The sequence below is a fragment of the Anguilla anguilla genome, chromosome 8 (assembly GCF_013347855.1).
Source record: "Anguilla anguilla isolate fAngAng1 chromosome 8, fAngAng1.pri, whole genome shotgun sequence".
Classification (NCBI taxonomy): Eukaryota; Metazoa; Chordata; class Actinopteri; order Anguilliformes; family Anguillidae; genus Anguilla; species Anguilla anguilla.
Genome location: NC_049208.1, coordinates 14,388,377 through 14,457,012, shown reverse-complemented (window position 1 = coordinate 14,457,012; position 68,636 = coordinate 14,388,377). Strand labels below are relative to the sequence as shown.

At 42.5% G+C, this 68,636-nt stretch overlaps 1 protein-coding gene across 1 annotated transcript; it reads right to left on the bottom strand.

Moving 5' to 3' along the window:
- Positions 1-9,840: 9,840 nt before the first annotated feature.
- LOC118234497 (cadherin-10-like) lies at positions 9,841-47,880 on the bottom strand. The gene is made up of 12 exons (XM_035431069.1): positions 47,726-47,880; positions 29,805-30,163; positions 23,724-24,018; positions 23,066-23,185; positions 22,048-22,215; positions 20,278-20,465; positions 18,924-19,177; positions 16,840-16,976; positions 15,722-15,843; positions 13,216-13,333; positions 12,847-13,098; positions 9,841-12,480 (listed from the first exon to the last, which is right to left on the bottom strand). Exons 2-12 carry the CDS (start codon positions 30,021-30,023, stop codon positions 11,981-11,983), a joined length of 2,373 nt encoding a protein of 790 aa, XP_035286960.1. The 5' UTR covers positions 30,024-30,163; positions 47,726-47,880; the 3' UTR covers positions 9,841-11,980.
- Positions 47,881-68,636: the final 20,756 nt, after the last annotated feature.

The window sequence follows — 68,636 nt, the reverse complement described above, 5'->3', positions numbered from 1 at the left end:
GCAAATACAAAACAGGTGCACACTTCCAATGCTGCCCTGACCAGACAAAAATCACCCGCCGTTTTTGGATTTGATGAATGAAATCATCAGGTGGATCCAAGACTATGAGTCTATGCCACAACATTGATCATCCAGGTTGTTCAAAACTATGGCCCATCCCCTGTAGGAGAGCTGAGGTAATAGCCAATTCCATTGAGGCAACCACCTTCTCCAGCACACCCTCCCAATTCTTCAGTTTAAAATTTCCAGTGCCTAAAAAAATGGGCCTTTATTTCCTCCCTGGCCCAGTGTACCCCTCCAGGCAGTTGTGGTGGCTCAGTGTTCTCCCACTGACCAATGATAAAACCTTCACTTTCAGCCCAGTTAACTTTGGCTGAGGAGACTTGCTCATATGAAATCAAATTCCTTCTCAACGTCTCAATATCCTCTTTCCCTGGAAAAAAAAAAAAAAAACAGTCACATCATCTCCATCTTACATTTTGCTCTATCAGGATCTAAATGAATAAGACCACCGAGATAATCCATAAGTCTGTTTGCCAAGCACTTTGAATATTTTATAATCAGGACATGACAAAGTGACAGGCCACCAGTTTTTCAGTAAGCCTAGGTCCACTTTCTTTGGTAGAAGTGACAAGACAGCCCGTCTACAGCTACTGGATAGTGATCCCGTCTGCAGGCATTCCATAGTGACCTTATAAAAATCCCTTCCTAATAGTCCCCAGAAATTCTTTTAAAAATTCTGCAGGGAGTCCATCCACTCCTGGTTACACAGGATACAAGGATACAAATTAGAAATGAATTACATTGATTTCGACCATACACAAGGTGCTTTGCAGTCCCCATATATTCACAAAATCCTTACCAGTTCAAGGTAGGAGTATTTAGTCTACCCACAATACTGCAGCAACTAAGCCCTTAAACATTCCCGCAATGTCTACAGAGCTTGAATCCTTGATACAATTGTTCTTGGTCTTTCAGATAGCAAGTTTTGCTGTGCCAGATAAATAATTAATGGGGACAATCTTTGGTCTGGTCTTAAGTAAGTATTTAGGCCACATTATGAAAAGATGAAATGTAAAAATACCCCCTAAAGAGGAAAACCATCTTGGAAGTAGTTCAGTCAAATGTCCCAGCCTAAACACTGCACAAATAGGCAATGAAGACTTTCAGAAACGAAACAAAAGGGACACCCAACCCCAATGTCTGGATCTAGGTGGGCCATATGTCTGTTTGGAGCTATTGCCCCATCAGGCATGCAACCAGGCATCTCTGTTGGGGTGGGGGGATTTGCCCCAATTTATCTTAGCTGAAGCAACTTTTTGGTACGGATGTAAAGTGTCTGCAAGAACTAGAACATCTGTATAACTGTTAATCAAAAACTGTGACATCATTTGCATAAGCAGACAACACCACACCTGAACCCTGAAGTTTTTGCATGGTTTCTTTAAGGATTAAAAAAGAAGGCACTGGGAGTAGGCATGTCCTTGATGACCTAATCAAAGCCGCTTATACCCACTCATTGAGGAACACAGCAAGCTCCCGTCTCTTCTTCTGTAGTGCTCCAACCAGGCCAAGATCATTCTGATGAAGCATCCTCTGCTCAATAGTTGTGATGTCCCCCTCAAGTGATGGCCTTTCCCATTTGGAGGAGCTCCTGGCACCAGAATATACATACCTGGTGCTAAGGGTGCATGTCAGCAACTTACATACACTCATATCCCCTAACCTCGAAAAGCACCTGCAAGTTTGTATCAGCTGCATGTCTGTCCTGGCCAGTGAGCTGCTCCTCTGTACTCGCAATTGGCATTGGGTCATTAGATGTTTCTATCGAATCTGTTTCACCATTTAATTAAACATCACCACCCTCAACATGCGACTGAGCTACCGTGGCCAATATCTTTCTTTTTTGCAGCACTTTCTCATTGTTGTTCAACTGGACTCTCGGCTTGTTGCCCAGAGTTCAATGGCAACCTTTGGATCCCCTAGCTACAGAGTTCTCAGTACTGCTAGAATCAGTAGTTTTACTCTGTGAGCTTGCGGGCCAAATCTGCTCGGTCTGAGCCTGGCCACCCCCACCATCGTGGGTGGCTTTGGAACCAGCCGTGGCCTGGTCGCGCGTGGTGTTTTCTGCTGCTTGTTTAGGACATTGGATTCTTATATGGCCAAAAGCCCCACAGAGAATACAACCTGGTACACATCTTCAAGTACACACCCGAAGCCATGGTGGAGTGATAGGGAGACGCCATCCCCAACCCACAAACTCTTCATGAACTGACAATAGGCTAACAAAAAACACTAAAAGCAGAACCACAAAAAAAACAAGAACGCTCACCGAACTTAGTCTCCCACACACCACCTGACTTCCTCAACCCCCATGCAATGCACCCAAGAGAGAGAGAGAGAGAGAGAGATTTGACTTTGATGCTGTTTATTAAAACATAACTGACCTCTGAGATAACTCCCTTCAGCATGCTCACTAAATTTGTAAACCCCGTTTAGAATTTTTATTCCTCCACGTGAACAATATGCTCAGTTTACCTTGACCAGAATAAAAATTCAGAAAAGACACCTTGTTTAACTGAATACCTTGGTCCAAAAATAAAAATCCCACATGTAAAAGCCAGAAAATGAAATAAAATTAAGTTAATATTATCCCAATAAAACAAGCCCATTTTCTCTGGCAATTTTACCATCCTTGAATAAAAGTGGTGGCATTGCAACAAAAAAGGAGGACACTTAGGCAGTATAATGAAATATTTTTAAGGCAGGATTTTTAGTGACGCGTTCCTCATGTGCGCCAACTCCACTGTGCTTATGTTCATCTGAATGCTTTTTCCAGAAGAGATGCTTTTGCATACTCAGGGCCTTGGGTCTGCATTCATATAACAAGGGGCCTGGATGGCAAGGATTTTTCAAAAGCATTCTCAGCTAATGGAGAAAGGGTAACACATGCAGTATCTACAAAGCAAAGACTTTGGAGTGTTTGGCAACGTGGGTTTGTTTATTCAATAAATGATGCATTATCTGATCTCTGTTGTGGATAAAAGAAAGCTCTTTGAAGCAGGATATGGATTCCAATAATTAATATAGTATGCATATATACTGTGTATACTATATATATACATATATATATGTGTGTATGTATGCACACCCTCTCCCTTACATTCTCTCCTTCTTTCTGTCTCTCTCTCTCTCTCTCACAAGCATACCACTATATCAAAAATTCAATTAAATTTCTAAAAAAATCAAAATTTTAAATGTAACTGAAGGTTTGAACTTGCAGTCGTGTTGCCTTGGTTGAATATGGAGCCCAGCTGGGCTCTGCAGTCACCCGTGTTGTGATCATGGTAGCGCTCAGTATGAAAGAGACCAAAAAACAACTAGCCATGTTATTATTTTGTCTGGAGGGTATACTTGTTAGGCAGCCTAAATGCAGTTCATGTGTGCGTCATGCTATCCGCATAGGAGACTCCCCTTCCAACTGACAACAACCCACTTGGTTGGTGCAAAAAGTGCTCCAGCAGGTATCCGAGGCTAGTGAATGTTGCTCATATACACCTTTGCAAACTTCAGGGGCATCTTAAAGTCAGAGAGTATATTCGCGTCAGCCAGCATTATGGTTAATAAAAAAGGAGTTGCAGTAGATACTGGCCATGTCAACTCCCTGGTATTCCTTGTCAGTAATGTGTAGGCATTGCCTATACACAGCATTGAAGGCTATGGCTGCCTCTTCCCCCCCTCCTATAGAGATTGGTTAGTTCTGTTTAGTTTAAGTAAGTCATGGTATTGTTGTGAATTAATGAGGGACTCACTCACCCACACACACAAGCACACACATGTATACAAACACACACACACACACACACACACACAACAAACGAAAGGTAGGTCTCTCCCCAAGAGAAACTGTCATACCATTTTACTGTTAGTGATTTCTGCTGATGGCCCACAGAGACTCCGCAGGAAGTTGAATACTGCCCATTACGGGCCCTGTTTGTACATTTGTATTGCACTAAAAGCACACATTACATCCCAAATCTTTCCCTTGCTCTGCCGTATCTTACCCCCCATGGCTCGTTGCTGTCATAACACTGGGAGAAGCATGACGGCGATGAACTGCCAAGACACAAACCCAAGCTTTCACTGCAGTTATAGGCAAGAATAAATACACACGTAAACAAGTATATGAAGAACACAGCCTTATTAATAGTTTTTATGTTCAATGCACGTAATGTGAGCAAATAAATGTGTTGCTACATGGAAGACAGTTCCTTGTTTAAAACTGTAGCTGAGTATTAAAACGAGTGGAAGAGAACAGGAGCATTTAGAGCAGAATAAAACAAAATATCAGATCAATAAACACCTCTTACTTTGTGGGAAATGGTTCACCAAACCCAGTATGTGTCTTCAGGGGCCACTTTACAACATTTGATTTTATTCAGGATCACTGAGGAGTCATGAGCTCCTGTCCAAATACACCTTTTTCCCGTTTATTTTGGTGTTGACTCATGTGTAACTAGCTTATCAAATACTGTCCATTTAAAGCGCTTTTTCCTTTGTAATTTCAGTCAATTGTTTTATTTCAGTTTGTTATTTTATATTTCACTGCTCTATGTTTCAGTGGACTAGATGAGAGGGAGGCTCAAAGATAAGGTGGCCTATTGGTTAGGGAGTGATGCTGTTTGGTCAAACGAACCTTTTGTGTTACAACGTGTGGAGCCATGGTATATAGGTCTAGGTCACCCAGTAAGAATGTGCTAAGTCAGTACAGTTATGGCAAATAAAACTAGAAGTGAGGCATGATTACTAGAGATATGATAAAGAGCTACAACTGAAATGCAATGCAAATGCAAAATGAAAGTGCTAAAAGATCAAGATACAAGGGATAAGAGTGATACTAGATTGAGAGTAACCCTGTGGAGGAGTAGTGCAAAGTTGGCTGAGCACAGTCTGAAGAGATGTGTCTTGAGACCATGGTGGGAAATGAACAGTGACTGAGAGGTTTCTAGAGGAATGGGGAGCTGGGGTGGAGAAGCTCTGTGGACAGGACGAGCGAGAATCATTCACCTGGATGGCAAGAAGTAGAAGTCACCCTCTTGTAGCAGAGTGGTGTAGTCGAGCTGCAGTGTAGGCCAAAGTGAGGACTTCGAAACGGAGCCTGGTGGCAACTGGCAGCTGGTTTAGTCACTTGTTTAGAGCAGGGGAGTGACATGCAAGAATTTTGGAAGGTTGAAGGCAAGTTGGGCAGCAGTGGTTTAATGCCTTTCAGAGAGAGCAATGGAGAGAATACATCTCTGTGAGACAATAACATATTCTAATCGAATGTGATCCAATCTAACCATAATCTGTTCGAATTTGATCTGTCTAGCGGTCCCCTGTAATGAAGGTGTGTGTGGGGATGCATTAAAAAAAATGTGAAGAATGTTAAAATACATTAGCACTCTGAAAACCTCTGCAAACACAGCCCATGCAAATTGTTTATTCATTGGAACATCTGACATCCGTATGCATTATTTTATGTGAGTCAGATTTAGAAAGCTATAAAAAGGTGTCATGTGGTCAGCTTTGCATATATACTTCTATCTGATATTCTATCATTTCCCTGGTCTTGGTAATCCACCACCAAAATCCAACTGCTTCCTCCTGGTTTTAATATCTGAGACACCAGTAGAAGTGCTTTGGAAAAAAAGTAAAAATAGAGATTACAGGGACAGATAATGACCATGTCAGAGTACCCTGCATGTACAATCCAACGGCACAATTTTCAATCTCTCCTCCCTGCATGCCCCCCCTCCATCCACCTCTGCAAGGTCAGGTGCTCTGCAGAGAGGCTGAGATTTAAGGTTGTTCCTGGACTGGTTCCTGCTCTGATGCTGAAAACACATAATTTAGGAGGACTTTTTGGGATCTGTCTGAAATATGAAAAATCCCCCCCGTCCACACTATCCCGCTCTCATTCGCTCTCATGTATTGTGGTCAGAATAAATCACAGGGTACTTAGAGAACAACTGAATGGCAGTCACAGAACCCCGTGACAGGGGCTGAATCCTCCTGCGAACACCTCGCCTAGGGGGCCTTTAAAAAGCCTATTCCATTAACGAGAGAAGAAAACAAGACTTCAAATCACTAACTGGCTCTTCTCATCCCTGTCTGGCAACATGTATTTTGAATGGAGAAAAGGCTAAGAGAAACCATAAAGCAACTTCTTTTCGGTGCTTACTTAGCCTGATGTGGCTTTGTAAGTCTTTTGGCTTTGTATGGCTAAGTGGCACACACAACCTTGGTGGTGGACTGTTCTCTTTATTTCAGGTCAGTATCCAATATGGATGGCCCTTTTTCGTACACACTTGTCTTTAATGTGTGGATCTGATGATTGAGTTTTATGCAAAAGCAAGCTCTCCTCTGTGATGTCTGGGGGTTGTGATGCTTGGGTCTCCAGTGTTTACATCAGACACTGCCTTCCGAAGGCACCGTTTGGGTAAACTTGTTTGTAGTCCCAGCTGCTTCCTCATTAGGAATGGATCTGGGATGTGCTTGTTGTGCTTTCCAAATGGACAAATTGCATTCTGAGAACCACGTGACACGTCACATCAGGCCATCAACCAACCACCAGTCCCCTCCCACTTCCATTACAATGGAATGTAATGTACATCTTATTATAGGAAAAACCCATATGAAATGAGTATGTAAAAAGATCAAAGTACACAAAATTAGGTTGGAAAGGAAAGTTTGCAGTATTATGGACAATAGTCTTCGAATTGTTTTATAGAAAACATGATATAATTTGTGCCACTTTTACATTTCAAATTGAAGGTACTGAACTCTACCGCTAATTGCTGTATAATTCAAATAGATGTTCACAGTAATTTCACGGCTCATGTTGTTTTTTTCCTTTGTTTTCCTTTGCTTCCCTGTACTGACTGCATCATACTTGAAAAAGTGGTGAATTCCTTGTAAAGGTTATAATAGAAAGAATAGTAAAGTCTGATTTATACTTATGCGTTGAATCTACGTAGAGCCTACGCATGTGGTCTATGCTGTTGTGAGCATTTATACTTGTGCGCTGGTCTGTCTGCGTCGCTCTGCAATACACCGCCAAAACGCTAGTTGGCAGTGGGGTTTCTATGCCACTGTGTTGAGTGGCATAGAAAGTTGAGTTTCTTCCAGTTTCTTCGTGTACTTCAAACAATGGCCACTGAAACTGAGCGGAACATGTTGGAGTTGGAGCTAATAAATGTTGAATTTACGGATATTTACGGATTTCCTCAGTTAACCTCTCCTCGATTTGGTCCATGTTTGTTCAACTCACTTCAACTCACTTCGAAAATGGCAGAGGAGCAGCCGGAAATGCGTAGGAGGAAATGCGATGTTACCAAGCGGTCCAATCACAGTTGTTGCGGTCTGCGTTGCCGCGATGTGTAGCTACATTTCTGGGGAGGTGCACGTCATGCTACGGCGTAGGGAACGCGGCTACGCCGTACCTACGGCGTAGATTCAACACAGAAGTATAAATCAGGCTTAAGTCAGCTGTCAGGCCAAACACACAGAAAAAGTGCAGTGTTTCCTTCAGGAGGGAGAGGATGGTGGACACTGGTAAGCAGAGCTTTCCTTACTTCAAAAACGATGTGGAAGAACCGTTAAAACTGCATCGTGTGCCTGCACAGATTTAAACATAGTCGTGTGCCCTGCCGCAGGTCATGCATACATGAAATGAACGAAAAATCATCCAATGTAATGGTCTATTGCATGTGTACCAGGAGAGCTGATGCTCTCGAGTGAATGGGAATGTGCCTGCAGAAGCAGACAAACACACAACGGGTGCGCTGAAACATGATGATGATGATGAAAGTTCATCCGGTGGGATCAGAATGGATGTTTCAATTCTGGCTGGTCACGGTGCTGGGCTTCGCATTGCCATGGTTACAAATATTCTCCAAAGGGCTACTGCACCCTTCAAAGAATCTGGAGACTGAACTCTGGGTTCAAATGGAATCTCTGAAATTTATAGCATTCTTTTCAATTTAATCACTATAGATTCTTCAGTTATTTCCATTAAGGACTTCTTGTAAATGTTTCATTTTTGTTGCTTTTTACACCTTAAGTTATAAGTAACTGCAATTTTCATTCATTGAAAAGTTAACTGGCTTATGTAAGAAATGAAGATAAAGGAATCCAGATTGGTTAAAACCCTAAATGAGCTGAAATTCGAGGACAGAGCCCACCGCAATTAGGCTGAATGCTGGTGACAATTCAATTAACTTTTTTATCTGTTTAAACCAGTTTTAATCCCAGATTTCACGTTTGGCACATCTCATTGCTGCAACAAAGTCTGTGATTTCAGAAGAATGCAGACAACCAGTCCTTCCAAATGTGCGCACAAGGTTAAATGGGACTGAAATTCAGACTGATACTACAGCCAATCCTGAGGTTCTGAGAGCCATAGCTGATGCTATTACTCACTGTGGGATTAATCCAAACACCGATACATGGTTTTAGCAGAGCATGCCACACAGCAATCATTGTAATGTCGAGTCCGATATAGTGAAGTACTGAGCAGCTGGAAAGCAGCTACAGAAGGATCATCGCATTAGTACAGCCAGGCATAGTACATTTCACCCGTTTTAAAATCACGGAAACTATGGTAAATTTGACAGTGAGCTTTCACTCTGCACAGGACTCAGTGCCACAGAATTTCAGAGACTTCCAAAGCCAGGCCGCCAACCAATGTCCCGGTTCTGTCTGGATTACGCATGAAGGGTGTCACATGCTCCTCTGTAATTGCTCAGAGCACATCAAATGCTTTGATGCATGTTACATATGCACGACCCTCCGGGGACAAATATGCATTTTAGATGCATTTTTAGAAGCCAATGTTCCCATAGCAGTTAATACAGATCTACAATTCGCCTCCACGGCACCCTCACCCATGCAGATCCCTATGGTCTCGCTGGACAGTGCCATGCAGCATATCTTCAGTTTGTGGTCGCCTATATTTGCTTAAATTAACCTCATAATAGGTCCATGTACGTAATGGAGGGGTTTGAATGGCCAGCACTCCTCAAACTGTCACATCTTTAGAATGCATCTACAAGGCAACTGGTTCAAAGCCCTCACTAACAGAGCACAGTGTTTGACATGGGAAAAATGGGGACATTAAACAGCAGCGGTCACCGAGTAACTGAAGTAGAAAAATCTTATTGCTGTCAATGACCGTGTCTGCCTTTCTGACATTTCTTACAGAAATAGGAAAACAGTATGGCTTTACAATACGTGCATTTATGAGATGGGGGATGAGCGAAGATGATTCAGAGGAAAACGTCACTATCTGACTCACATCTGCTGGCCCTCAGTTCAAAAATGCCTTTTCTCCCCCTCTCTCTCTCACAAAATCCGATTTCAAACCTAGACAGCTTAATTATAGACTTTCCAATTAGTCATCACGGTAACGAGGGCATGGTTCAAACATGGCTCACAGACAGGGAGTTTTATTGAACAAAGAAGTGGAACACTCTTTTTTTGTCGAAAATTCTTATTTATTGTAATAAATGCAAACGTTTAATAATACATTGATGGTCAAGCTGTAGATGGCCCAGATGCAGGCTGACACGTTCTGAAAACGTTTCTGTAAAACATTAAAACAGCAACATTGGATGTGTGTATAAATATTTGGTACAAAGTCACAAGATACAAAGCAGAAAGATGCATGGGCGATATCCTCTTCCGAAGTGACTGCAAACAAACCCTGACCGTTCAGGAATACAAAGTGTCACAGACAAAATGCAGAGTTGCAGCAAATTGGCCAGCCGTGTCTAAATGAACATTTATAGACTGAACGCTTGATTTTTCTTCTTTTTTTTCATATGAGAAATGGAGCAGGTCCATTGAGGTCCGTCAAACGGCCTTGCTGATCTCATTTTCGTAGGACCTAAATCCATAAGTTTATACAGTACAAATTCCACGGCATTGTTCTTTAGCATGATACTCCATTCAGTCTGGGAGGCAAGCTTGGAATTCAGGGAGGCAGATTCACCATTTCTCATTGGTTGTCACAGGATGGAATTTAAACCTTACTGATCCACCCATCCCAGCACAAACCCACACACACACACACACACACACAAACACACTTCAGGGTACTGTCTCATTTATGTGGAAAAGCAGAAAAATAGGTAAAAACACAATGCTGTTGGTGCCATTTGGCCATTTTTGACTACTTTGAGAAGAAACAATGACAAGTTCATTATACATTTCCATAATGCACTAGAAAGCACTATTTATAAATACAAAAAACTGCCTGGATTCCACAATTTCTTGGTTTAACACAATCTGGACCATTTCAGAACAATGTCAACACGTTTCTCAAAGTGAAAGGTATATAAAACATATTTTCACGCTATATATACTGTATATATATGTATTTATAAAAAGAAAGAAGGTTAGAAAATATTTGTACATTCTCTCTACAGGTGGTGAAAGGGAAGTCAAAACAAGTATTCATTTGAATTGCTGTTTTAAAATATAAAATGATAGATATGACACAACAGGAATCCACCAAGTATAATTTCAATATTAAACGCATCTCGTTAGTCCACCAGACTGCTGATAAATGTCAGACTCCTCTCTCTGTGATCTGCAGGAAAGACAGTAGTGTAGGGATGGTGGGGTAGTGTGGAGGGTTAGCCAATGGTACAGCATTTCTCAGTTAATATGACATCACCACTGTTCTTCGTTTCAGTAAAATGATGATGACAACAACGACAAAAGCGGTAGCAAAAATCTGCACGTCTTTGAACCAATTCCAATTTTACATCAAGTCATTTAGACCCCTACTATGATCTCTCAAGGTCCTTCAAATGACTCATCAACAACAGTTGCACCAGTGAAAAAACGTAGTACTACCCAAATGACACCTATAGATCTCCAATGACACTTAAAATTAGTATGCACATATCCAGTCTTAACTTCAAATGACTTAACAATCTCCAATATGTAAAAAAAAATATATATAGCTCAACACACACACAGACACATACTCACATACATACACATCAATTTCAGGGTATTGTCCAAATCACTAATAAAAGGTTCTGAAATGTCAATCTTCCTCAGTCCTAGGGGCCTTGTGTATACCTGGAGAAACAGGTGTGTAAAACTCCATATCGCCATCACAGTTTGCAAAGAGAAAAAAGTGCCAAATGATGCCAGACAGGCTGGTGTAAAGCAAAGCGAAAAGCGGCATTTTATCAACAGAACGTCTGCACAGGGTGTGAATTTTCTCTGCAACCAACTTACCCTTTGATCTTTTTTTTTATTCTTACACAACAATTTCAGCAACCTTCACCTTTGATTCAGGAATTTGGCCTGATAAACTAAAGCAGGTAAAAAGGTATTTAGAAATAGTTAATATCCACACATCCTCATATGTGCAAGGCTGGGCAGAAGATTGAGTTTGAGGTGAAATGGAGTCCTTGAAAAATGATGACATACACTTCTATTACAACAACAGCAAATTGACCGATAGGTTCAAGCAAAACAAATGCTGAGGCAAAAGTCACAATATTCAGACATTTCCCACAAAACCATGTGTGTGTGTGTGTGTGTGTGTGAGAGTGAGTGTTTGTGTGTGTGTGAATGAAATATTTCCTATGTAAAAACAGGCAGCAGTATAAAAAAAAAACTAAAAAAAAACGACAGTATTTTGAGATTTCTTGATACGGTATACACAGATTTTTCTGGTTTGGGAACCGTGTCTTTTGAAGAGATGTCAACTGTCTCCACCTCGCAGGTACGGAACAACACAGACACAGGACGTGCTAAGTTACTTCCTGATCACTGACAAGGTAAAGTGTTGGTAGCTAAAGAGTAAAAGGACACTTTGTAAAATGGTGGCAGAGTTCTTTAAGTCTCTGTTTTTCTGCAGCCGCCATGCGCGAAACCTGGTCGCTCTCCCCCGCTCGTGAGGAGGCTGGGGGGGGCCTTGTTACAAGTCCCTGTCACTGTCTGCCCCTCCGTACAGGTCGGACAGCTTCTTAAAGCGGGGCCCCCACTCACTGAGGTAATTGTAGTCCTGGTCCCCCTCGCTGGTGGCGGACCCCAGCGAGCTCAGGGACTCGGCGACCGAGCCGTTTCCCTCGTAGGCGTAGGTAGCCAGCGAGTCGTAAGGGGGCGCCGTGGGGTTGGCGTCGTTCTCCTGCACCCTTTGGTTGATGAAGTCCCGGACGTCGGCGTTGTCGCGGGCCGGGGCGGGCGGCCGGCGGGCTGGCGGGTGGCAGAGCGAGTCGGGCACGATGTCGCGCCGCTGCTTGTTGACGTCCATCACCTCGGGGTTGCGCAGTGTGCCGATGTCGAAGGCCTGCGTGTCCTCCTCCCCGCCCCCTTCGTCGTTGTAGCTCACCACGTTGTCTCTCACGTCCTCCTTGGAGATGATTAGAGGCTCCTTCTTCTTCTGTCTCCGCAGGGCAGCGAAGAGAACAACAATCACTGCAATACAAACATTTGCATGTGGTTAAATTACACGGCAAATACATGTGTTAATGAGGAGAGTAATGATGTGCCAGCACAGATTTAACTCATAGAGAGAGAGAGAGAGAGAGAGAGAGAGAGAAAAGATACTGACACTTGTTAAGATCTTTCACCCCAAGTGTTCAAATGCCACAAGCACATCCAACTGCCACTTTTAAGTAATGAATCAATGGAACCCGTTGAGTTGTGATCCCTACAAGGATGTTGAGTTAGAGAACGCTGTGAAACAGGTTTGGTACATCATAATCAGAGAACCAGTTTGTGAAGGTCACTTCTCTGCCTATCGATGCCGTCACGTTGCCAGGAGACGGATGGGACACTCACAGAGGAGGATAATGATGCACATGAGGATGGCCACCAGGGCGGCGGTGCTCAGTCCGGCTGTGAGGGCCACGGCCTCAGCGCTGCACAACTCCACGTTGCCTTCCCTGTCGCAGGCACACACGCGCACCGTCAGCGTGTTCGTGCTGCTCTGCATGGGGTAGTCCCCGTCCAAGATCACCACGGGAACCAGATAGATGCTCTGCTGTAGGCGACTGAACCCCCCACGGCGTGTCAGAATCGCGGCTGTGTTATCTAAAAAAAAAATCATACGATCATATATACTTCAATTACGATAATAACACAAATGATAAATTATACTAATAAATGCAGTACAGTGAGGGTGGGGACACTGCAGGGGGCGCTGTTCACCTCTGTTATCTCGGACAGTGAAATTGGCCTTGGCTGAGCTTTCGGGAGCTAAGCTGAAGAAGAACCTGTGCCCTCCGGCGGGGTTGTCTGCATCCACAGCACTCACCGTTTGTATCCTCTGTAAATAAAAAAAAAACAAAACAGTGTAAAAAAAAAAAAAAAAACTCAATTATACAAACACACCCCAGGCGAACCAATCAAACCAAGCCGAAAATAAAAATAAAAAATACCATAATAAAACAAACCAAATTATATCCAACTAAAAAATTCAAGTCAAATGCACAGTAAAATCTTTAGTGTAATATCAACCTGATAGGCGAACTGTTAACTGTGATAGAGTATATAGTGTCCCTGTTGGACCCTTAGAGTCAATTTAGCACTGCTAGTTGATTTAACAGATGTAATTTTGCTGTATGAAAACTACACTGAAGGGAAATAAGCCAAACGAAAAACTCATTAAAATCAAACCAAATAGAACCGAACCAAACCAGTAAAGCCCCAAAAACCAACCCAACCCAAACCCGACCCAACCCAACCATACCCAAAATAAAACCCAGCCACCCGAGCCCAACCCAAATCAAACCCAACTCATACAAAACGAACCCCTCCCAAACTAACCCAATCTTAGTGGATGAGTCAAAAGTAGTTCATACCCAGACCTGCAGTTCATCAGATATGTAAAATATTTTATGGCTGCTGTCAGGCAGTGCCCAGGCTAACACTGGCACAGAGTAGAACAGCCGGTGTGCCTGCTTCATAGCTTCCAGGTACCCTGGAATCCATCCAGCCACAAAATGGCAACAAACCAAAATGAGCTGCTCTACTATCCCCTAGGTCACATCTATTCCCTTTGCTAGCTCACGTCTATCCCCTTAGCACATATACATACCTGTTAGTTCATATCTATCCCCCTTGCTCATATATATGCCCTTAGCACATATACATACCCCATAGTTCATTTCTATCCGCCTAGCTCATATTTATCTCTTGGCTCATATCTATCCCCCAAGCTCATATCTACCCACCAGCTCATGTTTACCCCCCAGTCATACCTATTCCCTTAGTTAATATCTATCCCCTTAACTCATAGCCATATCTATCACCTAGCGTACATCCATCCACAAGCCCATATCTATCCCCAGAGCTCATATCTATCCCCTAGCTCATATCATGCCTTGTGTATACCCTGTGCTTTCTGGGGCCCTGAACAGAAAAAGTGAAAATCAAACAGAACATGATGCTCTTAAAAGCCTATTGTACGTTTGAGGACTGGTAACAGATGTTCTTTTCTGACTGCCCATTCCGGTTTCTTCCATTTAAAAAGAAAAATGGACTTTCAAAAAAAGATAGCTTGCTTGAGGCAGCAATGAATATGAAAAAAATCCAAATCCTCAGAAGGAAATGGCAAAATTGTCTGTGCATGTGCATGTGCATATGTATGTGCATGCAACCATGGGTGTGTGCCTCTGCCTCTGTGTGTATGCATACGTGTTTGCGTGTGAGTGTGCATCTGTATGTGCGAGTACGGCTGTGTACATGTGTGTATGCGGGTGTATGTGTGCATGTATTTATGTGTGTGTAAGTATGCATGTGTGTTTGTAGTTATGAGTACACCTGCATGTCTGTTTGTGCTTGCTTTTGACCGTGCATATGCATGCAAGCATGTGTGCGTGTGTATTTGTGTGTGTATGTGAGTACGTGTGTGTACTTGTGTGTGAAGGTGCGTGAGTGCGCGTGTCCTTGATGAAGTGGCTTCCTGATTGGGGCAGGCTAGCACATGCTGGCTCTGTGGGATGAGAATCCATATCAGCACCTTTTCAGAGCCATCTGCCAAATGGGCCAATCACAGGCCAGCTCTGCCACCTGTCTCAGTGTGCTTGGGAGTCCTTACGGTCATGACAGATGACTAGGTGTTAATTACCCGGACACAAGTGCACTGATCGCTCCCCTGTATCCAACCGAGGCTCCCCAAATGGGAAAAGCTTCAGGGAACCCAACCTGGAGTGGTAATGCCAAACGATGCTGGGCTAGGCCCGAGAACAGGGAGACAGGCGGGGCGGGAGAGGAGAAATTAAAGGCGAAGGATTACCCTACGGCGGAGGCGTGTTGTTACAGAACACTGATCACGTATCGCCATTAATGCAATGATTCTCCCCCAACGGACTCCTCTGTTCTGTCCAACAAACTATTTTTTTTACAGCCACACAAGGCCTCACAGCTCAGCTGAAGAGGAAAAAAAAACCTTTGTGAGACACAGCTCACAAGATTTGTGAATAATACCAAAACAAAATGATGCTGCTGCAGTTTAGGTTGCACAGGCAGCAATGTATCATTTGTTTTATTCGCAAGAATACATTTTTCTTATTCATTTCATTTGGTCATCGCTGCTACTGTCCCAAGCTGGTTTGTGTTAAACGAAACATAATGGGGAGTATCGACCGTGGAAACAACAGACGGTTTCAAAAGGTCGTATTTTGGTCTTGCACGCTTGGTTGTTGACTTTCACCTGTGCTGGCTTGGCATTCTCGCACACGAACGTCTCATAGAAAGTGGCAAACGTGGGCGCGTTGTCATTGATGTCTAGTACCCTAATGGAAACTGGCACACTGCTCATCAGTTTGGGATTGCCTGTGGGAGAAAAAAGACAAAACAACATTTATTTTCCTTAATTTGTAAAATTCAGTAAGGTGACATTAGCTCAGATTACTTACTATGAATCCTAAAATGATGAGTCATAATATTAATTTTGTCTGTCTTAGCTTTACATGGATTAAAGCTTGTGTCTTTTTCCTTCTTAACATTATACCAAAATTATTATGAGCTAATCATTGTTTCCCAATGTATCTGACAGAAATACCAACGCTTAAATGATCATTTAAAAAAAATTATTTTGAAATCAGTTGTGCTAAAACTATATTAAACATACAGCTTTCACTTTTGGAGAATTCCAGGCTGGAAAAATCAAAAGAAGTATCCTACAAACTGAACCCTTCTGAGTAAATATCTCTCTCTCTCTCTCACACACACACACACACACACACACAGACACACACACGCATATACACGCACGCATGCATGCACACACACACACACACACACACACGTGCATAGAGCAGATTAATTTTATGTACGCTCAGCACTTTAGAAAATTCTCACTCAGCATTATGATAAATTTTTTTCCTTAGCAGGCAACTTTATAATTTAAACAGCAAACATTTTACACGTTATCCATTAATATGGATGTTTAGTGAAGTGGTTCACACCAATTGCCTCATACATTCAACACTGTTGATCTAAGCTAATATGCAGGAATGAAGCCCATAACATTCACACAACCTGCAATGATATGACACATTCATTTATGTACTTCCTTATCTTATCTTTTTTTATCTATATAGTTGATATTTTTACTGACCGAGATTAGATTGATTTATATAGTATAATGCATGTCTTTATGTATTTATGAATGTTTTTATGCTTTTCCCCTGCTGGCAAGGTGATTTTCATCCTTAATATCTATTCTATTCTATTCTATTCTATTCTGATAACACGGTTTTTCATGCAGTTCCATTACAGAAACTCAGTGGCACCGCCCTGCTGTTGGAAGTGCAGAAGGACCCTCACCAAACTGGGTGGCGATAACAGAGATGTTGTGCCAGGCGGACCCCTCGCGGTCCAGCGGCCGTAGCGTGAAGATGGACCCATTCACGGGGTGAACGTTGAACATCCTGTCCAGATCCGAGCGTCGGTCGATCAGGTACCTGTCAATAAAGCCCCACATGCACCTCAATTAGAGGTTTCCTAAAAACAACCTCCTTTTTCCAACTTGAACGGGGAACCCCAACTAAATAAAATAGTAAACTAGAGACACCTTTATCCAATATTCAAAGAGAAAAAAAGCCATTGTTCCCAAAAACGGAGATACTTCACTGAGGACAGGAGTGGATTTCACGCTCAGAATGATGTTTACTTTACTAGATGAAGCACTTCAGCGGGAGGAAGACAAATGTTTGCGCAGTCGAACTGTCCGTGTCACTCCTCACCAGTCCGGTCCTTCACTTTAAGGCCGTAATCAGCTGTGGAGGAGTACCGCGTTCTGAAGAGCCGGTGATAACGCCTGCGGCGGTTTAATTACCGTGGAAACAGGTTGGCATGGCGAGCGTGGCACGTGCCACCGCAGCAGGGCGGAGCTGAACGATGGGGCGCGTGGGGCAGGTATAGGACAGAATGATCATAGATTTCTACAGTTGCTCTTCTCTGCACGTCTTACCTATTTTTCCACATTTATGTTACATTCTCTTTGCAGCCATTATATTGATATCAGGCAGCCCCATCGTTTCTTAATGCAGCGCAGCTGCATAAATAAATAGCCAAATTCTGCCCAGCCCCTTCCCATTGAGCCACGAGGCAGATGACTATTTAACTGTAGGCCCTGAAGTGCAGCTCCCAGTAGATGGGAAGACTTTTAATTGCCCTTTTTAAAATGCTTATTTACACTTGCTGTCCCGAAGCAGGCATGTTTGCTCGCTGCGCCATGAGGCCCTTGGATAGCAGCTCTGTAAACCATTCCGGCACATTCTGCACGTCTCATCCTTGCCCACAGCCAGAGATTCAGCTCCTGCGCAGTGACTTTAACGTATTCTGGCAATAGCGCTGCCACGACGAAGCTACATTTCAGCAGACTGTCTTATCAACGGGGATAGATAAAGGAAGACAGGTTCGACGTTAAACGGCGTGGGTTTTGCCGGCAGGCGGGAATTTTATTTTTCATTACCGCACTCATCCCTGATCCGGCAAACATGAATGAACAAGATTTAGTTTAGATTTCATTTAGTTTAGACGAAAAAGCCCTTGAGGAGGAACGGGCATGAGATACTGCATGAGAACCCTGATGCATTATGGAATCATAAAGGTAAATTGGCAAGCAATTCTGACTGATACTCCATTTCTATACATGCGCTCATGCACAATACAAAAAGTGATGTTTCCAACAAGAGTAAATAGACAAGAGTGAACCTCGGTAAGTGGAACTAAATTAAATTAATTTATGCAAGGTTTTTAGGCTCCATATAAAAATACATGAAAGAGATTTTAAACAGCATTCACATTTGGAAAAAAAAAGAATGAAATGAAATCACTCTGTTGTTTCAAATAACATTCTGTCAGCGACACATTTCTATCTGGCTTCTCCTTCAGGTAAACTCTGACAAACTAATATAGATAATATCATAAATGCTGTTGAAAGAAAACTGCTCACAAGGATTGAGACAGGAGTTACAATATTGAAATATCATTTTATATTTCCAAATCGAGTCATCCTTGTAATCAGCAAGAGGGATTATTTGACACTTGAGAGGATATTTCCTCTAAACCAGCAAGCATTAAGACATAAAAGCTTTTTCTCTTTTAACAACAGGAATGAGGCACTGGCCTTTATTCAGTGAAATTTGTGTTTTGACTTTGACTTCTATAAAAGCATTACAGCTCTTCTCAACAAAACTGTTTGGCTAGTTATTTATAGTGACTGCTGAACTTCTGCCAAATTATTGCTTTTAATCGTTAGTCAACATTAAGGACAAATGTTGATTGAATACCGGCCATGGTCTTTGAGTAGGGGTCTCACGATTCCCCGCTTCTCTATGGTGTTAGGAAACAGGAAGTGACATCAGTACAGGAAACTGGAGAGAGGAAGTACAGCGCAGGCCTACCTGACGGGGCTGTGTTGGATGTCAGGGTCCACTGCGCTGACTGAGCCCACGGGCGTCCTGACCGCGGCGTCCTCCTTCACCTCCATGACGTAGCTGGGCCTCTCGAAGACCGGCGGCTCGTCCACGTCCTCCACGGCGATGCGGACCGTGGTGGTGTCCCGGAACGATGTCATTGAAAGGAAGCGCGGGTCCACGTGGGTGTTCTCCGCCTGCATCTGCAGCGTGTAGCTCCTCTTCCTCTCAAAGTCCAGAGGCTGCGGGTCCAGACATGCAGAGTCACAACAGGGTCCCGCGCTGTCGCAGATGGTCACAGGCAGTCACCCGCGATCACGTGATCACACGCGGACACCAGCTGTCACATGTTGTTGGGCATCACATGCGACCACGCGTGGTAACACTTTATCCCACCTGTGACTATAGCTACTCCAGAGATTTAGATCATATTTACCCTTTGCTTACTGTTCTATGGCCTGTGTATACAGGTGTCAGAATCCAGTACCTGCTGGTATTTGGTGTGTTTCAGCACCAATGATTCCTTTAAGTCGTTGATAGGCTATAGTACCCACACAACTTGCCCTCAAGACCTTAATTGGCTGCTGACTGAAAGGAAACCACAAAAACCTGCAGACACTGCAGTCCTCCAGGATTTGAGCTTGAAACTCACTATATTAAAGATTCTGGCATATCCTCGTCCTTGCATAAAGTGACACGCACTATAACTTCACACAATTCTATGGTCTCTCTGCAATGCTCAGGTTATATCTTTGTTCCTTTCTACTGCAGTGTAGCACTATAGAAGATAACCTCAGGTCATTTTGGGTTTGAAGTTACGAGATTGAACCACGATTTTTGGAAGCGTGAATGTTGGGCGGATAGCAAGCCTTTGGTTACATTTAAAATGCAGGGCTATAAAACTCCTAGTGGAAACACAGTGGAACAAAAGCGAGGACGGATGGATATTGTTTTTCTGCTTTGTGAGAAATGGCAGACTTTTATGAAGAATAGGAAATTAGAATGAGAGTGAGTGAAAGAACACAGCTCTGATCCCACGTGTATTTTGATCATAGCAAGAAACAGAAACCACAGAGATAAGAAAGCAGGGGACTTGGAGGCCAATTTGCAACTGAAATGGCAATTATATCTTTGTCTGCTGTTCTAACATTACAGACTAACTTGCACCCAGCAGTGGCAGTTTCAAACACTGGAAAATTCAAAACTTGAAAATTCAGGATACGTGGACCTGCATATTTCCTCGAACTTGGAGCCTTGCCTTAGGTTACCCGCTGGGTAACGAGTCAGTTAGCCATGGCCTTCGGCATGACGTTCCCAAAATGGAAGAGGAACTTGGGATTACCTTATTGACAATAATGAGTCCTTCCTGTGTTCTCTTGTCCGTCAAAATGTTGAAGGTACCCTGGCCCTCGTCACCAATGATGCTGTAATGCATCTCAGCGTTCTTGCCGATGTCATCATCTTCAGCCTTTATTCTGCCCACGGGAGACCCCACCTCTATGGACTCTGGAACTCGGAAGTGATATGTGCCTGGAACAACACACACACACACACAAAACACACGTACACACACACACACACACATTAACACAAATTTTTAACAGGAACGGTTCGGCGTGGACTGGGAGGTAGAAACACAGGGTGCAGGTATGAGCATGTAATTGCTTCATCAACAAAAATTATGTTGGCATGTGCAAACAACACTATCCTGAAGACTAACTGGAGACAATATATTCGGTTTCCATGACAACAGAGTGACTTGCATATTTGCTGCGTATGTACATTTCACGAAAAAAGTCAATTTAACCGAGTACCAGGCCCAAGGGTACACAGCAGCGTCCGGCAACGTCGTACCGGGAAGCTAAGCCCGCAGCCTCAGAGAGGCAATAGCAGGTTGCTAACCATTACACTACACTAACATGCCCACCCCAATGCTGCTGCCTACACTGCTGCCAATCACCGGACATGAAGCCTTGCTGACTTTCAGGCCTGCGTGGGTGTGACACGCTTGCGTGGACCGCATTCAACGAGCGCTACTCCACAAACGATAGCGAGTGGCAGGCGGTGAGCGAGGCGCTTTCGGTCTCAGCTTGGCTCAGCTAATTATCGCCGCTGTTGAGACGTGCCGTTCTCGTCTTCTGGGCGGGCGGCGCTCCGTGCCTGTTAAGTGGCAGGGCGAACTAGTGATAATACTACTCAGGCACTTGTTACTTGCTTCCTCTGTCATCGCCGGTGCCGGAGTCAAAGGAAGTGTCTCCGAGGCTCCAGGTACCCGCTGACACGGGCTGCGGCACGAGGAGGGAGACGGAACCGGGAACGGCAAGTTTCCCTCGCCGCGTCGGACTCAGAAAAAGGCGCGAGCGTCAGGCCCCGCGGTCGCGGCGCTCTTTAATTGATGGGCCGCGCGACGGCTGGCTCATCAGCGTCGGCGTCTCTGATTCTCGCAAGGATCCCCGAGGCTGATTTGCAGCTCCCAGCAGAGAAGTGCGAAAAACACCACAGAGGAAGAGACAGATCAGCTTCACACTGTGAGGAGCCTCATGAGCTCTGACTCAGTCTCTCTCTCTCTCTCTCTTTCCTCCACGTCTGCTTTCACAACGCTGCCTTATGCCACACCATTGGGTCTTAATTAAAACTGAGATATAGAGAAAGTTGGAAAAGAAAAAAAGAGAGAGAGAGAGAAAATGGGGGATGATGTGACCCAGAGAAAGAGAGAGGAGAAAAGGATAATAGAGTGGAGAGTGAAAGCCATAAAACTGCACTCTTTCACTCAGAAGAGATTGCCAGACGGTAATGATGCAATGATGAGGGACCTTGCTTCTCCATCATTCAGTTTGTGCCTGATTTTAATTCCCTGCAAAAGCCACTGCAGTACAATGACATGCCCCAGTATTCAATACAACAGAAATAATAATAATAATAATAATGGGAAGCATGAGTAGGGCGGAGCCTCAGTTCCACAGATGGCGAGTGGGGCAGGGCACAAATGAGATAAGCTGGAGAAGGATATTGGCAGGGCATGATAGGGGCGGGGCATAATTAGGGCGGGGCCTGTGTAGAGCGCAGGACACACAAAAAGAGCACGCGCGGATCGTGGCGCGGGGCTGCTCACTCTGAGGGAAGCGAGGCGGGCAGTCGTTGACGTCCGTCAGGGTGATGTTGACCGTGGTGGTGCCCGACAGGCCTCCCCTCTGGCCCGCCATGTCTTTGGCCTGGATCACCACCTGGTAGCGCTCGATGGTCTCCCTGTTCATCTTGCCCAGGGCCGTTCTGATGATCCCTGGGGGAAGGACAGAGAGAGAGAGAGAGAAGGGCGGCTGTTTTTGGCTGTGATCCAGGGGTCCGCCGCGCAGGCGCGCTGCCCTCCCGGACTCCGCCTCTCGGTCGGACGTCTCTCCCGTGCGCCCGGCAGCACCTGATTGATCTCTTTTCGTTTGAACGTTTCCGGATAATAAGCGCGGGGACCGGCGGTGAACCCGCCGATGCGGTAACTGGCTCCAGATTAGAAAAGCACGCGGCGGCAGGGGCACCTGCGATAGGCCTGAACTAAAACCAGCGGGGCTGCATTTAAAGCATCTCTGAGGAGCGATAGCGCTTCCTTCCTCCTCCATAAACAGAAAGCCAGCGCTACACTACGATCAAAACAAGCGTCTGTTACACAGACTGTTAAATATATATATATATATATATATATATTTCATCAAACCCCATTGGTCCCAAGCTAAAACTGCAGCAAGGGTTTTGAGATATTTTATTTTATTTTTTATTTTTTTAACAAAAACAAATAAAATGCAAACAGAAAGACTCCCATGAGTCCTTTCTGCTGTGTGACATGGACGTTGATCGTGCAAAGCCACCCCGGGGGATAAACCATATCGCTTTTAATCCGTGTGCTAATCTGCCAAAAGGATATTCCGTGTCCATTTTGTCTTTGTTTAAACTAAAAGGTGAGTGGGAAATGTTCCAGGGCACTCGGCCATTAAATTCACCGGCCCACTTGTGTAAAACGCACACTCGAAAAACACTCGAGAGCTCCAGCGCTGGATCCCGTCTCCCCACCGCCTTGTAAAATGTGCTTTAGAAATAAAATATGTAAATAATAAAAACCAAGCAGTGGGGTGGAGACTTGCCTGTTTCTGGCTCCACTGAGAAGTACGGGTCGCCCTGTAAGATGCTGTAGACCAGTCTGGCGCTGTTCCCGTACAAGGCGTCGTCAGCGTCCGTGGCTGTGACTTGTATGACACTCCTCCCTGAAAAAAGAACAAGTCATTGAGGCCATAAACTCAAATCGAGATCGCAATAACAGTAAAGTGGCATTCATTTCATGCATCTTGGGAGGGCTGCTGGATTATTACTCTAAATACATTATCAAATAAAACTTATAACAGGAAATTGATTTGCATAAATCAACAGCTCAAAGCGCCAATGCCCAATATTTCTGTCGCCTCTGTTCTCAGATTTTTCCTTTTATTAGATGAGTCAGGTGGATAATTATGTCTGCAGTTCATCAGTGAGAAATATCAATTTCACACATACAAGTGATAAACCAATAACAGCAATTTCAAGAGATAGGCCTACCAAGTTCTTTTTGAAAGTACTTTGGACTTAAAAAAAATGTCTTTACTGATGGTAAAACATCAGGTGATTATTTTTTCAATACCAAACCTGTTTTTGTATCAATGAGAATCCATAAGGTTCCAACAGCCTATTTATACCAGCCTAGTGCAATCTCATAAGAACGAGTAAACTTAGTTCACTAACTAGTTTGAGTGAAAATTCCAAACGTACCAACTTCGGACATTTCGGGGACGCTGGCAGTGTAAACCTCCTTGGAGAACTTTGGCTCGTTGTCGTTGATGTCGTGGATTTTGATGATGAAGTCGGTCCAGGGCTCCAGCGGACGGCCCGTGTACCTGTTGACCGCCTGAGCGCGGAGGGTGTAGTTGGCCTTCTCCTCCCTGTCCAGCCCCTTGGTGGCGTGAAGGTCGCCCGACTTTTCGTCGATCACAAACAGGGACCCTGCGCCCTCTCCGGTGAGGACGTACTTGACGCTCCCGTCCCCTTTGTCCATGTCGGAGTGGAGCTGTGGAGGACCAGAAAGAGGCCGTGTCAGGACCGGATGACAGTGCTAGGGGGCTGAAGTATTGTGGATGTCTCAGACCGGTGTGGCTGTCGCTACAAAATGCCTCATAAAGCTGTGAACTAAAACTCACGTGAGTCATAATTTTTTGATGATCCATATGGCTCGACAGACTCACCTATCATTAAAATAGCAATTAGTTTTGTGACAAAAACAGCTTTAAAACAGCTTTCGTAGAAAAGGCGTTGACTTTTTTATGAGACTAAGTGCTGAAACTGTTCTGCAGGCCTGACAGTTTGCCTTGTGACTGTGTCCTATGGGCCAGTCAGACACATTAAGTCACACCACGCTACATGGATACACACGCTTTTATCCAGAAAGTGCTGACTCCCTTACCACCCCCCCCCCCCCCCCCAACTCACCCTCCAAGTTTTATTCTCACTTGGTCACAACGAGCTAACGTATGCGAAAAGGACAGGCAATGAAAAGCAGCGGGCGATTCCTGTGTTCAAACAGTACTCTGTAGGTCTGTCTCATTTAAAAAAAAAAAAACTACAAGCAGGTAACAATCAATGCCCCGGGCTGTAATCAAGGGCAGTCTGTGCACACTTATCTCAGTTAAGTGCGTGGCTATCCCCCAGATTTATACGAGTCTGGCCGGGTGACAGGCCTGACGCATGACTGGTAAGCGATGATTGGGCCACGGGCAGACAGGCGCATTGTGCACTGGAGCCATTTTCATGGAAGAGAACACAGGAATCCATCCTCTGCTCCTCATGTTATATTCATATTCATACCGCCACACACAGCCTTTATTAATTTATCATGTTTTAAGAAGGCAATACCGCTGGGGAAAAATGTGTCTTTTTCCCAGTGGTATGAACATATGCAAGTTTATGTTCCAGGTTTATCTGACAAGCAACATGGACAGAGTATAGCGGCAACGTTTATGGGGCGCGTAATCTGAACGACTCTGCTAAACGGGAAGTCCCAGAATGCTGCACTGTGCAGACAAGAGACAAAATGTTTACAGGAAAGGGGGGAGATCTGACTGAAAATAAGCACTTTTGAATATTAAGCAGACGCTCGGCAGTCATAATTAATATTACGTACTATGGCTTCTGAAAGAAGCTCCACATGAACGCTCCCAAAACACAAAAGCTTTGCATAATGCTTTTGCCTTGGGCCACATCATCACCACCCCCAGCATACATACTGCATATCTGCAGAGCATGTATGGGTTGCAATGATTTATTCCTTATATATTCATGTAAAAAGTAAAAAAAAGAAGATAAACAGGATTCTCACACAAATTGATTTCAGGCTGTGATCAGCAGGCATATGTGCAGAGCTCATATGAACATACCCAGGGCTTCACAAGGCTGAGTTAGTCACTCGGTTCAGAGTGCACTATTAATAGAATTTGGTTCTGTCATGATCAGTTGCTTTTTTAGGTTGTATGTTCCATGCTAACATATGGTTGTTAGCAAGATATCCCCATGGGTATGCATCACACTCCATGACTGCAATACCGAAAAAAAAAAAAACCCTTTGGTCTTGTGCATCTTGCATTCGTTAATGCTATGCATGTGTTTCTTCCTTTCTCTATGTTGTTTTCTCTTTTGGCGGCATTAAAACTGAATGGTTGTGAACCGTGTTGCGTCAAACCCACCAAAAATGGCGATGTGTCTGCTGTGGCTATGAGGAAACTTGGTGAAGGCCGTGTATGGCACAAACAGTGTTTGTTTGTTCATAAATGCTAAAAACTGCTGTAATTTGTACAAGCAGAGAAAAGCAGAGAATGTGCACTTTAACCACGTGTGATTTGTTTGATTACAAATTAAACAATTGTGGAGTAGACCCAAATCAAGAAAAATGAGGCTGCCTCTGTATTACTCATGCGTAAACTGATGAACCCGGGTTGCCTGATGTGTAAATACCAACACACAATATAGTCCTGTAGTCTTCTCTCAAGGTAAACCACAAGGTAGCTGCACATATGATGGCTGCTGACGCTAGTCAGATCACAAAGGCTGTGGACTGAGTATACAATAGCTTGGATGGATGGCCATGCCCTCACGCATCTTTAACCCCCCCATATACTTTCTCTTCTAGTATACATATGCTCCAACACCCACAACAAATACAGTAATATTTATTTCAATTCCCCTACGATGCCCCTACTACATATCTGCAATAACGACATACAGTATGATTTTACATCATAATTACATTCACAAATAATTTACATCATAATTCATACAGGAACTTCCTCTCTAACACATTCCCTTTCCCTTTAACTGCACTTTACTACAAATATCTTCAGTTAATAATAAAAAGCTTAACTCCCGTGTCTTTCCTTTATAGCACCAACCTCATCTGCAACAACTGTTACCTACTAAAGCTGGTTCAACACCAAGCCAAGAATGCCTGAAGAGGAGACTATTCATTGCCACAAATTGCCATTTTAGTGAAATTAAATTGCCATGTAGTACTAAAACCCACACACGCCCAACATTCCCTCTCACAGAAGCTATACAAAAAGGATCACATGAAACAGAAGGACTGTTTTGTTTAATCAATTCAAGAGAATCCTCAAACTTTTCAACAGCAGATTTAAATAGCTTCATGTTGCATAACACATTTCACCCAATCAGGTCTATCTCTCAGCCTCTCTCTCTCATCTTCCTTAACATCCATCCAAATGTGTTTCCTCACAAATCAGAGCTTGCCAGCTACGCTGTAGTAAAAAACAATAATTCAGCAATTTATATTTTTGCTGTGAACAGTATCGTGCTTTTTGATTTGTCGTGAAATTGTGTCTGAGTTTTATATGTACATGCAGCAGAACAAATTGTCTATGGGCAGCCTATAATAAAGATTCTGCCCTCCCTCCTTTAATGCTGCCAGCTGAATAGTCTTCTCCACCGTCAGATTTATCATCTGTGAGAGGAGAAGTCAACTAGAACCTGGGGCTGTTGGTGATATTCTGTTTTCGCACAGCAATCCGTAAATGGCAAGTTGATTAGTGGCTGGAAGTGTAGGCTTTTTTTAATGTACGACCAAATTTTATTTAGGATTTCAGGCTACGTTGTAATGTGACAAAATGAACAACCTCCAGAGGTTATACGTGCCTATATTACCCGATTATTCTCCAAACAATTATGCTTAATCTTATTTTTTGGTTGAAACTATTTCCTATGGCTATGCAATCTGTGCTAAAGGAAATTCGTATATAAACATTAGCCTAGTACACAGGTCCTTGGTACTGAAGACCATGTGCTGCTTGAGAACTAAGAATGAAAGATGTGCCAGCATGATATAAAACCAGGGCTGTAAATTAACTTTTTTTTCTTGCCAGTAGCACTGGTGCTAGTAAGGTCAAAAACTCTGCAGCACAGACAAAAAATGCTGTACAAGCTTTAAGCGTAAGAAATTACATGATGTGCTTTATTATGAAAGAAAAATTACATTTGTTCTATTAAAACATTTTACCAACAGCTTATGCTGTACCATTGCATCTAGCTATGTCCGGGCCATCAGTATCCAAGCATATACAAACGATGCCATATATGTGGCTTTCTTCGAAAAATGTAAGCATATACAAACTCCACTGGCCACTACTCCTCGGTACTTGTTCAATACTACCATTTAAATTTTTTTTTTTTTTTTTTACAAAAGTATCAGGTTTTTCTTGAAATAATGTTCTAGGCTAATATTTACATAATACTTTCAACCTGGGGTGCGTTTTAACAGAGGTGGACAATCCAGGTTCAGAAAGTAAAAGACCTCCCCAGTATTTTCTTCCAATCACCTCAATTTGCTAATTAGTACAATTCTTCATCCAGGAGGTAGAACTAATTAGTGGCCCATGGGTGGACGAACACATGGCAGGACTTTCTGATCCCTGGACCTTCTACCATCTGACTACTCAGACGTAGAATTATGTATGCTGTTGTTTAAAACAGTGTTTCTCAACCCTGGTCCTGGGGACCCACTGCCCTGCATGTTTTAGATGTTTCCCTGCTCCAACACACCTGATTCAAATGAATGGGTCGTCATCAAGCTCTGCAGAAGCCTCATAACAACCCATTCATTTGAATCAGGTGTGCTGGAGCAAGGAGACATCCTAAAAAATGCAGGGCAGTGGGTCCCCAGGACCAGGGTTGAGAAACACTGGTTTAAAACACTTTTTGCTTATAAAAGCAGGGACCGTCCCTGCTTTCTTCAGTTTGGGCTTATCCATCTTGTTGTGTGTAGGTACTGAACTCTTTCTGCAGAAATAAATCCTATTTTATTGTATGGATATACCTTGTCATGCCTCTCTAAGGACAGAATGTTCTCTGCCAAACAAAACAATCATTAACTTCAAAAAGCGGTTCTGCTAAAATGACCATTAAAAAAAAAAAAATCAATTTGATACTATAAAATGGATAACATCAACTAGACTGGCTAAACACTTGAATCTAGACAGCTAACACATTTCTCGCAGTGTCAGGCGAGAATTAGAGTTCTAAAGTATCACTGTTCATGGGGCATGCTATGGAATGATACTGACGACTTGAAATTCTTCTGTAATGCAGGCAATTGTCCATTTTAGAAGAGAAATCATGCTGAGAACTTCTGAGAGTTCTACAAATTTAATAATGATAAAATTCAACTGAACGAACAACTTGTGCAAGACGAATATTTTTTATGTTTGCACAGTGCAATTTGTAACCACAAGTGTGACTATTGTCAAATATTGTCAAACTTTATGACCTCAAAAATTTATTGCTGAAAAATGAATCTTCCTTTACGCAAGAGCCTTACTTGGTTCTTGCTTTAGACCATGAAGCCCTGTATTCTGTATAGCTGTCACTTAGAAATGTCTGTAAGGAGGTCTATCTAAAATATCATATATATTCTTAATATAATGTAGCCAACAAATCAAAAGTTTTTAAGAACTCAAACAGCAGTTACAGATATACAATTTTTGCCTCTTCCCACCCCAGCAAAAATAATTTTTAAAAAATAATTATTTTTTCTTCCTTCACAAGAAAAAGTCACAATATTGAGAGTAACAAGTATGGTTTTTAATTAGCATACTTGTGTTTGGTGGAAGTAATTCTAATTGTGAAAACCTTTTTTATGTGCTTATGCAATAATTACTGTGAGTCAGTCAAGTCATGCTGCCCTTCGTACCTAATATGTTCATAATTCCCACCATCTGTTTGCAAATTAAGTAAATACAACCATTTTTTTCCTGCATATGGTGTACCACTCTCAGGCAGAGAGGCGGAATGGTGTCGGCAGGGGTATTTGTGTCTGTGGAAAACAGATATCGATTCCAATCTGCAATTCAACAGATACTATTTCTTGTCCAGCAACCCATTTGGCATGGATGCACAGACGCTCACACACACACACATGCATATTCATGCATGTGTGTGTATATGCAGGCATATACATATAGAGACTGTCAGAGTACAGTATACTACATTGATATCTATTGATATTATCTCACACTCATTGGCTTCAGTATTTGTTTTACTTTTTGTATTGTTCACTTCACTTTGGCAATGGCAATATTAATAAAATATACGGCAAACCAGTAAAGCATAAAACATATTGATATTGATTTGTGAGACAGAGGGGATAATAGAAGAGGGGTGAAAGCTTGTTGTTATTAGGACTTTTTCATTTTCGCAATAACATCTCCCCAAACTGCACAGAATTTACTGATGCAGAGATAATTGAAACTGGAAAAGTGATGACACGGGGTATGGGGAGCGGGACGCTTGCAGCACCTTGCCGACGTACTGGTTGTCCGTTCCCCTGTACTCCTCCTGCAGAAAGAAGTGGTTCCACATCCACCCTCGCTTGGATCGCCTCAGCACCACCGCGGAGTCCCGTCTCGCCCCCGCAGCCCGCCGCGCCGTGGCCTCTGTAGTCCTTTTGTAAAGGGTCAAGGCGTCCCCATGCTGGGACAGGGATGCCCAAAGCACCAGCAGTATGTAAGTTCTCATTGTATCCGGCTTACAGCGACCCCCCCAAAACAACCCTTATCCGCACCCCTATCCTTCAGTCAGGGAAGAGGGGTCCAGGCTCATAGTTTTCCACACGTGTCCTGTCTCAGCTGTCGGTCACAGTTCGGGTCCAAAATCACCTGTAAGAGGACACAGACTTGGTTAGCTCAGTCAATGCTCTCCACAATGCATCTCCCCAGTGTGTTCCCTCAAAATAAGAGTTTAGCACATAGTCCCAATTCAATAAAATTTTACCTGCTGGTATGCCAAGCACACTGCACATGCTCATTGTCAAACCATGTTTATAACAAACAAACAGGAAAATAATTGTACAGGGAGACTAATAAAAGCCACTGAAAAGAATTAACGATGATATTTGCGGCAGGTGGAATTGGTAAAGATGACAAACTCACGGCTAGACTGTTAAACAGATGTGTACCCCAAAATACTTGCTTCATTTAAATGCAAACTTATTTGTGTATTTATTTATTTAAATTCCTTCACATCCTGCTGAATGACTGAACAAGCCTAATACGATTTGGTAACAATGAATTAGTTCGGCTTGGGGTCATATTGATTTGCAGTGGAAGTCATTGAGGTTGAAAATACCACACGGGGGCCAGTGAGCGGCAGGGGTGGGTGAGAGTGGGGGGAGCAGGGAGGAGGAGGGGCAGTTTCTAATCCCTCTTGTTTTTCAACTCAGTGGCCAGCCTCCTTTGTATGGATTTATTTTTGCATCACCATGGAAACTAATGACCCACAATAAGAAGGTTGGGGGGTGGGGGAGTCTAGCCAGAGATGGTTTGCCAATCTTTAACCTCCTCTGCCATGTCCCAGAAGTCACTTTGCTTCGCGTCTGTGACCTGGGTAACCCCACTCAGTGGGGTCTTGTGGGTTGTGACCACAGATCCTGTACACTATCCAGATGGTTGGCTCCAAATTCTTAACGTTGGGCGGTGCCCCCTGTTCCAATAGGAACATTAACATCATATTCAAAAGATACTTGAGCATTCCTGTCACCATTTGGAACCTCCTAGAGTAAGGAAGTGGAGACGGTGCAAAGTATAAGGACTGGCCAGGCCTGAGAGTGTAGTTCAGGTGTTCTGGTTCAGGGGTTTTACGGAATCGATGCATTGCGGATCTGTGTTGCACTGCATCGCTTCTAATCAATTTGCTGTGCTCTGCTATTCCTGTTCACTTCGATGAATCAACTGCACCAAACTATTATGCATTTTCATATATGTGCACCTCAATTTTTTGTATGGTGGACGTCATAATAAATAATGCACTTGCTTACTTTTTAAAATAAATTATTTCTGCCCAGGGCTCTACAGTGCTCCCATTTTTTTAGAAGGATTTGCCCCTGAAATTTGATGTGTGCTAACTGGTAAAATAATTTAGAAGCCCTACATAGAATACATTAATGTGCTCCTTGGAAGAAAAAGAAATGTTAGCGTAGAGCCCTGCTTTCAAATTCAGAACTGACAGAACTCAAAAAACATACTGTATACGTAGTGCTCTCACTGAGTTCCCACATAATATGGATTTGTTTTGTAAAAAGACTTGAACATTTAGAGAACTTCACTCAATTCAGTCTACGCAATTACTTATGTTTTCAATCATGGATATTGCTAAAACTGTCCAGCCATTACAGGTGCTCGAGACGTCTCATTGAAGGTCATACTCGCATTGCAGACTTCTCTTTCATTTTGCAGTGGGATCATAACCAGAACTAATATGTCTGGTGGCCAATGACATTTTTATTTAATTAGCTGGGCATCTGCGAGTTTGTTTTTAAGGTCTTCTGCAGAACAGACTTTCAAAACAATAATTACCACCGAGACATCTTGATTGCGGTTATCGTCGGAGATAGAAGTAAAGTACATTAGAGCAGAGAGAGAGAGAGAGAGAGAGAGAGGGACGCAGACGCGACGGCGTATGCTTTCAGACGCGCTGATCAATACGGATTGAATTAAAAGAAAATAAAAAATAACGGCTGCAGTAAACGTCTCAAACGCCGCTTTCCAGCGTCTTCCGTATGGCTCCCCATCTGAAACGCCAGCAGCGATTCGCCTCTCTCTGGCCGCGGGCGTGTTCGCATATGGTTCCCTGCCGTGCTCAAGAGCATCGGTGCGGCCAGTTCCCTGCTTGAACATTCAACTGCAATGGGAGTCGTTTTGGCGAGGTTTCGGGGGAGGGGCTGGGACTGGGACTGTCAGTCTACATCTGGGGTTCTGGACCCTGCTCCGGGCAGTCTGCAGGGTCTGCTGGTTTTCGTTGTTACTCCACACTTAATGTATCAGTTAAAGCAATTTACCACATGGTTAACTCACCTCACCTCGCTTTACTGGGTCAGAATTGGTTGCTGATTTCAGGTGAAAACAAAAAGCAGTAGTGCTCCTGCACTGGGTTGAGAACCCTGGTCTAGACCAGACTTTGAAAGGAAGATCCTTGCACCATTTTAAATGCATTTGTATTCATTTGTATTTGTCCCGGTGGTTGCTGTTTTCTTATCGTGAAGATAGTTCAAAGCTCAAACAGTGATGAGTGGGCCTGCGTGTGCTTGTACTTACACTGCTGTCTCAAAGTAGAAAATGAGTATTAAGTAGAAAAAAAAACCCTTCAATCTTAGGCCACAGTACAGGAATGCAGACATTCCTGGACATGGGAAACGGCAACGCTGCTGAGCCGAAGATACAAAGAAGGACTTACAGTGTCTGCGGGATCCGAACGCACCTTTTTAAATTATGCATTTTTATGCAGATTTTTATTATTCTGGAAACTGACGCAGCCACACAGTAGATCGCATTAAGAAATTGATTAATTATGCTCCTTATGATATTTGCAGCTGAAGAAATGGGAATGGAAGGAGAGATTAAATGAATTAAAAATTAGAGGCTGAACAATGCTTTCAGTCTGAAAGGTCAGTGCTGGCTAGCTGACGTCTACCCAGGACAGCACGACTAAACACAGCACAGCAGGCAAGAGGCTAATAAATCCCTGATTGCCCTGAAGGACAGTGGCAGAGAGATTGTCATGATTGGTGAGGAGAAAGAGGACCTTAGACACCTTGCCGGGGGAGGGGGGAGGGGTGTTTGGGGGAGGGGGGGGGGACCCGCCTCTGCCCTCAAAACGACTCAGTCGGGCTGCAGGTTTCCACGGCAGTCCAGATGGGTCCGATGGGACCAATTAAATCTGGGAAACAACCTCAAGAGAGCTCGCCGCCAGAGACAAGCGAGACAAGCCCTGCTACCAGCGCAACCTTCTCTCTGCTTAAAACACAACAGCTTCGACAACACGCCTGCCAACCCCCAGATCTGGACATAATGGCAATAAAAGTTAAGGGGCTTAAATTTAGGGAACTGCTGTAACAATGTAGCCAACATCAGGATATGAACATAATGGTGATAAAAGTGCTGTGACAATGTAGCCAATGCACTCGTGCGTTTGTTTCCCAATGCAAATACGTATTAGTGCAGTGGCAACACACCCACAGCACAGCCTTATGTAAAATGATTATGATAATAATATAATAATGTGCTCAAAATATTCAATGATTATTATAATGTTCAGGAAAATGCTGCAGAAACCATTTTATTGTTTTCACATATTTTCTTCAAAAGAAATATAATGCTAAAAGGGCCACAAAAGTTAAGACCCTGCAGTTTAAACTTTATTCAGTGCAACAGCATGCTCTCTCTCTCTCTCAGGCTCTCTGCTCATTGGAATTAAGATAATTAGCAGGGATAATCTCAGGAAGACCCCAAATGTCCAGCTACCCCTCCTAATGCCAGATGAGCCCTAGATTTTCTGGGAACAACAAGGTATTTTGTTGGAGCATTTAATATTAAAACATGCCTAAAATCACAGATTTTTCATTTTATTTTTTTTTCCTTTTCGCCTTTAAATCAAGACCGTAAAGTGATGCCCAGCTGGAACTTTAGAATGAAAAGGTGCCCATAAATTTGGCATTAGGGCATTAGGGTAGAACATGTTAGGGATTAAGAACTTGGATCTGGTCTGTAGCACTTGGAGTGTGGTGGAGGGTACAGACCTGATGGATAAGACACTTCCTAGACTGAGTTCCCAAAGGTTTTAACACATGGCACTACCCACTGATCTAAATCCAATATCCAATAATTTCAAAGGCAATGGTCTGGACTTCCCAAATGGCCTGGTGCTGCAGGGACCCACAAGTGTTTGCAGTTTCTTTTACATTTTATATCCATTTTATTGCAAAAAAAAAAAAATGGATTTGGATATGCTTCCATGTACTAGTGTGTTAAATACCACCAATAAATCAACCACCTCGGAACACATGTACACAAGCGAATGAGCATTCTAAAGGATAAACTTCAGAGTTCAGACTTTCAGATCAAAGCGGAATCTAATTCATGAGAAGTGAGCATGAAGAAAAAAAGCTAAGCAAAGTCAGTCACCACCAAAAATAAGCTCCATCTTTCTGTGACTCTTAACTTTTGTAGTATAGTCAGTATGTCTTCCTGCCATGATGCTATGGCATGAACCAGTTGGCTATCACTGTAAAGAATACAATATTAATTACACATTACCAAATTCATGTGTGTAATTATTCATTATGCTCTACCTAGCAACAAGTGTATTTTAGACTTGATTATGCAGAACTTTGTCACCTGTGTTTGAGTTTAATAATTATGTTTCTCCTCTGAATTTGAAGTCTAATTATCGCGTATGCATAATCTCATCAAAAGTTGTTAAATTGAGCTGATTATGGCCGAAATAATTCCATTAAATTAAAAGACCAATTCAGCTAGTTTAATGATAATTACTTTTTATGATAATTTCATGATAAGGTCTACTAATCAAATAAATAAATAATAAAATCATTTTGTAATAACTCTAATGGTACTGAAATAATGTCACGAGATTAATACCTTTACGTGCGTTCCACTATTGTTTCTTGCCTAACCCAAACGAAATAAGAGATGAGTAATGGGTGACCATTTACATGTAATGAGGTTGAGATTCAGGTGAGCGACCAAATCAACTCAAACCAAATTTATTTGTTTTGCACATACATTTTATAAATATATTTTCACAATAAGCTTGACAATGGACCTTCGCCTAAACCCCAACAAGAGCAAGCCTAGGGCAAGACTGGTTCAAAGAATAACTCCATAGGTACGGCAAGGGGAAAGAGTAAGTGCAAAGAGTAACATGCAAAACAAAACAGTTATCCTGAAGCTTTTCCTGTTCAATGTGAAATAATATCGGTAGCCATGACTGCAGTGCCCCCTAATAGGACAATTTAGGCCTGCCTGTGTGCATCCTTACCTACCAATTCTCTCTAAGTATGTCGTTTTGCACCTTTCATCATAAAGTGCATATCAGCCTGCTCATTTTGAGACACCCCCCCCCACCCCAATCGTAAAAAAACGTTCAGCAGCTCACCCTGTTAGGAAACATGCACAGAGCAGATGCACAAAAATATTGTTCAATAATAGATTAAAGCCCTTTATTATCACATATTGTTACAACAGCCAGTCTGACCACAAATGTGGATATTAGTTTGCCTATGCTGTCACCTTCAAATTCACATAATTTACCTAAGAGAAGGATTTATCCAGATGTACTGCATTTTGCCTGACTTTCTACCATCACCATAGATATTGCTCTCTGGCTATGATAAATGTGTAAAGGCTGTGCAACAGTGATGTCATTTTTCTCCCATGATGCATTAATATTAATGTGCTGAATAACTGTGAAGACGGGGTTCAGCACAGCTAACGACGAATGGCCTGGGTTGTCTTCAGTGACTAATGCCTTCCCTCTCCTTCTCACAGATCTGTATTGATTTGCTTTAACAGATGCCTTTGCCCAAAGAACTTTGCTTGTAAGTTTGCAAAATGATGTATTCTGACAACTAGGTATTTACTGCGACAATTCAGGCTAAATGCCTCGCTCAAGGGTTCATAAACTCATCAGCACTGGAATTAGAGCTGCCACCCTTTCTCATGTCCGTGATGTCCCTACATCATGCATGCACGCATGTGAAATATTGTGAGGAAACAGAATGGTATAGGCAGTTTAGATTGCACCTTAGAGTCAAGGTAAAAACTTAAGAAGTATTGTAAGTGTGGAAGCATTGCAGTATTAGGTTAATGGTTTGACACACTTGCCAGGCTCATAACCTTACAGTACCATGCTAAGGCTATTTGGTGATTCCTGCTGTACCAGCTTCAAGGAATAAATCAATGGTTGGTTACTTCCTAGAAATCATTATCTTGCGTAGCCAACTCAGCCCATGGCCTACCTATAACATAATGCTGGATAAAATCTGTTTCACAAACTAACTTTATGTTAAGATTGAGAATACACAGAAAAAAAAAGGACAACCAATTTCTCTTCATATGGGATAATACCATCAAGCATATTCTGCAATAGGACTGAATTTATTAGACCAATAGGTCTCTTTAACTTCCACCATCCCTGGCCTACAGCCATAGCCTGCACCCCCATACCCAACGCCCCTCCCCCAGGTCTATAATCCCCTCCTGGCCACACACACATGCATGGTAATCTTAGCACGGAGATAATGCATTCAAACATTTGTTCTTTCTCACTCTGTCCCTGTCTCCCCCGCCCCCCCCCCCCCCCCCCCCACTCTCCTCTTGCTATCTATCTACACCCCCCCGCCACCCCCCATATGTAAAGCCCACACTAGCTCAGCCGTAGTTAATGACAGTTAAAGGCGCATCATTTAGAGACAGATGGAGCCCCCCCCCCCCCATTACATAACAGGGGTATACAGTAATGTGATTTGGAAATTGTTCTGCACATTCCTCCGTCTGTTTGTTAGGGACACTGCACACTGAAAACAGTCGGCGCATGGTAACCGGCTAACTGCTGGTGGAAGCAAGTGTGTGCTTGTATAAAGGGTACACTTGGGTTTAGGGTGAAGTATAAAACTGAATAAGGCCTGTGGATTTGTGGCTAGGGTAGTGGCTAATTAGGAAGCGTGTGCAACTACGCAATTACAGTCTTTTGTGCCACATTAATTACCATAGAGCTGCACCATGGGGACCTAATGTACACGGTATAATGAGAATTATGCTTGTTCATCCCTCTTCGGTCCCCCATACAAAGTGGGAACAGGCCTAGTGTACGTCCAGCTGACTTTAAAAATAATAATAATACCTGCTCTAATTTGTAATTCAATTCATCTCGTTAACATGGGGAGAACTGTGGGGAGTAAATAAAAGGTGCATTTTGTATTCTGATTTTTTAAATCTAATGAATTGAATCAAAATAGTAATAAGAAGAGTGTAAAAATATTAGTTACCTGGACTGTCCAAGCAAGATCGGCAAGGCTATTCACTGTGTTGTCCACAGTGTGAGTACTTGTGATTCTACAATATCATACTGTAGTTGATACTGCCATATGCTTTACACTATCATCATACTGTAGTCTCTAATGTAGGTATTGCTGGCTCTACAATTGGGTGAATTGTCGTAGTGCAGTTATTTGACGAAACCGGATTTGTTTCTCATAATCATTTAAGGCATTTAATGATAGGCTGCCATGTTTGTACACAGGTAAAATGAACCCACTGCTGCTGGGTGATTCTTGTGTATAAACGTGAGCTTATTAAATCATGGAAAATGATTCAGGAATATCGTCAATGCAAAAAGATGCAATCTTTTACTGCCAACGAGGCCCCACTGTGTGTAAATAAGAGCAAAGAAACACCTCCTTGTTTGTTTGCTTAATGTAGGTGGCCAAAGCTTAAAACTGCAGGACTGAATCACATTGTGGGGGTCTGCAGGAAATACCTCTGTGAATATAAAAACAAAACAACACAATAGCGCCTATTGACATTAACAGCAGGTCACTAATAAAACGACAAACCCCATTGTCATGGAGAACTAAGTAAGCTGTGATCCAACAACAAAGGCACCTACAATAAATGTTATAATTGAAAGAAGGCCTATTCAGGGTAAGGATAATGGGCTTTCCTTGAAGGGTACTATAAAAATGAGAGAGACAGAAGATAGAGGGAAAGACAGACAGAGAGAGAGGGAGAGATAGACAGAGTGAAAGACTCATGAACATGATGAAGCTTGCTGTTGTTAGAACTCACTGTTTACTGGCTCACAGGCACGTATTCCCAAAATAAGATTCCCAGTGCAACATTTGCTTTTACATTAGTAGTTCCCCGGAAACCTTCTTTGTTTCTATGCTAAACTTATTTGACTTTGGTATCTCTCCTTCCCTCTCTCACTACCTCACTACATACATATATATATATTAGTTTTTAGTGCATAATGGAAATAACTGAAACATTGCCACAAATGAGAATATGAGCATGCCACACAGAGATACCAAATCCTTTGGGGCAACAGCAACAGACAGGCTTTGATTTCCAGTGCTGCCTGTTCCCTGTTCTCAAACCCAGACACATTATTCTTCACCCAAAAGTAACTGTGGCGGGTGAAGATGTCTGCTCCTTACTTCTGGTTCAGCGAACTCATTTTCCTCCTCCTCAGCCCCTCCCTCCCCACAGCGACACAGCAGCCGACCCGTACCGACCTCGACCGGGCCTCATCATAATCTGAACAGGTGGAGAACGGAGAGGAAGGGCCGCGTGATCAAAGGAACGGGAGCTCCTGCTTCCACACACCCAGCAGAGCCCCTTCAGCTCTGCATGACGAAGTCCAGGCCGCGTGCGAGTCATCGCTGATCCACACACACCCCCTGGACCCATGCACACGCATTAATACACGCACAAGGCCAACCGCTTCTAAATATTACACTGCTACTGGCTACCGCTCAGGGCCTTTCAAACAGACCAGATAGCTTTCCACTTTGGTTCAGCGCCCCCCCTAACCGGACACACCGTCCCTCATCCAGCTCCTGATCCAGGGACCACCACGTTAGCCCTGTCCTACCTTCTGTACCCATGATGGAGTTCAATCCTCAAACAAGCATCAGCACATTAAAGGCGGACAGCGAAACGTCGGCCTTAATTACGCCAGCCCCGCAGTCCCGTGACTAGCCTCTCCTATAAGAGAGATCCATCGATGACAACGTCACTCACTCGCCTCCTTTCTAAATTCTCAAAGGAGTCCTGTCAGATTAATAAAAAAATTATCTAACGTCCGTCGCCGTGGACCAAGGTAGGAGTCCTCTTTGAGAGGTGGCTTTGACTGCAATTGATTTTGCCAGGTAGGAGAAAAACTCCCAGCCCAGCCATTCGGCCTACTCCCCCGCTCCCCCCCCAACTGTCTTTTGGAAGCTGCCTCTAATCCATTGCCCCTCCATTTTTTACTTTGCTCCAGTGACATCTTTTTGGCAGAAAGCATCCAGGAGTTGTTCAGCGGCCACTGCTCTTTTGGATTCAGCCTTTTACTGCACTTACCTGTAATCAATACACTCTCTGCCCCAACCCCCCATACTCATAATGCTGCATGGGGAAGGTCTACACCACACTTGTCACCCCGGTGGAAAGTGTTTTGAAGAATAAATGAATCCCGTGGTTATAAATTCCTTCTGGCCAGCGTGTGAAATGTGTGACTCTGTAGCATGCAGAGGAGCGCGCCACTGTAAATTCAAACCACCACGGTTTTATTTATTTCTGTACTCTCACCGTAACCCTCATCATCTAAGCTTGCTGAAAAATAAGGTGATTCGCACAGGGGCTGTATGAGAGGCAGGGCGTCTAAACTGCATAGAAAAAAAAGGAGGAAATGGTTTTTAAAAAATTGAGAAAATAAGATTGCCCTCATGCCACGAGTTCTCCGTTGCAAGAGCTGTTAGAGAAAAATGTTTATGTGCATAACACCACTGCTCCTCCTGCAGTTCTGGTTTCACAGATGTACTGTGAGATGAATTGTACTGCGTATATAATGTCATGGTCCGATGCATGCTTACGAAGGATTTAGGCCTAATGTTCTGACCTGCTGATCTCAGTATTAAAACAAATATACTCCAAAGACCTGCTGATAATACAGTTAAAACAGCTTTACTCCAAAGACCTGATGATCGCAGTACTAAAACAACTCCACTCCAATGACCAGCTGACCTCAGTATCAACACAAATGTACACCACTGAACTGCAGATTTAGTATTAAATCCACTCTTTCCCAAATATTACTGGCCTTCTGAATCAAGTATTAACCTGGTCTCCAGATATTACAAACCCTCCAGATTCCAGTAAGAAAACACCTTTGTTTGAGGCATTACTGACTCACCAAATCCATGAATAAAGCACCTCAGAGGCCAATAATAATAACAGTAATGGTAATGGTAATAATAGTGTCATCATTACAGGGTAAGAAAGATATTGAAATCAAGACTAAATTGCAGTTATTCTAACATGTGGATATACACACTAACAGGCTCCCAGCAGCATAGCCAAGTTACCGTAATGGGTCCCAATGGCACCTGCTCCACACAGAGAATCACTTTTAGTCCAGCAAAAACATACATTAAAAAAGACATCCCCCCCCCCCACTCCTACCCCCACAGCACCCCATGACCATTGTGTCTGGCCCTGCTTTTTGGACGGTCAAAAAGGTCAAAATGCACCTTTCCAAAATGTCTAATTGTGAGCCGTGTGAGTCCAGGCTGCAGAACAGTACGTTGCGAGCAGCTGGTGCTTTTTTGTATTATTGTTGTCGCTGTTGCTGTTATTGCTGAGGGTGTGAACCTGCACGCCCACACATCACGTTGCATGCTGGAACCGCCCCCCCACCCCCCCCCCCCCCCCCCCCCCCCCCACTCCATGCAGGGAGACTTCAGGATCATTATGAGTTCAAAGCCACCGCATTGGGCAGTGGGCAACGCAGAGGATCCAGAACCCCAGGGCCAAAGCTGCACATGTACAACATGGTAACGCTCCATGCACTGTGACAGACCCTCAGGTTAAGCTTGTCTGCAGCAAATCAATTAGCAGAGCTACCTAACGCACCTTGCCATTATTGACTCCCTTTTTGACAACTTTATGTGAAATGTGCTCTCTCTATTTGTGTTTTAGCTGAAAATAATAACCATTTATTTGCTACTCAATGTCTGCCAAATTCAATATTTGTTCTGTGAGCTTAGTCATATTCTCTCTCTTTCTACAGCGCAGGCAAGGAAAATATATGCAATAATTCTAGAATATAACATCAATTAAATGTGCGTTATAAAAGTGCCTTTAAATTGTAGTCATGTCACGTCTGTAAAATGTCTGGTGACAGATAGTGACACTCCTCCTCGCTTCGTGCTTGATACGGGGTCTGGTTTAAGGGCACATTTCTATACTGCTGCAGATGACAACAGCTGGTAATGCTGTGATCTGTAAAGAATGACTTTCCGTCGTTAAATTCAGCTGACTGGACAAGGCCAAATATTGACCGAGCAGCTGAAACAAACTCAGAGAAATCAGACACAATGCCAGTATGCACCACAATCACATGCCCATTGCACATCACAGACCCTCAGGCAGCAGGCATCAGAAACACAGCTGTATGATATGGACATTTGAGTGACAAAGGTTTGCAGGTGAGGGATTTAGTTAGATATCTCACTCTCTCTCTTTCTCTCCCTTGCACTTGTACACACACACACACACACACACACACAAACACACACACATATATACCCCCTCTCTCTCACACACACTCACATGCAGACACACACACACACACACACTCATAGATGCACACACACACAGAAAACCCATTCCCACATTGCGCACGGGGGGACGTCATGTGACTGGACCAGCATGGCGCCGGCACATCCCGTGCCGCGGTGTTGAAGGTTTTTAGGCGAGAGAAAAGCAGCAGAACTGCAGGAAGGGGAACACATCCTTATCACCCCATTCAGCTATAATCCCCTCTCCTCCTCCTCCCTCTTCATTGCCCCCCATCCCCTCCCCTTCCCTCCCCTCCCCTTCCCGTGGTCTTCGTTCGCCCCGGCCAGGGTACGGCTAATGCTTCCTCTTTACCCCATTTCATTCAATTACCAGCCTGCAGGCCGCCTCTCCCCTGTGCCCTGCTGCAGCGCGCCCTGCAGACCCGATCGCTAATGCACTAATGCCTCCTTGGAACTTAACTGCAGAGAAACATGCCTTGGGCCTTTTGCTTTCAGGATCTGTCAGGCGCGCATCAGAAGGTCTCTCTCTCTCTCTGCCTCCCTCTCTCTCTCCTCTCTCTTTCTTTCTCTCTCTCTCTCTCTCTCTCTCACCATGACTGGTGCACAGTACTTTATTTTAGGAGAAGAAAAAGTGTACAGTGCCCCACACAGCTGTATCTTCAGAGGCCTCCATAAATAGGAATAATATCTTCAAAACACACCCCCCCCCCTCCCCACACACACACACACACACCAAAGCTGAGGCGAGATCTGAAATGCAGTAGCGCCCGCTGAATCGCATGTGGCTGTGTGGAATCCATAAATGCCACCGTAGGCAGTATGCAAATGCGCACAGGAAACTTTTTTTTATGAGAAAGAGATGTCTGGCTGGCTCTTTGACCACTCGTTCACTGTTTTGCCTCCTGGTCTTCTCTTCATCAATTTCATAAGAGCCAATGCTGTTATTAAATGAAATAATGATAATAAAAAAAAATTGGCAAGGAGAATTATTTGTCTTTCAGCAGTAATTAATCTGAACCGGTGCCCAACATAAAAACTCATTTGGTTGTCAACCAGAACAGCTCATTCAAAGGCCAAAGCCACGGTACATTAGATCTAAAAATGAAGTGATGAAAAGAGGCTAGTTCATGTCAGTTGTGCTTCACAGAACAGTAGCAAGCCTTTCATAACACAGCATTATAATGCCTAGGATGTACACACAAAAAAAGCAAATGATCAGAACTATGAACATTATCTTCACACCAGACCTGGTCTGACTTTCATTCTAATGCAAAAGCTACATATCAAGTTGTATTACGATTATACATTATAGCCTAGTCATTTTAATATTTGTTATTAGTATTTTTAGCACTTACTTTTTAAAAAATTTCAAAACACTGACTAGTTTGTATCCTTAATGTAGTTTTTTTTTTTTTACTGATTAAGTAATTATTACAATGGACAAATGGAACATCATCAGTAAAATTCATTCATCTTGCATTAGCCTACCTTACATGAAAAAAATAAAACCTGTTTTTCTTAACCTCCCATTGAGAAACTTGTCGTAAGGCCAGAAGTTACTGGGCTAGTGGGACCGATTCATAGTCGAGGCAGTGGTGTTGCACCCTTGTGCAAGGTGCTTATCTTGAATGGAATTTCTTCAGGAAAATTTTTCAGCTGTATAAATGAATCGTATGTAAGACAAGTAATCTGTGTAAGTCCCTCTGGATAAGTATGTCTACTTAAATGCCCAAATAAAATGTTTGGAAACCTTTTTCTAACTTAACCAAATACTTTTTCCATTTACTCCCATAAGACTAAATATTAATGATATCAAATTTTGAAATTTTCTGCAGTGCTTCTTAAATCATTTGAACACAGTACGTTTTCTACTGTGAATATACGGAACCATTTTGCATTTAAATGTCTATATGTTTCCCTGGATTTACACATCTAATCACAGCTTTGATAGCTGAAAAGCAAACAAACGCTTTTCTCACACTTTAATGCAGCGTACATGATGTGACCTTCCGTAGCATGGTAATTGAGTTACAAGTGCTTCTTCTGTGTAATTGCATTCTGCCAATATGAAGCAAATGGAAGAAATGACCCATTGTCCAGTCAGGTGTCAGTCACCCTAAATATGAACAGTCAGCCATACAGAAGTGCAGTGGAAGGTGTGAGGTCTATTTTTAAACTCACAAACATGCTATTGCTTAAAGGGAAAAAAAGAGATAAAAATAAACAAGAAAATATACTCTGCTTATAACTGAATGCAAATTCTAGCACACTAAAAAGTCCACTTGATTTGTGATTGCTCGGAACACACTTATACCAAATAGAGTGATATTCTCAATCGAGGAATAAAGCAAAATAATGCTATTTTTGTTGAGCACTGGGATGTAAGTGTGAATTTGGTACCAATTAATTTATTTTTCCGTACAGCTATTGAGATTGCCAGGGACCATCAGAAAAAAAATGGAAATGGACTACAGTAAAATAAACGCAACTTTAAAGTGACAGTAGTCAAATTACGTTCTGACCCTACCCACAATTATGCGTGGTACTACTATTCCTTCCACAAGAGGGTGTAATATCAGCGACAAACTGGGGAATTTAAATATACAGACAGGGCCTGCATTCTTAATATATCAGGAATGTATCTTACATAGCATATTTATTGTGTGTCCATTTGCAAGTCTGTAAATACAAGACACGCACAACATCTGCTTAAAAGCATTTAAAAACTGGGCCCCATGCCCTCAGTCCCTCACAATTATGTATAAGAGTAACATTACCTTCATTTATGCTAGCGTGGACATGGTGCTTAACACTGATCTATACAAACAGCTTCATTATGTGCAAATAGAGCTGAACTACTGTCTACAATGCAAGCACAGCATTTTCTTTGCATAATAACATGCACATAATTCCTTACAATCACACATTAAAAACCACCTAGTAAACTTGTAAACCTACCTGAAGGCATGCTAAGATAAACATAGCACCTAACAATGGTCTGTAACCGTGACGTTTGCACCATAGTATAACAAACACATAATGTCTAACAATGATCGGTGAGCAGCAAGAGACCTTAAAATACACTAGCATTTTCATAATACATAGCAATGATATGAAGTAAAAGAGTATCTGAATGGCATACTATGCACAGTTTCTCTCAATGACCTAAAATGCAACATCTTGCTGTCGTACTATCATGTTTGTTATATTTTCCAATGGCCTATAAGGGCAAGATCACAGTGTATCGGATTTCAACCTTGAAATTAATACAAATGGTTTGTAAAATAATGGCATTATGTTGAAATTAATCTCAGGGAAAACACGACTTGCCAAAACAAAGGACCCAACGAACAAGGGGCTTTTACATGGCTAAATGCTGATCATATGGGATGGCCAACCAAACAGCCTCTCTTAGTTTAATTTTCTCGTAGAACCATGCTAATGTACCACTACATTATCTGTACTTAGAAAGTACAGCACTTCCACACAGAAAATAAACAGCTAGGCTTATGGCCGGCAGGTTGAAGGTTCAAATCTTAAACAGGTCACTTGACACTTTCTTGGACTCGACACTTTCTTGTGCTTGAGTAAATGTACAATTTGAAAACTACATACTTATTTCAAATTTCAAAATATTTACACTATGTAAGCTATGAAAATCACCCCAAACAGCATTATTATTTTTTTTTAAGTTGGTAGTAATACACCCAGAGATAAATGTTTCTTCCATCTATACGATATTAGAAATTCAGTATATAGCTTCCATCAATAAAACTGTATTACATTCTGATGAAAATGTTTTTTTCTCTTTTAAATCAAAATTGTATTAGCACTGAGTGGTTGGTCAGAATATTTCAATGTAAATGTCGATTGTGTGGGTTAGATTACCAGTGGATCAGGTCAACGTTAATAACGTCAGAATGAGTTGATCTGATTCAGATAGGTATAATGTTGTAACCTAATAATTGGACTGAGATGCAGTGAAAAACCAAATACTCTCAGAAAGTCTGACAATGAGCCGCCAGCAGTGCATTTGGCCCTTACATTAATTTTCAGATTTTTTTTTCACGATAGTATTCATCTGTGTAGTAGCTTGCTGTTAAATTCTACAAGCCAATAAAAAAAAGAAGAATTGCACGACCCCCCACCACTCTTATTATTCTCTTCGGGAGAACTTCACCTCTATGTGCTTTACTCAGGGACACCAATCAGAGCAGTATTTCCTATTGGTTATAGAAAAATATTCAACTTTAAATGGTGTAACAGTCTAACGTTAAAGTCCAAAGCAAGCAAATATGTATTTTAGAAGGCTAGGCGCATGATGAATGTAGCTCGATATCGAACAGAAACAACCATATTAAGGTGTAGCCTATATTTAATGCTTACCGCAAGCTGACAATGACTTTCTACGTTCACGGATACTAAGCAGTAGCTATAGGCTGCGCTACTATGGAAATTTCACTGGTAGCGTAGGTTACATATTAATTTTTGAGAAAATAATTTCACATTTCACACAGGTGGTTTATTTATTCGTTTGTTTTTTATTTATGTACTAATTTATATTACAGTAGGCTATATGACAGTGCCCAATGTTTGATTTTTACAATAGATAAATAAGAAACCGTCCACTTGCATCAAAGGCAACACAATTACCTCGATAATCTACGCTCAATGTGACCTTTAATTACTATATTTCAGCTCTACTGAGCCTCCACATATCTGGTTTATTGGAGAAAAGTAAGGGGATTTCATGGTGGGCTTAATTAATTCATAAGCCGTACTATGTTATAGCCTACCTCACAACTACAACACGGGCTGTTTAAAATGAAACGGGATGGCACAATTTAGCCACATACGGGTTTGTTTTACTACCGTACAAAATGGTGCATTAACCACTGATAGTTAAAATACTCTTTTTATTTGGTGCAAACCTGAAACAACACAGAACCCGCACTGATCTGAAGCCATTGCCTAAACGATCTTCGCTAGAGTTTGCAGAGCGTCTGCAGTAATAATGCTTGCACCAGCTCACGAAACGTGTTACTCGGGTCCTTTGGCAACATATTAATAGCGATGGATCCTTAAAAGTGACACCAGCCACGCACATTCGCATACATGCACAAACTGTATCACAACTATAAAAGCCCTCCGCACGTAAGTCACTTCGCAGTTGTCGCTTTGCCAAGCGACCAATATTTCCAGAATATAACCACTCGAACGTAAACGAAAATGACGCACGAAGTTTCAAAAGACAATAGGAAATCGATCAATTATGGCAAGTGCACTTTAAGTTATGATGGACAGTTGAGAACAGCTTACATTAGATTCCCTCTGAAACCCCCATGCAATTAATTCTACCATTTAACGAGCCGGAGGTTATTAGTGCCCATCTGTCCACCTGTCTGTATTCAGATTTAAAGGAAAGACAGAACACTTCTATTGCCCCCATACGCTCTGTCGCAAAGGGCAGCTATTACATTTCCCACAAAAAGAAACAACCCACTACAACAACAGCTATTTCTTATTTATTCACATTTGGAAACGTATTGAAAATATTTTAGTATTTTTAATATCGATTAAACTCAACCGGCAACACTTCAGACTGTTAGCAGTGGACAACGTATTATGAGAAACAGCCAAACCTCTAACAATCCTCTAGTCTAGGCTCAAGTCTCAAGTCTTAATAAACGCCTGTCAGTCAGACAGTTAATGTGAACACACATAATCACAGTCAGAAAATAATAATAAACAACAGGAATCTGTGCCTGAATGCGCTCTCAGATGAATTTACTGGTAAGTGTCCCGACGATCTCAAATGAATAAAATATGTGGGTCAGCAATATATGTGTTTATCAACTTAACAACGCTCCGCACGTCCCTGACCGAAGAAGAACAACCGCCTAACTTGAGCACAATTGCTCAAGAAGGCTACGGTTCTCTAATATTTTTTGTAAATAGAGACTGGAGCTTTCAGCTTATTACGCATTTTGACAATTTCGATTAAACAATATATGTGGGGGTCCAACGCGTCAAAAGAAGCAGCGTAGTCTAAGCAAGAACAAAGTTGTTATAACGCGATACTTACCTAACCTTTGAAGCAGTTAAAACGTGCTACCAAACAGAAACGACGAAAGAGGCAGTAAGATGCGTATCCGAACCTTGCAGCCGCAATACTGTACACATTATCTTCTGACCTGCTCTCTCTCTCTCTCTCTCTCTCTCTCTCTCTCGCTCTCTCTCTCTCCCTCTCTCTCTCTCTCTCTCCCTCTCAGACGAGTGGGTAGGCTGAGGTACAGTGGAGCCCGCGTCTGATTGGCTGCCATTCAAATGTCCCCGGTTTACGAAAGAAACGCAAGTGGAAAGGGAAAAACCGATGCAATGAAAGCCAAATGACTGGATTTGGGTAGCGTGTCACCGACAATCGCAGTGAGAGACCAGGAGGGCAGACAGGTTGTGCTGAGATGAGAGAGTACATCCGGATGCAACCAGGGAGTTCGAGAAAGAGGCCGCGGTGTGACATATCTCATTTATATGTCTTGTCTGAAGTGAAAATCTGAGGGTGGGATGTGTTTTATTACGTGTTTATTTGACATCTGTAGGCATCTTGTTTGGCGTGACGTGTTTACTGTTTTTAATCTTATAACGTGTTGTATGCTCTATAATTTAGTCCAATATAAATATATTGCCTGTGACGCAAGTGTAAACAAGGTACACAATTTCTACCCCATGATAGAAACTTCTGATAAGTTTCCATCAGAAATTATTTTATACCTATAGAACAACATGCATTGTCGCAAAAAAGCACAACCCATAACGCACATTTATGTCCTTATATGCACGTATTGTGCGTCGCTTTTGCAAAAAGCGTACACTAAATGTAATGTAAATAAATGTAATGCAATAATGCTGTATAGCAGGATTATGACAATTTATTTAGCATATTTTCCTAACATTTATACTATTAGGGCTATATATCAGTCTTCATATACTTATCTGTCAAATGCTCCTTGCTGAAAATCACATTTATTTAACATTATGTAATGAAAAGGGTAGGCCTAAATGTGACAAAATAGGCTACGTCAAACAAGAAGTTAAGTACTATAGTGCCGTGATACTGAAATTCGCCGATAGCTTTCAGTGCAACTAGAGAAACCAAAACGGCATACGAAAATAACAGAACTGACCCACTTTCCCGCAGGTTGCAGGCGACCCGTTGAACGCCCCACGGGTCCATTTACGCATACGCCCCCTACAGCCCAGGCAACTGAGGTGCAGCCTGAGACGAACAGTTTCTGAATCTGATTTAAATGATTTGCCCATCAGTTTATAAAACATCCACATAGTGCAACAGGTTTTGTTTAAAATGTATTTATTACCAATTATTCACATTTACTTTAGACATTCAAACAGTTTTGATGTCCTTTGTGTGTTCCCCAACCTCTATTTTTAATAATAGTAATAAAAATACAAGACAGGTAGCTAAGGGAGACACCTGGAGACAGTACCTGTTGTTGCTGACAGCTCACAAGTCACAGGGTCAATGGAGGGTGGCCCGTAGTAGTAAAAATAATACTTTCATATCAGTTGAGGTGTCCGGTTTAATCCACCTTATCTTTGGTGGATAAAGCAATTGATTATACAAACCAGTGAAGTCACATTATGAATAACATTTTTTAGGCTTTATTTTGCATTTGGTTGAAAAAAGAAAAACAAACAAATAAGTGCAATGATAAGGGCCTAATAAGGTCAGAGCATAGACATACTGCATATTCCACATGGATCACTCTCCCTCCCCATCGCCACCCCCACTCCACCATCTCGACCTCTGTTCACATTCATTTTTGCCAATAAACATTCTTTTTGATGAATGTGTTTTTTTAAATGTGTATGGTCGATCTGAAAGGGTTTTGGATTCATTTTTTTTTAAAGGAGGGAGTACAGGAAAACTTGCCAACAAGCATTTGGCAGCGGGCACAAACCAGGTCCCCTTTTCTTGTACTGGGTCAAACCATTCCGGATCAGGTTAACAAGGCTCATCAATGTACTTTTCAGCAGACTTGGAGTGAGCCAGCACAAAAGGGCACAACACTTTATTTTATTTGTGCTTGTTTTTCTACCGCTGTTGCTACGGCTGCTGTTGTCTTATAAGATTCAAACTTTTTTGCTCTGCAAAGCTTAGATAAGTGTTATCAGCAAATTTCTAATCTACTCTACAAATCAAAGCAAGTCATATGAATCATTTAATGAGACCAGTGCTTGGGCCTCTCGGTGTTACCTCATCAGAAAATCTGACGCTGCACCTTTCTGCTCCTAAATGCAGGCCTAGAATTTCGACAGTGTGAACATTCATCTTCATCTGAGCCAGGGGACTTTAATTTTTTCAGGGCCTTTACAAAAAGCCTAAAATTATTGTCCTTCCTCACATTTTTATATAGAAAAAGTTTTTTTTTAACGAAATAAGACTCTGTTATAAGACTTTGTACTTTCCACTTCATATACAACTGCGTAAACATCTGAAATTGCTCTCTGGAACATCTTAAATGTACATGGATTTAATACAGAAAGGTGCTAATGCATGGGATTTGAATACTTTAATGCTGGTCTTTAAACTTTACAGTATGCACATACACCTTTACATTTAACCCTTTCATTTTGGAACCTGACCAGAAAGCTCCACAATAGATCTTTCATATAGACTGTTACTGACTGATCTGAACCAAACATTTTCCTTTGCTGTATACAGCAAAACATCATCTGGTTGCTTCAAAGATATCAGTGATTGAGGTAGCCTGAGCCATTATAGTGTTAATGAGTTCATAGGTCTTCTTCCCCTGTTACAGTTACAATTTCTGGGGTACTACCCCATTTTCATTGTCACACTGCCCTGAGGTGATGTCACATATTCTATAAAAAAAAGAATAAAACTATTAATACACCAACGCAATGAAAGGGGTCGCTGGCCAGTTTATGCCCATAAGGTACACAGCGGCACTGAAGTGAATACGGCAGATTTATTGCTTGTGACTTAATCCCTAGGGTGACTTAATCACATTGCGTGACGTAGGCGATGCAGAGCACAGAACTTGGCCATTGACTCGGCTGTGTTTCCAGGGTGACTCAGCGGGTCTGAAGCAGGAAAGAGCCATCCTTGGGCAGATTCACGGGAAATCTGAGGAACACAGAACACTGTGGAGCAGAGTCATGTTGCTGGTGCAGAATTACACACATGCACATGCCGCCACATGTGCATGCACACACAACACGCATGCATACACAAGAACACACACACACACACATGTGCAGACCAACCCAGACAGACTGGTGCACAGAGACACAGACAGACAGACCGAGAGACAGACACGCTGGCAGAGCTGATTGTTTGATAGATAAATTGAGACCTGAGAATTACAGAGTTCTATCTGCGATGTCTGAAAGGTCTGAGATGCTGAACTTTAAAGTTCTTGTCAGCTCATTGGTTTTATCACTTAGAACTTCTTGAAAGCTGGAATTCCACCCAGATTGAAAATTTTTTAACATCACATACGTAAAGGAAAATAAGTACATTTATTCATTTTTTTGTATTTATTAATAATTTTAAATTTAGTTATATACACACATTTATTTGAATATAACTCAATTTTGACAAAAACATTTCACTTAGAACCCTATAATGGATGCACAAAACAGACAGACAGAAATGTCAAATCACTGTCAGATGGGCAGTCTAAGAGACAAATCAGGAAACACTTAGACAGGCCTGAAGTATTGATAGACAGGTAAGTACACAAAGTTTCAGAGACAGACAGGCAGGCACATTGATGATAAGCATATAGCCTACACTGGCATTGTTTTAGAGCCTAATAGGTAGATAGACAGATAGATAGACAGTTGGCCTTACACACAGACAAACAGGCCAACACAGATACATAGAATGCAAGAGACAGATAAATTAGAGGTAGATAGAGAGATCTTTAGAGGTAGTTGGAGAGAAACTCCAAGTTTATGGAGGTGAAGTATCTCTGATGTGTGAGGGTCATTTTGAAACATGAGGTCTGCATTTCCAGGGGTGAGGTAGCTAATTGGGAGCTTATGCAGGTTCTTGTTTGATCTCAACTTAATAACTCAAGAAGCTGTAGTGGTGGGGGTTCTGATCTTGCATACCTCCTAGTCTGTCCATAAGGAGCATTAGCAGAGCAGGTCACTGCACAAGGAATCGGGGTTCTATTTTTACACTTATATATTAGTAAGATTGGATTCTTGGCTTTTGTAGAACTTGCGGTTTGCTATCTCCGCAGTGTGCATGCCGATCTGATAAACGTGATTTCCACCTCTCAGAGATTTAGTGTTTTTTTGCCTATAGGGTCTGCAAAACAATCTCAGAGAAGATGAAGAAGGTAGGGGGGGTGTAAACGCGATAAAGAATAGCATTAATTGGGGTCTAACACCTCCCCTGTTTTTGGTTCATTTCGGCAGCAGTCAGTGGTCCTGTTTAATTCATATACATCTATGCCAGCCTCCTGCCTCCCAGCCCGGCTGCCTTGACTTTGAAGCCAGATTTAATGTAAAGCGAGGATATATTCCTTGAGCCGATTTCCTTCTTAATTAGTGTAGTCATATCATGTCTGACCTGTAGGTATCTTGCTCTCCGGAGCTGTGTGATAGCATTATACATGATTAATGCAGAGCAGAGGTTAGCGCAGTAATTATAGGTATATACATGTGGCCAAAGCAAAATTAAAGATGATTATTAGGCCGCATTACGGCGGCTGAGAGCGTATGATAGAGAAAGCCTGGTCTTAGCACCGATTATCGCTGCAATGTGGTTGTAATGGCTGGGCAATGCTAACAGATGAAGGTGTGATGGTGAAAATATATTACAGTTAAACACTTCTTTTCATCTCTTTTCCTAATTATAAAACGCTGGGTGGTTAGCACATACTTTTTTCTGACTCATAAAAGAAACCTGAAATTAATGCAGTTCAGAAACAGTAAAAGTACCACAAAAAAAACACTGTGACCCCATTCAAAATGTTACCCCTACCCACAATAATATAGCTCGTAGGAGCTGCACACTGGTGGCAGTTGAGCTTGTAAAAATCTTTGGGAGAGATGAAAGGTTTTACTGTGTGTAAATGCAATCCATTACTTTTACCTACCCTTTGCTGGTAACTTAAAAGCATATAATAATTACAGAAATAATATGTTGATCTTTAAAGCGAGGAGGGCTTAGCTTTCTGCATGACAAGGCCAACTCCGCCCCCTCCTTTCAATAGGATTAATGAGCTGTTCCGTTAGCCATGAGTCAGTATGAGCTCAAAGGCTATTTGCACAGAATTAATGTATAAATCATTGATCAGGCTGTATGCGAACTTTGTTAGTGAATGCTGAAAAATTAGTCAGTGCTACTCACTGATGGCTAGCCTATTGTTCCCCTTTGTCAATGCATATTTAATCAGAATTATGCACAGTGCATTTGGTTTAGACGCTTGCCATCATGCCTCTCCGGGTTGTTTTTACAATCTCAATGAAGTGACATTGATGCAAAACAGGCATTCATAGGTTACGTTTTATATCATGTGATTAAATTAAAGGCAATGACAAGCCCTCATACTGAACCTATTCATGCAGTGATATGTTTGTTAACTGACATGTGCTCACAGGTGCATGTCCTCAAAACAACATTAGTGTGACTCACTGTGGTGGCCCAGTTTATTGGTCCCCTCCAAACAGTTTTCGCACTGAAAAAAGATGAAACATTGATTGAACTTTGAAACGCGTTGTAATTCTTCTTCAAGTGGTCACATCTAAAAATGCAAATGTGAGTGGAATTTAATTTTAAAAATGTGCTTGTTTAATAAAATTTGTCATTTAAAAAAATTAAAAATAACATTTTTTAGACGTGATCACTGGGAGAATTTAAAATATTTTTTTTAAGTTGATCCAGCCTTTCACCATTTCCTGTTGTCAAACAAGGCATTCAAATCCATTCAGCTGACTGGAATCAACAATAGCCCTCCCAAACCACCTCCCAAAGTTCCCCCGGGTGTTTTACGATTACTGAAATTGTCACACTGTTCTCCAACACTAGATTCATGCAGCTTTTGTGACTTGGACCACAGTATGTGTGTGTTAGTTCAGTCATCTAGGCCCTGCACTCCAACACTAGAATCTTCCATCTCACAGGTATAGTAGAATTCAGCAAGCGATCAGCAAAATGGGTGATCTTACAAATAGGCATGTTGCTTCAGCAACAGTCGAGGGCGAGGTTTGGAACAGAATAGGTAGGAAGACAGCTACAATAGAAAGTAACCGTTTTTTTAAAAACCAGTCAAAGTCTGGATAAATGCTTTAGGTTACTTTGAGATACCTTTGATTTACCCTGTCATGACAGGCTTCAGCCTTTCTAGTAATCTCCTGGTTTGACAATGTGAATACATTAGTAGATTCCTCAAAGCTTTGAAGAGCGACACGTAAATAGCTTGAAAGCAATCATAACATCAGGTCATGTTGTCTGACAATGAAAACAAAGCCGAGACACTGACTGCACATATGCGATGTCCCATCCCCACTGAGGTGCGTGATACTGCACATAAGGTAAATTCAACGCGTACGCGCAGCACGGATGCATATATTGTGGCGGTATTAATAAAATAAGAACAGGTGTCTGGGTCCAGTGCAGCAGGTATATTTGCATGGCTTCCTGATGCCACACCTGCATTTGCATTCGATCAAAGCTGAATTCCTACCAGGCTCCACTTGCTCCCGATTGACCATGGGTGAGTAGGACTGAGAATGCAGTAGGCGTAAGGATAATTGCTCGGCCTGACTCTTCAGATGGAATCCCAAAGTCTGAATGGGAGCTGAAGAGGATGTCTCCAGGGGGAACGAGGTCATGGAAGGGAGTGTGTGTGTGTGTGTGTGTGATTGCGAGTGTGTGTGCGTGTGTGTGAGTGCATGCACGTCTGTGTGTGTGTTGGGGGGTCACAGGATTGTGTTGGACATGCACCTCAAGTAGACTTTGTCTCTGTGCATTTACTGAAAGAATGCAAGGTAAATGGGCTACCCATTTTTTAAAGTCATTAAAGTTTTCAAGTTATAAAAAAACTCTAGTCACCACTGCAAAATCAAAATAGTTTTGTCCAGAAAAAACACAGTATTTATTTATTAAATTAAATTAATTAATTAATTAATTTATTTATAGCTGCACCAGTCCACACCGTTCCCGCAATAATTTCTTGAGTTTTGCAAGGCAAAGTCTGCCTTCTGCTTTTGTCACTCTTTTTCTTGATTAATAAAGGATGACAAGTTCTGGCAAACTGTGAGAAAGCATCAGAGCCCAGACTCTTTTTTAAACAAGAGGATCCCGGAGGTAATAAAAGCTCTTTGTGTTATAAATCTTCTTTTTCACGGTATGGACGTGTCAAAAGTAGTCCAGAAGAAAGTTCAAATGTGGAAACTAGACAAAAAACTAGGTATTCATTGAACTAAGCTTAGTAAAGCTTAGGTAAAGACCAAGGTAAAGGCACAATAGTCTCAATAACTAATAACAATTGTTGCAATGTTTATTTTTATTTTTTCCTGAAGCCCTTTTTTGTTGTTGATATGTAGCTAATATGCTTTTCACACAGCCCAACCCTACACTGGAGTTCAACATCAGCTCATTTCAGTGCTGTCAGCTACCATCAGGACATTCATGTTTTTAATGAACCCAGGAGTAGCAAGCTTATTTTTTAAAATCTTATTTGGGCCACTGTGGCTATTCTTCTCTTTGTCTGCTCCTCTAAAAATAGTTTTTCTTTGACTTAACAGGATTTAAAATGGCCACACCATCGCCCCATTGTCCTTGCGGTGGTTTTATGGGAAACAGCGCGTGGTTTCATGACATCATAAATCGCTAAGGCTGGCAGGCTAATTGTGTGGTGAGGGTGAGCTGGGACTTTACCATCTTCGTCCCCTGCCTAAAAAGCCGGGGGTGGCGTGGTGTCTCAGAAAGTTGACGCAGATTTTGGGTGGTGTATCCAGCTGAGGCAATAGTTCTTACATTTGTGATGTGTCCCCGTGGCTCAGAATGGAATTGAATCTGGGTGATTCATAATTGGCCGTAGCGTAGCACAGCAAGGGAGGGTTTAAAATGGCAAAGAATGGTACAGTAATGACTCCCCTAAGTTATGAGGCACCTGTGAGCCGCCTGCACCAATTGTGCAGTTCCCCAGCAGAGTAACTGCTCAGCTCAGATTATATTATATTATATAATATTATATTATATTATATTATATTATATTATATTATATTATATTATATTATATTATATTATATTATATTATATTATTATAGTGAATCACAATCATAAGTCTCTTCCACCACTGCAACATCCTCTGTGTATTCAGGAAGACGCAGACTAGCTTGCATATCCCTAAAGACACGTATAGCCAGTTGCCACTTCTTTCAGTCCAGCCCACTAACAGAGCTACACAGTCACTGCATTGCAGGACAGTACTCTTTATGTAGCCAGCACATTCAGAACACAGATACCCAAGATGGTGGCTACCCTACTAACTCAACCCCCCCACCCCCTTCCCAGGCAATGTTATAGCCAATTATGCATTGCCATACATGACTCCTAGCCAATCCACACTAGAAAAGTCAGGATTCTATTACAGGCCAACTTCAGATCTGTTTTAACTGGGTATGCCACGCTGCAGCCACAGAGCAACTTGGTATTGTTCCAGCAACATGGCAACCTGGGGTTGCACTTTTAATCTGTTCACATTTTGTTCAGCCATCATTGATTGACAACTTCTTGAAAAATTTCCATGATGCTTCGAATAGAGCTGGCATTACAGGCTTCAGTGCACAGTCGTGACTCCTGGTGGATATGCTAAATGCTCCTTATGCTAATGAGGCTCTCTGCAGTCTCTCCACAGTCCCCAGAATCACCAGGATTTCACTTTTTGCAGTTTCGGGGCCCTTGACGACTGCAGTTAGCCCGTTTTGCCGATTAGCATGTATAGTGCGCGGTCCAGTCATCTAATCCCACAGGTGTGTTTTTTTTTATCTGAACTAGGAAGTAATAAGACCGAAATAATACAATACAACTTGTTCTGCCTTCCCTCATTGTTAAGCCAGCATGACTCCTTAGGAATACACAAAACGACGGCACTTAATTCTTCTCAGAAAATCCCTAGAGTTTCCTTGGACGGCTCTTAAAAATAGCCCCCGTCAGATGTATACAGAGTGGCAAAAGGCCCCATGGACTGAACTAATTTACCACCTGCCCCCTTCCCCCTCCCTCCCACTACCTACCCCCTGCTAATCCTCACAAAAGAACATAATTAAAGGAGGGAATGTGGAAAAAAGGAGAAACTTGTGCGGTGGAAAATAAAGGTGAAGAAAGAAAGAAAAGAAAAGGCGGAAAGCAAGACGGACCTTGACTCAGAACGCCCTGGCAAAAGGCCGGAATTACTTCCGTGGACGTGATCGATCCGGAGCCCTGAAAACAGAGAAAGAAAAGCCAACGTGAAGTCAACAAAGGAAAAAAAAAAGTTTGTTTTTAGCCTCAACCTGGATGTGCGAGCGGTTCGAGACATGCTCCGTTTCATTCTGGTGTCTGGCGGGGGGAATCCTCAGGAGACGGACGGAGATAACCGTTGGGTCCCTGGTAATTAACTCAGACCTAACGGGGGTCACGGGTGCTCTAGACACCACAATCCTTTAAGTACTCTCCAATCCAGCAGTGCGTCTCCCGAAGGACACAAGTGCGGAGGAGTAATGGAATAGTCTCACTCAGGCGACATCACTAATTTGGCGCGGGGACAGCGCTGACGGTGTTTCGTTTTTCGGTCGATTGCCCGAAAATGAAACGCCGCAAAGAGGCTGACCCGGCTGCATGTAACTCAAAGCATTGCATTACGTGGGCTACCTTCGCTAATGTGTCATTGTTTTACTGTTTAACAGAAGAAGGCCCACTGCAGTGGTGAAGATATGATGCCCACTGCAGTGATGTCACGAGTAATAATGTGCAGAGTGGAGCTGAAAGATAAACAGGAAATGGATATCACTCATAGATCTGGGCATCCGTATTTCTTAATGTTCTGAAATGTAGACTATGCCCAGTGAAAATTCTGAAAAAACAGCTAATGGGTTGGGGTGATGAATTACACTGCACCTGAGCGTTTGAACAGCTAAGCTTTCTTCACTGAATTGCCAAGGTAGATCACAAGCGCTAGCCTATGGAACCTCCACTGCTAACAGGAACTCAATCTATTTGGCCTTGAAAGTGAGGACAGGAAGAGTAACCTCGTGGAGGATCATGGGATCATGGGACCGACTCATGCCAAAACGCCATGACTGCCAAACAGCTATTACGCTTCTCATGAAAGAGAAGAAAAGAGAACAGCACCCCGGTGACACACTCATCCTCAGCCTAGAACACCTACTGCATAAGTCACAGGCAACGAAAGCCTCACTAGCAGACATACACAGCTGAGGCTGATTGGTAATCAGCCTATGTGTTTCGCAATGTCTTTTTCAACACGAGAGGCATTCATGCATATAAGCCGCCTGTTACAGTTTCCTCCCCATTCTGCAAATTGGCCATAAGACCATAATTTCTGAGTCTGGATGTGAGACTTTTTTTTCCTCTCTTGTTGTTCATCGACCCCTGGGCCTGTATTAATATGACATCTCCAAGAAGTAGTGCTGATCTAGGATCAGGTGACACCTGTCCAAATGCTAACCTACCCATTCTCAGCTGAAAGGAAAACTGATACCAGATCAGCACCCCTACACTGGCATGCTTTATGAATATAAACTCATGTCAAAGGAAGTATAAAATGGCCATTGGTTGATTGCCTTTTGTCCTATCACTGACCAGCACGGTGACCAGACCTGTCTCCATGTCACAGCTTGTGCTCTGCTAACACAGGAGGACTAGGCTCTTCCAGTACACCACAGTTATTATTCATTACTTTGGCAGATGCATTTACGCAAGTCAGCTTACAAGGCCTTCTAGCGAGCAAGATATTTTACACACTGAGCACATGTCACAAGGGCTGCGAGAACCAGGTTATAGGCACAGAATAATAACACCGCCAAGACGGAACGCCAAGATAAAATCCAGTGGCTTGGAGTAAATCCATGTTCGTCCTCCACTTTGACTCACAATAAAGTGCCAGTTCTTCTTCTTCACAAACAACGTTGGGAAAGTTAAGTGAGCTCAAAAATGAACGTGCCCACATTATTTCATCAAACAAAGCAGTGCCAAGATAAACCCACAACCAATCATATTGAAGCACATACAATGAGCTTGTGTTCAACATAAAGAGAACATTCCCAATCTCACAGTATAGACAGAGACCAACAGAGACCAGCAGAGAACCAGAGAAGTAACTTAACAGCATATACAGAAGTGCTAATTATCAGTTTACATAGTACCAGCATCCACAGTACTTCATAACAGTGATCTATGTCTACAGAGTTCACAGTGCACTAGTTGGAAGGCGTTAAGGTATCAGCTTAGGATATGTGCAAATAATGAGGAGCAGGAAAAGGAGGGTTTTTCTTTTTTTAAGAGGGGAGGGGGATTTAGTCACATGGGGGGGGGGCATGTCAGATATACACTGGAGATTCTCATTATGTGTAGGATTTGATATTGATCGAAACGGGCCACGGGGGGTGAATGTCAAGGCGGCTTGTTTTAATTAAAGTGAAAATGAAATTCTTTTGAAAGCCTTATTCCTCATAAAGGTAACTCCAGACAGCCCTGGTCTTACCACTTCTCTACAGTCGGGCCAATTACCAGGATTCCATGCCAACAGCCGAAATGACAAGGTGTGTGTGTGTGCGTGTGTCTGGATATCTGTGCACGTCTGTGTGGATGTGAGTGTATGGGGGCGGGGGGGGGGGGGGGGGGGGGGGGGGGGGGGGGGGGGGTGTAGAGAGAGAGAGAGAGAGCGAGAGAGAGAGAAGGAGAGAGGAAGAGAGAGAGTGAGATCCCATTTTAATTATGGTTTACTGATGTGTTGGGTGCAGTTATTTTTAAACACGCTTTACTGACTAGGCATAGTTGGCTGTGTTCTCTGCACCAGCAGCTCAGACTGGCCTCTGATTAGGACACTTGTTTAGCTCCCTGAAGGAGGTTCCTGATATAGAAGGGCTATCACCTCTCAGTCTCCTGTGCGCCTTCCTCTCCCTCGGAATGATTAGCATTGTTCCGCTTATCTGACGCACTCCACGGGACAATGAGAAGAAGGACTCCACACTCATAAGTCGTCATGGTGTGTCAACTCACATCGAGGGCGAAAGGTGCACAGGGGTTGGGGGATAAGAGCAGGGGTTTAAAAAGTAACTTTAATTGGGGGGCCCACGGAATTCCAAGACAAATAGTTAAACAGATTATCTCTGTCAGAACAATGGCACTAACTCAAAGAGTTCTTTGTGGACAACCAGTAGACTTTTTTAAAGTTATGAAGCCTATAGATGTTCTTTCAACAAATGTTTCCCTCCAAAAGTGCAAATTTGACTTTGGACAGCAGTAGAAATAGTTTCCTAAGCTTATAATAATTTTTTTTCAGCATACGGTACAAATTAACCTCTTGGGAAAAGGAGAGAGGGATAGGGGAAGGATAAATGTGGGAAGACAAAAAAAAGACTACTCATCAACGCTTTAATAGGATTAATGACAAAGTGCAAATCAGCCAATCAGCTATTCAAGGTGGCATGACTGGCCTTGTGCAACCTCACTGTCTACGTTTTTTATTTTAAATTAAGAGCAGGCCAATTAAACTGGGTTACAAGCCACTACGAAAATGCAAAGATAATTTATGTGGAATGTTTTGACATTTACATCATGAGGGAATTCATATTATGGGTGAACTATAATGACATCGTTAAGGGCAACCTTGTGCCATGCGTATTGTGGTCGGCAAACCAATGACAGAGAACGCCGCCACCTTGTGACTGACAGCTTCAGAAATGAACATTTCAATCTCACGGCTCTGTTGAAGTACGGATAAATCGCGGTCCTCCGGATGATGAAGGTTGTTTTTAATTACTTGGTGTATCTCAGGTGACCTTTTTGGTGTGAAATGAGCTTGATGGATATGAATTTGAACTTTGATGATAAAAAATTACAAAGGGAGAGAGGAAACTTGTGCTGAGTGTCTCCCGGGGGAACTGTACTTCTTAAAAGGCCGAAAGAAGAGGCCTAAGGGATCAGCTTTGGCCCTCTGGTTCATGATGTATTTCTGTCACACTTCATTATTCTTTACATTACCATGGTGAGAACTGCAACTGTCAGATAAAAAAGCGGCAACACACACACATCTGTGGAGGCAAAATATTAGAATGGTTCAAAATGGTTTTGTTTTCTGCCATTCTATTACAGAGCATGTTTGCATATGCAATATCAATGTTTTTCTCCTTTAAGAAGTCACTTCCTTTTATTTTATTCAGTGTGACAGGGAATAAAAATTCTTGTAACATGACACATGTCTTTTTAGTTATTGTACAGTACATCTCATGATATTACCATAAACACGCTTGTGCCTCATTCAGACAACTCTTATTTCTTTGATCACGAAGATGGATGAAAGATGAACGTAACCATAATATCAGCTATTCATTGCAGGAAAAATACCAAAGCAAGAATTTAATGGCCATGGTTCAGATGCTGCCACTATTCAATTGTGCCTTTTTGCCATCTAGTGGTAACTTGGAAGTACCGGGGTAACTTTACGAGGGGCATTTAGTCAGCCATTGGGTTCTACAGATAATCAAAAAGCTGCCTACATAAATGAAACTTAAAAAATGCAATAAGTGAAGCGTACACACACAAGTACATTACTGATTACTTAAGCAAATAATATCATAGCATGCACAGGGTAATGTGCATGAACGCTGGACAGGCTTGGTTATCTGTACTTGGCTATAAAGGAAGACCTCAGTGATTGTCTAAGAGGGATGATTATTAGGGCATATTTGGCAGATGCTTGTGTGACCAAGGCAGCTCAACATACTGATTCTTGGGCAATGGTGTCTATGGTACCATTGTTGGACGAGACTCTGAGGGACTGATGTCTTCAGTGAAGGCCAACTGCTCCAGGATTGCGATGTATGTGTATTACTTTGAAATGGAAGATAAAACAGGCTAGCAACCACAAATCAGCTGAGCTCAAATGTTCAAATAATGGGAAATATGGTACCTCCCAGAATTCATGGGTGACAGAACATGCCCTCACCTCCCTCACATGACATCTTCAGGAAGCTTTCACGGATGGCTCGTCTGTTAAGATTGCAGATAAATTACAGGTGGATAAGGATCAAATCACATGAGGGGAGGTCAGCTTTATTCACATAGCCCCTGCAAGAGGGTGGTGGTGGTGGGGGGGGGTGTTTGGGGGGGTCAGCAGGGGACCACTGGTCACCATGGACAACAAAAACATTTGTGTCACGTCCACTTTGGAGGAGAGGAATTGGTGTGTGTTCAAAAGCAAACACGGGTGAGAGGGGTCTGCCCCCCTCCCCAACCGTGACTCCCAGCACGCTCGGGGGACCTGCTCTCTCGTGTCTCCCACCACACGGTTGGATGGTTTGCACTTGGCTACGCCTCTGTGTTACCACAGGCTCCCTGAACCTCTCACGTCCTCATCATTTCATTTGATAACGGCGTGCTCAGTGTAACGAAACGAGGGCAAGCATATCTTTCATTTTCCTGTTCCTTCGCTTGTTTTTCCCTGAAAAGCGCCCTTTTTTTTTGGGGGGGGGGGGGGGGGGGGGGGGGGGGGTTCTACACAGTATCAGCAGTCGACATAATCCGAAACACAACCTTTGTCAGTAATATGTGTCCGTGTGCTTTTCTGAGCATGTCTTACAAGGCCTGGCCTGACTTTTCCATATGCCTGCTGGTTGCATTTCACTTAAAGGACATCTGTGAGCAGAAGATGTTTCACACCTGTAGTTTGATCATGAAAGTCAGCAGCGATCTGTAGACTTCAGAGAGCTTTCAGGTTCAGTGATTGGGGAAAACACATTTACTCAACACAGTCAAAACAGCTGAACTCCTGATCCCTGGCTGACTGTTATAAATGAATGAAAATAACACATAGAATTCTTACTGTCGCTCTCATAAACCCAATGCAAATAAGGGAATAAAATAAGGGTAATGTACTTATGTGAATAAGAGTACTTAGTACTTTTATCTTGGCTCATCATTTCACCATATAAACCGGAATACATTATATTTCTAGTATGATGCTTACCAGTGCATTGAAAAAAATTAGACACAACACAATATTGCAATAAAAAAGTGAAAAACGTATTTCATATAACCAAAGACTGATAAACTATTAGTCATATCCATATGCAAAAACTATAATTAAAATTTATTTTTAAATGATCATATTTTTACTGCATGCAGCAGTACGTTTTATTACAGAGGACAGAACATTCCACATTAAATTTGACTGCTGTGCCCTTCGGCTGGATTATAGCATGGCATATGTGGACAATTAAAGATACACTACAATTACTTAGGCACACGATGTTCACAGCAAGTTAAAGCTGTATGACTGCAAATTGGCTAAACTGGGTCCCCTACTAAACTAGTCAATTTTAATTTTGTACTCCATATGGAAAGACAACACACATATTCAACAACACATTAAATCTTTTTCGGTGCAAGATTTCGGAGTGGATTTCAGACCTTAGCCCTCAAGAAACTAGATACAGCAATTACAAGCTGACCCAGTGCTTGAAGCATTGTTACACAACTTTTCCTGACGAAAACCATGAGAAAACACCGTTGGTTGCGAAAATAATTGTTTTGGTGATCAAAGCTCAATTTGCATGCGACTTTGATATGGAAATATAGCCACAGACGTGGTTCGGGGAGATTTCATCATTTACACTCTACTATGAAGTTAATAAATGAATCCAAACCTGCTGACAGGTCTTTATTAAATCTGAGAGTTTGGAACTCAGAAGGGGGTCTGACTGCACAAAGACTAATTCTGTTAACCCTGGCAGGGCGACCCACTGGCATGGTGATACCGTGGCATCACCCAGACAAGACAATTGTACAGCAGTTGTTTTAAAAAACTAAGCCCAAATGACATCATCTGTGTAAGAATTAGCTCTCTATCTCTCCCTCCCTGGCTTGGTCGCATGGCTTATGACTATGAGACAGCGAGTGGCATTTACCAAAGGTGTTTCGGGAGAAAGCGGTGTGCCTTTGACCTACACGGAAGGGAACGGCGAGAGCTCTCATGCCTTCCTCTGCCCGTCTTCTGAGCAAACATCAGGCGCTTTTGAGCCACCGTCCCTGCTGAAAAGATATTTCGCACCGCTGTGTTTTTTTTCTTTCTTTTTTTTTGGTCCATTTGTGGTGTGCCAGGGTGCCTATTTTACGCTTGAAATGACTCCGCCCCCATGACTGAATGGGAGCGCCGGAGCGCAGAAATGAGGGAACGGAGTCCAAGTGAGCCGTCAGAGGCTGGCCTTTTAAAAAAGCACTCGGTGGGGGGGGGCGGTGGGGGGTGGGGGGGGGGGGTGAATCACAGCCACTGCGACGCTTCCTCCGAGTCCCACACTCGTAACACATCATACTGTATGTGGCATAAACACAGAGAAAATGCTCCGGGCCAAAGGTCTGTTGTACCTGCTGGGGGGTTATATATGTGTATATATATAGTAAATATAGTCACTGTCATGGCAAAAGGGCATTGTTAGACACGATGCAAGGCAGTGCATAAATAGTTGGTTGATTTAACAATGAAAATTTTACTGTGTACCTGCAAATATAGCAGGCGAGTCAAAAATAAGAAGTAATGATAATAATGAGTGAAAATAAAAAGCAAGCACATGAAAGGGGATGGAAATAGCAGAGTGCGTCTCCAGGTTCAGGCATCTTCCAGAAGCATTCAATTTATTCCAAATACATCACCGTCTCTCCTGACTCTCTCATATGCCTCCCTCTCAGCTTATTTTACTGTAGGTCTTAAACGCAATCTTCTGCATTTTCTTACTCCTCAGGTTTTCAGCAACCTGCATGTAAAAAAAGACAAGCGTACCACATGCATGCGCCAAGCACTTAAATGAAATACAACGGACTGTCAGAGTGAAGATGATCAGATTATTGTTTGAGGCATTACAAGGGTAGGATCATTGATTTTATTTTGCTGGGGGCACCACCGTTGAGTAATTGCACAATTGTTCACTTGCAAATCGTAATTCAGTATTGCAGAGTGCTAAAAACAAACTTGTCACACAGAACTGGGAGATGAAGCACACACACACACACACACACACACACACAGACACACGCACATGTATACACACACACCATAAGGGCGTGGTTCAGTTCCCTCTTTGTCACCCCAACTGATGTGTCCAAACATCCTGTCAAACATCACCTAGATGGATGCTATGCAGTAGTGGGGGTTGAAGTAGCCCTAACCATCTCTGTACTAAACATAAACAGTGTATATTTTAAATGATTTATAATGTGCAGTTTATGCATTTTAAGCATTTATGAATGGCCAGCCTTCGAAAGTTTACTGAATGTGTTTTATTATTATTATTATTATTATTATTATTCTTTTTTTGAGTAAATCAACCAGTTTCACTTAAGGGAGGTCAGTAGCATGGTCTGTGTACAATAAAGAAGCGTGATACTATAAGAACATAAACATTAGTCTTTTATTAGTGCTATAAAACATTACGAGTAAAAACTCCCAACTTCAAACACAATGAATTCACTTAAAAAGGGGAATCAATCCAATGCTTTCTCGGGCTCCGAGCGGCGATGTCATTATTCATGGACCTGTGGACTCACTGCTCTCTGATAGATATCATCCTCCAGCATCAAGAGTCTCAGGACACCCATGCGACTTCTTCAGTCTGAGAGGGGATTGATCCCGCGACCTTTCCAGCTACACATCAGGAGCTACGAGGAGAGACACAATTTGCTCACAGTGCGGAAGACCCGGGGGACTCACGCAAGAGACCGGCAGGGCTTTTATCATAACTCAAGATGGGTGACAGCACCATCCTTAGCAGATTTTAAAAGCGAGAGAGAGATAGGCTAATGAATTAATTGGACGGTCTTCTTTCAAAATTTCTGTATTGCATTTCCGTGTAATTGGTAAACAGCACAATTTATGTTTAAGCTTTGGCAGAGCACTCTTGATGACTAACAGAGTACTTTTAACTCTAATAAAGTACATTTGGTCCCATCTGGAGGTATTAATATTTTCCAATATAGGCTGGAAATATAAGTGCATGTTTAGAATGCCAGAAATGATAGTTGAAGAGAGAGAGAGTGAGAGAGAGAGAGAGAGAGAGAGCTCCTAATCAGAGCTACCAGCTCCACTATTGGAGCAGAGTGTCATCACTTGTGAAATAAGAACTGAGCTTATTACAGTGCTAACAGGCTCTCTTCATTCCTGCCTGTTTGGTGGCTTCATTGAAATTCAAGTACAAAAAAATAAAAACCTCAGCTCACAATATTGGAAAATATGTCAGTATTTTCCTTTCCTTTATTTTTTTTTTCTTTTACTGTGTTTCCTGCAACCGTCCCTCCACAGGAAACATCTGGCAGGTGATGCCTGATTTATCTGGGAACAAAAAAATATCATTAGCACAATATGACAAGGCTCCAAAAGCCAAATTAAACTTTAAAGGGAAAAAAAAAAAAAAAAATTAGACACCCAGGCTCAGCTCGGGGCCTTATACTGACCTCTGACCTGGATGTGTTTTCAGTCATGGCTGATAATGCACTGTGGCACCAGGAGCTGGGCAGGTTCATCGCTACATTAGCTTCTCCTAACCAGACAGCAGGAACTGTCCAAATTACCGGTTGTCAATGTGAGATTCAGTTCTCCCCCTAATTCGCACTACCTCTCTATTGTAATCCTGTAGGGCCTGAAGGATGTGGACTTGACATTGCCTCAGAGGCAAATTCAGAAGAGTGGAAGTTCCTGGGGTCTGTATTCGAGTGGTATAGTGGTACCCCAAAAGGCGTAATTGGTGGAATTGGGGAGAAGAAAGAAGAGCAGTTAAAAGTTTAAAGAAAGCGGCTTACCATAAAATATGGGGGGGGGGGGGGGAAGCACCCAGCTCCGAAGTTACAGGTAAATATCTACCGACTTCGACAATGCATAATTTCAAAATGACGAAATATCACACTGTGTGCGTCAATCTAGCTCGGGAACGGGGAGCCACTTTTACCTGAATCTCCTTTTAGTTCCAGCATAAATCCTCTCTAGCAGAGTTACGGAGGGGATCTGTGACCAATGCGCACGGAATCACAGCGGGTCATTAAACAGCGTTATTTATTTCCCTTCATTTCCTCTGATGCTCGCCTCTGGCGGAGGACTGCCTGTCGAGGCTACATTGCTCACCGGGACAGTGACATAATGTACCTCAGCAGAGACTTTGGGTGTTATTTTGAAACAGGTGAGGGTGGGGGCAGGGCAGAGGGAGGGGCGGGGTGGGGACAGGGTTACACGCCTGCCTGTGCCTGCATGCAAATGCAAATAGTGGAGGGAGACTCTCCCCGTTTTGCAAAATCCTTTCAAGAGAACACAATTCTGGCACAAGAGGCCTGATTGAAAAGCGACAGGACTCATAAAAAAAACAGGGAACGTCGTTTCAGTGCCAGTTTTTTTGGTTGCTTGCACTTATTCTTTGACCCCCCCCCCCCCCAGCCCCCCATGCTTTTGGGTGTTGCCAGAATTTACACCACAGGGAAAGAAAGAAAGAGAGAGAGAGGTCAGTCTTAAACAGCTCCGGCAATATTCATTTGACGGAACGGGGCAAACTTTGGCTGACCGCAATGCCAAGTCTTCAATCCCGGGGAGACGTGTTTTTAATATATCACAAAAGGTCTGCGGCCAGGGGAAGAATGAAGATTAGAACTGCTCAGGGGAGCGTGAAATGATGCCCGAACTGAATGCCCTCTGAATAACCAAGGCTAGAAATGCTGGCCCCTGCGTCTTGCGGCATGGATACAGATCACAAATCTGCTATTAAAGACTGCACACAGTCAATAGCAATAAGGCCAAATATGCCCTCCCCTGCATTTCAAAACAGCCTGGAGTGCATTATTACATTTTAAGGTATATGTTATTTTATTTTATTTATTTATTTTTATTTTTTTTTGGGGGGGGGGGGGTGGGGACGCAAGGGCATAAAATATGTGACTGTGCAATGGTAAGCGTTTAGGAAAGGGTTGTTTTCCCTCTCTCTACATTACGGAATGGCTGACGCTGCGAATCTCGGCAACCTGGGAGATTGACAAATGAATTATTATGGAAAAATGTTTTCTAAATTTCATACCGGGCTATGTGTGTGTGTGTGTGTGTGTTTCGTTCAAGACAGTGAAATGAGGTGACAGGCAACATGATGTGTGGCGATAAGATATTGGTTAGCTGTGAAATGATCTTGTCATTGGCTCATGTCGAAAAGTGTACTATGAAGACCACCACATTCCTATTTTAAGAACGCATAAAAAGGATTCCAGCACAATAAGGAACAGAGGCACCCACATTGACTCCCAATCTGATCGTTCGGGTCACTAAATGCCCCTTCACTGTTTTGGGCATACAGTATGTGGCAATGTTTTGTGAGTGACATAATAATAACACTTTATAATTATGTAAATATAATGATTATAATTAAAATCCATTTAAAAATGCAGTGCTTGTTATGAAGTTAAAGGTGAGACTGAAAGAAAATATTGAATTATTATTTCATCATAATTAATATTAATGCACATGCTTTGAAACAGATATAGGTTCAGAGGTTTTTACTGAAAACCACACAAATGTAAACATGAATTTAAAAAAAATTACAATAAGTCCACACCAGAGTAAATGGCTTTAATTGGAAAGATTTTAAAATGCTTGGCAAATTCAACTAGACACATTCCCTGGGTTTCATGTACCCGACGAGAGCATGTCCAGGTGCCTCAGCCTGGGGGGGAGAGCATGTTGTACTTG

Coding starts and splice junctions, on each gene's coding strand:
- LOC118234497 (XM_035431069.1), bottom strand. CDS start 30,023: ATGAGAACTTACATACTGCTGGTGCTTTGGGCATCCCTGTCCCAGCAT. Junction 20,466..22,047: donor CCCGCCTCGCTTCCCTCAGA/GTGAGCAGCCCC, acceptor GTGTTGTTCCAG/GCACATATCACTTCCGAGTT. Junction 12,481..12,846: donor GTGCATCATTATCCTCCTCT/GTGAGTGTCCCA, acceptor TTTGTATTGCAG/TGATTGTTGTTCTCTTCGCT.